The 72,089-nt window shown below is 39.4% G+C and overlaps 2 protein-coding genes across 4 annotated transcripts; both read left to right on the top strand.

Annotated features, from left to right (window-relative positions):
* The first annotated feature begins 15,285 nt into the window (after positions 1–15,285).
* Positions 15,286–54,376, top strand: DET1 (light-mediated development protein 1 / deetiolated1 (DET1)). Of its 3 annotated transcripts, none has more exons than XM_077377203.1 (11): positions 15,286–15,645; positions 19,373–19,800; positions 19,966–20,194; positions 23,012–23,188; positions 40,276–40,344; positions 42,696–42,752; positions 42,913–42,993; positions 43,109–43,273; positions 48,333–48,428; positions 53,517–53,631; positions 54,010–54,148. In XM_077377203.1, the coding sequence occupies exons 1-10, from the start codon at positions 15,574–15,576 to the stop codon at positions 53,622–53,624; spliced, it is 1,482 nt and encodes a 493-aa protein (XP_077233318.1). In that variant the 5' UTR covers positions 15,286–15,573; the 3' UTR covers positions 53,625–53,631; positions 54,010–54,148. The 3 variants fall into 3 exon arrangements, with proteins under 3 accessions (XP_077233318.1, XP_077233301.1, XP_077233309.1); XM_077377186.1 differs by having other exon boundaries at positions 15,287–15,645; positions 53,517–53,616; positions 54,010–54,376; XM_077377194.1 differs by lacking the exon at positions 40,276–40,344 and having other exon boundaries at positions 15,287–15,645; positions 53,517–53,616; positions 54,010–54,376.
* A 6,894-nt stretch (positions 54,377–61,270) lies between these two features.
* LOC143892344 (uncharacterized) lies at positions 61,271–70,648 on the top strand. The gene is made up of 5 exons (XM_077396895.1): positions 61,271–61,279; positions 61,761–61,831; positions 63,189–63,267; positions 67,738–67,778; positions 69,660–70,648. The coding sequence occupies exons 1-5, from the start codon at positions 61,271–61,273 to the stop codon at positions 70,507–70,509; spliced, it is 1,050 nt and encodes a 349-aa protein (XP_077253010.1). The 3' UTR covers positions 70,510–70,648.
* The last annotated feature ends 1,441 nt before the right edge of the window (positions 70,649–72,089 follow it).

Genomic DNA, 72,089 nt, shown 5'->3' with positions numbered 1-72,089 from the left:
CATCACAACGAAGATCATTTGGGTAGTGAACTCATAAATTTATTACTTTAAGCCATTGATTCTTACCATCACTATCTTTACCTCGTACTAACTTATCATAGAAAGTGCAAAACAATCAAGCAAGTAATAACAGGGCCCCCACATATGGTCATAAAGTGCTTCTCTATCAATTGTTTTCGTGCATCACATGTGCCCCTTTTCCTGTAGATGATTTGGAGAATGATATTCACATTCCTTTGATTTCAAAATAGCGCTTTTGATTTTTTATACTTTTTATTTAGTTTTTAAAAATTATCAATATTCACAAGAGTAGCGGACAATCGGACAGGTGACCAAGAATGTGTTTAATAAAGCAAGAAGTGTCATTATCAAAACTTGGAAGGAGGAAAGAGATGATTAAGTGATCAATAAAGGATACAAGGGTAATCATTGCATCTTAATATACTAGAATGGTATGGATGTTTTAGTGAAATCATCAAATAACTACATCGGGATTAGTAGTCCATTAAATTAATCTATAACAAAACAATTAAACTTGATTAGAGTTCTATTATGGGTGGAACACTAATAGTTATTTGCCAATAAATAAAGGAGTTATTAGTCCCTGCTGCTGAACACTGATCATCAGGAGATCTATTCCGTGAGAACTCTAATCATCCATAGAGCCACTAGAAGTTCGAGCCCATATTGATCATATGTCATGGTTGATCGAGGCAAGCTCTTGTTCTCTTTTGTATTCTAGATAACTCTTGAATGGTTAAATGCTACTGATTAAGATTGCATTGGTAACTACTATAATTGCATGAGTAGTTTGAGCCACTTTCAGTTAGCTCCACATGTCTTACTGCTCTTAATTTCATATCAAGATAGGAAATGACTTAGCACTAGAGTACACTTAACAAAAATCTCAACTTACTGGCTTTCTTAGTTATGTTTGTTGCTAATATAATATATTTTGATAAGTTGAGGATCTTGGCAGAATCTCTGGTCTTACTGAGCATACGTGGCTTATTATTCTAAACTTTTCTTGTCTTTTACGGTTTCTGTTTATTGCTTTATCTAAAAAGTCACCAGATAATTGACTCACTTGATTTGATCTGATTTTGGCCCTATTGAGCCTATCAAAGTCTTGTTGGACTTGGCCAATTTAATCAAAGAACTTGTTGGCTCCATCACTGACTCTCACATATCGACCAAGTTTTGCCCATGTATGAGTTTCTAAAGATTAGTTTCTTATGTTGTGGTATTATGGGCAAAAGTTCAGTCCTCTGCCCGACTCATTGGCTTAGTGTTGGGACCTTTCCTGACATGATATCGCACACTTCCCTCGTTTTGTCATTGGTTCCATTTGTTTGTTCTTATAGGAAGGATGGAAGATATTTCCTCAGTCTTGAATTTGTTCAGTGTGGCTGCTTGCATATGAGGTGGTGTGAGCTAGCATGGTAGTCTCCGCATAATATTCTTAGTCATTTGTTTAATTCTGTATGCCCACCTGTGGCATGTGATAGTGAAACAAATGCAAGTAATTGATAAATTAGTTTTGTGAACACACTAAAAGCATAATCTTCAAGTGCATCGTTTGGTTATAATAATTACCTCAATGAGATGGGAATAGGGATCTGAAGCATTTGGATACAAATGATTAAGAAGAACCATTGGTTTTTTAAATACAAATTTTTTTGTCACATTCACCACTGGAAATTTAGGTATTCTCCCAAGTCCATAAAAATATTGGGCACCTCGACCTTGTTTTCCTTTAGATCAAATCCCACACCTTACCAAACTACCAACACTCTAGAGAAATGCTTTTTTATAATATTCCCCTTATGGGTCACTAGCCTACATAGGTTCGAGTAGACGTGGCAAAAATGGACCTCACTTAACCAATTATCCTCGCCAAAACTAACCCCCACCCACTCACCCCCACGCCCCAAACCTATTCCCACATTGGATTCACCAACAAGCAAATATACATAACTCTATATTCCCAAACTTACACCTATAGAGACTTTCCTTTGTTTCCGGTATAGCCGGAAGCGCGAAGAACAAGTCGAGGTTGATCAATGTCAACACCGATCGGAATAAGCCTTCGAATCCAAGAAGGGCGCTCGTCGAATCCACGAAGAGCTATTCTTCGAATCCACGAAGAATGAGATAATCAACTTTCTCTACCAAGAAAGAAGAAATTTTTTTTATTTCATAAAACAAACATAAACTGTGCAACAACCCTTGCACATAGGCTTTAAAAAAAACAATAACTTCTTCTCCAAGTAAATCTCTACTTTCTAAAATTATTTGAAGCCAATTCCTAAATTAGACTCAACTTCTATTCCTAATTGAACTAAATTTCTAAATCTACATGGACTCAAATTATATGAAAAGGCAACAAGTCGTCTAAAACTACCTAATAGCTAGAAGGAAACAAATAAATTAAATAAAGAAACTCTATTTATACCCACTTCTCGTACATAATGGATTCTTAGGACACTTTCTAAATTCTATCCTTTGCAGCCAAAAGTTGTGGCCACATCATTCCCCTCCACTTGAAGAGAACTCGACCTCAAGTTCATTGGTGATTTCATTATAGAATCTCCAACTTCAAAGACCTTATTAAATTGACGCTTGGCCCTTTCGGCATTGTACCTAGATTTATACTCGTCGAGCTTCTTTTTCTTCTTTTTGACACCTTTGTAGATTCGTTTCTTCTTCTCCTTCTTTGATTTGACAAGGGATTCTTTTAGTGCTAAACATAATTGTCGCTCCACTTGAAAGGGTTTGGGGTCCTCCTCTACTTTTGATGGACATAAAACTTGATGCATCATTGAGCTCGGAAGGACAAATGGTAGGAATGAGGTCTTCTTCCGTATTTTGCTCCTCTATATCACACTCAAGCTCATCACCAATGGCTAGGGGACACTGATTGGATTTGTGACCCAATTGGTTGCACTTGTAGCACATGACCTGTTGCTCGAACGATGACTCGTGCGAATCATACCTTGGAACTTGTGTTGTTGCCAAAGTAGAAGGAACATCTTCACGTCCTCTTCCTTGTGTTGGAAATGTTAGTAGTGGCTTTTTTGTTCCAACAGGAAGATCCAAAGTCACCTTCTCTTCCATGGTCTACGGTGTCTCTACCACGGTTCGACTCATGCAAAAAGTCGTTTGATCCATAATCATAATCAAGGGGTAGATCACAAAGGACTTGACGTGTCCGTGCCCATGTCCGGATTGGTTGCTTCTCCATCCTTGTACGTGAGAGTTGTAGTTGATCCCACCATGCCGAAGCACCTCCCTTGAGTTTGATGGCCACAAGTTTTATCTTTTTTTTCTCGGGAACCTCCATGTAGTTGAAAAATTTCTCGACTGCCGCGAGCCAATCAAGAAATTTTTTGATATGGAGTTGACCATTAAAATTGGGCAAATCCACCTTAATACAATAATTGCGATTACGAACCGCAGATTTCGGAATGCAGTCACGAATATACCTCAGATGGATGATGTCTTCGAATTCCTCCTCGCTAGAGTAATAATTGTTAGGAAAATATGTAACTCTAGGGCAGAAGCATGGAACTCGACATAGAGCTTGACGTACCGTCGTCGATCACCGTCATCGATTTTGGGTTGCTCGAGCTCAATAGGATTTAACTGTGCCAATTGCTCCACTATTTGATTAACGGTAGCCTGGAGAGTGTTAAACATCTCCACCGTCACAGTTTTTTGATTTTCTCATTCTCCGTGGGAAGCCATGTATGGAACGTAGCAGGGCTCTAATACCACCTGGTATAGCCACAAGCGCGAAGAACAAGTCGAGGTTGATCAATGTCAACACCGATCGGAATAAGCCTTCGAATCCACAAGGGCGCTCGTCGAATCCACGAAGAGCTATTCTTCGAATCCACGAAAAACGAGATAATCAACTTTCTCTACCAAGAAAGAAGAAAATTTCTTTATTTCATAAAAAAAACATGAACTGTGCAACAACCCTTGCACATAGGCTTTTAAAAAAACAATAACTTCTTCTCCAAGTAAATCTCTACTTTCTAAAATTATTTGAAGCCAATTCCTAAATTAGACTCAACTTCCATTCCTAATTGAACTAAATTTCTAAATCTACATGGACTCAAATTATAAGAAAAGGCAACAAGTCGTCTAAAACTACCTAATAGCTAGAAGGAAACAAATAAATTAAATAAAGAAACTCTATTTATACCCACTTCTCGTACATATTGGATTCTTGGGACACTTTCTAAATTCTATCCTTTGCAGCCAAAAGCTGTGGCCACATCAGTTTCCATCAATCACCGAACCAACCCAATTTGTCAATGTCAATTGGCACCATACAGATTACATTTCATCCCACTAATGCCAAAGCCTACTCCCAAATGTACTATGTTCATTAACTTGATGTTTCCATGGGAGGCTTAATCTTCTTACTATTTTCTTTTCCCTTTTTATTGAAAATATTTTCACATGGGAATCATAAACAATAACGTATTGGAAAAAGGCTTAATCTTCTTACTACTTTCTTTTCCCTTTCCACAAAAGAAAAAGAAAGGTTCAAGTGTTTGTTTCAATTATCCTCAAACTTTTCATACATCCTCGGGCTACCGCATGCCCAAAACTTTGATCATTTTAATTATCATGCATTAGTGGAACAATGACAAGAACTTAAGGTTAATTCGCAAAGGCTTAACCTTCTTACTACTTTCTTTTCCCTTTAAAAAAAAAAAAGAAGTTCCTACATGCTCATGGCGATCCCTCGGGGCATGAAAATGGAAAAGAAGAAAAAATCATTCCAATGGATCCAACCTATTGTTTCCATTGCCCTCAAACTTTTCATACATCCTCAGGGTACGGCATGCCCAAAACTTTGATCATTTTTTTTTATCAAGCATTGGTGGAACTATGACAAGAACGTAAGGTTAATTGGAAAAGGCTTAATCTTCTTACTACTTTCTTTTCCCTTAAAAAAAAAAAGGTTTAAGTGTTTTCAATTGCCCTAAATCTTTTCATACATCCTCAGGCTACCGCATGCCCAAAACTTTGATAATTTTAATTATCATGCATTGGTGGAACTATGAAATTTGAAATAGTTATATTTCAGAAGTGCACCGTTTCGCTTCACCAATAATGGAAATTTCAAGTTTCAGAGTATGTGCACAACAACAATAGAAGAGTGTATGTGGAACTTGAAACTTGAAATTTGAAATTTGAAGAGCTAGCATCCTGTCCGTATGACCATATGAGTGTATGTGGACAACATACATTTCACAGATGTGTGAAATTTCAAGTTTCAGAGTATGTTTCACCTTACATGTAAATACTAAGAAGAGGAATGGAGAAGAGAAGAGAACCAAAAACAAATTTACAACTAGGATGTAAACTCTGTGACTCGCATGAATTTTAAGATTTCGAGTCAACTTGCTCTGGCTCGTACGAGTCGCTAGATGACTCGTACGAGTCAACACTTACGAGTCACCCATGCGAGTTGACTCGAAATACTCATGATTCGTACGACTTCGACTACTATGTAGAGTAGACCCAATTGTAAAATGACTGGAACAACAGTAATACTCAGTCAGTTTTTGAAGAGTTTTAATAGTATTTTGTTTAATATCCAGTGTGATGGGTATGAAAAACAACAGAATTAGCTATCGACACGTGGCCCCAGGATGGCCCACTGCAAATCCAGCGTCGGCCCAGGGGCAATCCGGTAATTACCTAAGGGTAGGTAAACCTAAACCCGTAAAAGGTCGACACCTGTCCTGGGGTAGGTAATCCAACCACCCCAGGTCTCCCTCTATAAAAGGCCTCCCAAGGCTCAGATCAAAGGGTAATAACTTTCCAACCACCATTCTTAAACTCGCTCTGCACTCCTGCTCATACTGACTTGAGTGTCGAAGGGCCTGTCCGGAGTAACGACTCCGGGTTGGTCTTCTGACCTCGTTTGCTCCTTGTGCAGGACTCAGCTCCTTCACTTCGGTTCCGCAGGACTTAGCTCCTTCACTTCGGCTCCTCAGGTCCTCCAGCTCAGCTCTTACGTCACTATAGTATCTGTTACCGATTTTAGGCCTAACAGATTGGCGCCATCCGTGGGACCCTAACTAAAAGCTGTTCGAATCCCCTATACAAAATGGCAGGGCGGAAGAGTGCTCGGGTACCAACTGCCCGAACTACCCGAGCCGTAGTGCCTCGCAGGACCCGGAGCGAGCGAATCGCCTCGCAGGTGGTGGCTCCCTCTGCTACAGTAGAGCAGAGCCCAGCTCATTCAGAACACCTCAATCCCACTCCCACTCCGGATCAAGTGCAATCTCTCTTTCAACAGATTGGCGCCATCCGTGGGACCCGAACTAAAAGCTGTTCGAATCCCCTATACAAAATGGCAGGGCGGAAGAGTGCTCGGGTACCAATTGCCCGAACTACCAGAGCCGTAGTGCCTCGCAGGACCCGGAGCAAGCGAATCGCCTCGTAGGTGGTGGCTCCCTCTGCTACAGCAGAGCAGAGCCCAGCTCATTCAGAACACCTCAATCCCACTCCCACTCCGGATCAAGTGCAAGCTCTCTTTCAACAGATGACGGCCCTTGTCGGTCAATACCAACAACTAATCCAAGTGCCTCCCCAACATCCTCCAGAAGCTCCACGACCTGTACAGGAAAGGTCGAACGCCCACAGGGAGAGTCAGTGCGCCACGGTGAAGACCGGACTCACCACTCAAGGCAAATCCATCACTCCAGAGCCAGGCATGCCCATACAGGGAGGCACTCCAAGTGCCGAATTTGGATCCCTCAGCCACCATGAACGCGCTCCTCGTAGGCGCTAGATCCAACGACTTCCGCCGGTCAGTGGCTCACAAAAACCCGCACTCACTCGCGGATCTGATGGTTTGAGCGGAGGAATATATAGCAGTGGAAGACACACTGGCAGCCCTAGACTCAAACCGGAGGAGAACCTCTGAAGAAAAGAACCCTACCAAGCAGTGTAGGGATGATAAGGCCCCCAGAAGGGAGAGGTCCCCCTAGAGGAGGGACGAAAACTTTACCCCTCTCAACACCTCCCGGAGACACATACTGGCCGCAATCAACGGAGAAGAATTCGTAAGGTAGCCGACCAGAATGATCTCCAAGGGAAATAAGAGAGACAAATCGAAGTACTGTCGGTTCCACAGGGACCACGGTCACGACACAGACGAGTGCTGGCAGCTCAAGGAAGAAATCGAGCTGCTGATTGGCTGGGGATACTTGAAAAAGTATGTCATAAGTGACGGCCACAGAAAAGAACGCAGAGAGAAGAGTCCTCAGGGCCGTAGCCCTCGACGGTCACAGCCACCCCCTGCACGGGATCAATCTCCCCCGCCATCCAATCCACGACCAGAGGCACGCCGGTCCCAGCCAAAGGGGGTCATCAGCACGATTATGGGGGGACCGGCCGCTGGGGGCACATCATCTGCTGCTCGAAAAGCATACACACGCCGAGTCAACGTCGTGCACACATGCAGCAAGAAGATGAAGACAGAGAATGAGATCTCCTTTCAGATGCGGATCTCGACAACTTGATACTGCCACACGACGACGCCCTGGTCCTGACTATGCTCGTCGCGAACTGGGAAGTGAAGAAAATCCTTGTCGACAACGGGAGTTCGGCAGATATCCTGTACTATCATGCTTTCCAGAAAATGATGATAGGTGGCGACTGTTTGAGAGCGGCAAACTCCGATCTGTTCGGTTTCTCAGGGAGGTCGTGAAAGTGGAAGGATAGATTGAACTCCCAGTCCTCGTCGGAGAGCCGCCCTGTCAAGCTTTCATAATGGTCAACTTCCTGGTAGTGAGGGCCACTTCGATCTATAACGATATCTTGGGACGACCCGGCCAGAACCTCATCCGCGCTGTAGCCTCAACATATCACCAGAAGATGAAATTCATAACGCCAAACAGCGTGGATGAGGTCAGAGGAGATCAACCACAGTCCAGGGAGTGCTATGCCATGGCACTCAAAAGGCAAAGATGCATCGGAATCGTTGCCGATTGAGCTACTTGATCTGAGAGACGAAGCCCAGGTGACTGAACCCGCCGAAGACCTCAAAAAATACTATCAATAGCCTGCCGCCCGACACAAAAGCGGATGCCATTGTATTTACGCTTGTGTGGATAATGAAAAAATGCTACTGCTTCTTTGCAAAGTTTCGAGTTCCTTAGATCATGCCGCTGCTTGGTTCGCCCCGGCTCGTCTCCACAAAGACCGGGAGCGCACTCTTGGTCGGGAACGGGCTCGTGCAGAAAAACCAAACCATCTCAGAAACCCAGTTCACTAAAACTTGGGTACTCGCTGCTCGATTCGCCACGGCTCATCTCCGCAAAGATCGGGAGCGCACTCCTGGTCCGGAGCAAGCCCGGACAGCAAAAACCGAAGCCACTTGGAAACCCAGTTCACTAAAACTAGGGTACTCGCTGCTCGGTTCGCCACGGCTCGTCTCCGCAAAGACCGGGAGCGCACTCCTGGTCCGGAACAAGCCCGGACAACAAAAACCGAAGCCACTTGGAAACCCAGTTCACTAAAACTAGGGTACTCGCTGCTCGGTTCGCCACGGCTCGTCTCCGCAAAGACCGGGAGCGCACTCCTGGTCCGGAACAAGCCCGGACAGCAAAAACCGAAGCCACTTGGAAACTTAGTTCACTAAAACTAGGGTACTCGCTGCTCGGTTCGCCACGGCTCGTCTCCGCAAAGACCGGAAGCGCACTCCTAGTCCGGAACAAGCCCGCGCAAAAAAACCAAATCATCTCAGAAACCCAGTTCACTAAAACTTGGGTACTCGCTGCTTGGTTCGCCCTGGCTCGTCTCCACAAAGACCGGGAGCACACTCCTGGTAGGGAACGGGCCCGCACAGAAAAACCAAATCATCTCAAAAACCCAGTTCACTAAAACTTTGGTACTCGCTGCTTGGTTCGCCCCGGCTCGTCTCCACAAAGACCGGGAGCGCACTCCTGGTTGGGAACGGGCCCGCGCAGAAAAACCAAACCATCTCAGAAACCCAGTTCACTAAAACTTGGGTACTCACTGCTTGGTTCCTCTCGGCTCGTCTCTACAAAGACCGAGAGCGCACTCCTAGTCAGGAACGGGCCATGGGCAGAAAACCAAACCCTTGCAAAAACCCAACTTCAATAAAACTTGGTCATCCTAAGCCGTTCAGAACATCTCCAGCTAGACTGGATATAACGCGTTGGTAAAACTTAACCTGAAGGGTAAGTTGTCGCTCATCTGTTTTTCAGCCGACCTCAGATGGACGACCTTAAATGGCTGACCTGAATCAGTTTTCAGTTCATCCGTTCCTCAAGCCGACCAGGATATAGCGCTACAGGACAAAACATTGGTCATCTCAAGCCGACCAGGATATAGCGCAATGCGCTACAGGACAAAAATCTGGTCATCTCAAGCCGACCAGGATATAGCTTGATTCTCTAGATGACAAAAATCACTCCTCACAGGCCGGACAGAATATGACGCGTTCGCTAGATGACAAAAATCAGTCCGGGACAGATTTTTCGGACCGGACAGACGGCTTGGCCGGACAGATTTTCCTGGCCGGACAGACGGCTTGGCCGAACAGATTTTTCGGGCAGGACAGACGGCTTGGCCGGATAGAATATGACGCGTCCGCTAGATGACAAAAATCAGATTTCCTAGGCCGGACAGACGGCTTAGCTTGACAGATTTTCCGGACAGATTCCCCAGGCCGGACAGACGGCTTGGCCAAACAGATTTTTCGGGCCGGACAGACAGCTTCGCCGAATAGACAGCTTGGCCGGACAGATTTTTTGGACCGGACAAACGGCTTGGCCGAACAGATTTTTCGGGCCGGACAGATTTTCTGGACAGATTTTCCTGGCCGGACAGACGGCTTGGCCGGACAGAATATGACGCGTCCGCTAGATGACAAAAATCACATTTCCCAAGTCGGACAGACGGCTTAGCCGGACAGATTTTCCGGACAGACGGCTTGGCCGAACAGATTTTCCGAGCCGGACAGACGGCTTGGTCGGATAGATTTTTCGGGCCGGACAGACGGCTTGGCTGAATAGATTTTCCGGACTGATCTCCAAGCCGGACAGACAGAATTTTCGGACTGATTCCCAGGCCGGACAGACAGAGTTTTCCGGACAGATGCCGCAGGCCAGACAGACGGCTTAGCCGGACTGATTCGCCGGACAGACCCCATAGGCCGGACAGACGGCTTAGCCGGACTGATTCGCCAGACAGACCCCCCCGTTCAGGAATATAACTCATCACACTTCCCCAAATCACTACAATGACTTGGAGAACTGGGGGGCAACTTATGGGTATGAAAAACAGCAGCTAATTAGCTGTCGACAAGTGGCCCCAGGATAGCCCACTGCAAATTCAGCATCGGCCCAGGGGCAATCCGGTAATTACCTAAGGGTAGGTAAACCTAAACCCGTAAAAGATCGACACCTGTCCTGGGGTAGGTAATCCAACCACCCCAGGTCTCCCTCTATAAAAGGCCTCTCAAGGCTCTGATCAAAGGGTAATAACTTCCCAACCACCATTCTTAAACTCGCTCTGCACTCCTGCTCATACTGACTTGAATGTCGAAGGGCCTGTTCGGAGTAACGACTCCGGGTTGGTCTTCTGACCTCGTTTGCTCCTTGTGCAGGACTCAGCTCCTTCACTTCGGTTCGGCAGGACTCACCTCCTTCACTTCGGCTCCTCGGATCCTCCAGCTCAGCTCTTACGTCACTGTCGTATCTGTTACCGATTTTAGGCCTAACACAGTGGTTCCTAAGACATCTGTTATGATGGAACAACAACAATATTGATAGGGAAATGTATATGCACTCCATTCTTTGATAATGATACTCACTTTATTACAATTAGTTGATTTAACAGCTAATTGGAAGTGTAAAATGAAGAGTGTCATTATCAAAACAAGAGATTCCGTATATCATTTCCTATTGATTTCATATATATCACTTTATTTATTTATGTCAATGCTTTGCCACTTCTTCCCATATTTGTGTAAATCCATTGTTTCAATCACTATAATTTTCTTCTACTATCATAATCTTGTTACTCAGATAATGGATATGTTTCCATTTAGTTTTTTTTTTTTTTTTTTAAATAAGAATATGTTTCCATTCAGTTTTACTAAAATTATCTACATGCTAGCATTCTCTAGTTGGCTAAGAACTCTGTTTCATTCTTTCTGTTAGCCTCTAAAACTACTGAACATTACTGCTTCCCGAAACTGCCTTCTACAAAGATCAATTTAACATAATCATGCTATTGCACATAAATGAATTTATAGGGAACTAGTTGAATGGTCAGGATCATCTAGTGAGTGCAATTTAAACCTTCCAAAAAAATATAGTAAGTGCAAGTGCAATTTATAGGATCTGATTGGTTGGGGCTTGATAAATGAATGGTTCAGATCAAGTTGACATCATGCGGGCGGGTCCAATAATGTCTTACATGTGTCTTGTAGGTATGGGTCCCATGGTATGCTTCCCCTAATTCTTTTGTTTTTTAATATATGGGAAAAACATTTTGTGCTTTTATAAGAAATAAAGAAGTTTTATTTGAATCATGTTTCCAAAAAATCAATGGGACTCCTAATAGGAAACGAATTTACTTTGTGAATTCTTTATAATGGAGGGAAGAGTGAGCGTTTTGGGCTGATTGAAATCTCTCACAATCTCTACCAAAAAACATCCAACTTCTCTCCCTCTTCCAGAATCCGTTTCCTTCACTCCCTCTCACTTCTAGTTTTTGAATAAATAAATAAATAAGAGAAGCCAAAGGATTTCAGTTTGGTTTTGGTACTGAATCCCAAAAGATTCTCTTCCCCCTTCATCCGCACAACGAGAGAACCCACTACAACTTTCGGAGCGGCTCGGGTTTGTCATACATCAGGCAACTAGCGGAGAGTAGATCAAGTAGAGATTGGCAGTATCGGTCAATCAATTAGTAATATTTTCTAAATCTCTAGCATTTTAATTCATCAACATCAGTATCCAGTAACTAGGATCTTGAATCGGTCGGTGGAATAAGAAATTTTTTTTGTTTTTTGCGCACAGAAGCTTCCATTGCTCGTATCGATTCTGCTGCCAACTTTCATATTCCTGCGTGACACTACCCATTTGTCGAGGGGTCCGCTGCTCGGATGCCTGTGTTGGTTGGGTGCGAGATGAGCTGTCAACCGCCTGTTGGTCCTGGCTCGAGGTTGGTAGGGTGACGACCACGCGGACGGTAGGATGTAGGTTATGCCTGCAGCCTGAGGGAAGTTCGTGGGTTTCTTGTTCTGGGGTCTCGAGGATTGGATGTTGGGATCTAGGGTATGGCGTTTGAGACCAATGTGTTTCAATTAGGTAGCCCTGCTCATAATTAGAGCATATAATCGTGCAGGGTCGCGATCTTACGAAATGGGGTGTCTAGAGGAGTGGAAAAGATTGCGGGTATCTCACTAGAAATTTAGGGGGATTTGCACACTATGATTGAAAGTCTAATAAATTATTGTTGCAAAATTTTCCTTCAGGATTTTTTCTCATCAGCTAATCTTAGCTTTTGGTTGGTAATTTGTTGATTTGGTGGGTCATGTGCATTACGAGAAAACCACATGCCAATGTAATAATATTTCTATTCCATGAAAGGAGAGATGACAAAGTGATAACAAAGCCAAAAGTGCAAATGACATTTAAAAAAGGGGGTTTTTATATGATGCACGACCGTCAAAGTAACAATGGCAAACCCTTGATTTTTGATCTGGTCAAAACACTTTTTTTGAGTGTTTTAGCCATATAAAAAATCAAAGGCCCTTGCAGATTTGACAGTCGGGCACCATATAATTTCTCTAAAAAAGGAAAACACTTTGAAAACGGGATTCCGTTTGGATAATAAAAAGGGGACTGAAATTCAATGACCCTTTTAAATGTGTATTTATTGCTTTTATGGGGATTTGAGCTCCCTCCATTTGTCTTTTAGTGGACGTGGCTCAAATGGATGAAGCCCCTTTTTTTCCCCAAAACGGAATCCCATTTTCCTAACAGTGCTCTTTAAAAAATACTCCAAGCTTTAAGAGGAAGCTTAACCGTCTCTCTTTACAGATTAAACATTTATGCTACGTTTGGTTGCTTGGACCGGCTCGGAGAGTAGTGGAATAGGAAGTCAAAGGGAAGAGACAATAATTTTGATTTGCCTATAATTACTTCGGAAAATTGTGTAGCAGTGTTTGGTTGCGCCACAAATAATAGGAGAGTAGGAGAAAATATAGGGGGGTGTCATTACCAATATATGGAAAGAGGAGATAGATAGAGAGAGAGAGAGCATCATTCCCTAGAAACTTCAACCATAATTCTTTGCTTGTGAAATAAGGGGACAAGAAAGAGACAAGCAATCATTACATTAGAGAAATCCTAGGGAATCAATCGGAGTCCAACACATTTTGGTAACCAAACATGGAATAGCATGCCAAATCCAAACCAAATTCAGACGGCTGCCGAGCTTTTGTGCAACCAAACGAAGCATAGGATTGCATATGGGTTGCTGTCGTTTGGATGGCCGGAATCAAGAAATCAAGAATCGGAATCCACATTTTGTTATTAATTCTGGGTCCGAGAGAGAGAGTACCTCACTTGGACCGGGTTGGGTCCACGTAGTTAAAGTACAGAGTATAGAGAACACTTGGACCGATTTGGGTCCACGTAGTCAGAGTACAGAGCAAAGAGAACTGAGAGAATGTTGGATGGACACTTTGGGTCCACGTAGTAGAATCGTGGAGTCGAGGGTACCATTTTGTCAGTAAATGGCAAAAACACAAAAAAAATCCACCCACTCGTTCCTTGTAATAGATAAATAGACCAAAATACCCTTTCTACAGAAACATCACGGGGTTGGTTAAGGCAGAAACGGGGGTACTTTTATGATGTCATGCAAGATTAACGGTCTTTGATTTTACATGTGTCTCTCTATGCCCCCTCCGGGGTCCGAAAATTTGCCTTTTATTTCTAGAAAACAAGGATGACTTTGTTCAAATGAACCATTTCCAAATGCAACATGACCCCACCAAACACGAAAATTGCATGTGTGGTGGTGACCAAGGCCATTGGTCTCATGGGCCACCGCCATGTCTAGAAGCCAAAAGACAATTCAAACCCAGGGCCGTTTGGATACACGGATTTTAGAATCCAGGTTCTTAGTTTGAAAACAGTGTAAAAGAGGGTTCGTGATCAAGTTGTTGCCACTGTCGTGGTAGCATTTCATGGATTTTAAGTGAGAATATCAGGTTTTAAAAATCTATCCTGCATCCTAAGATTTCTAAAACCTGAAAATATGGAAGGATATGCTTCTCTCTTGCTGACGGGAAGAAGGGCAGGAAGTCAAAAAATTGGAAGAAGGATCTGCTTCTTCTGTTGTCTCTTAGCTCCAATTTTGAAGAAATCCCAGATTCTAAAATCCGCGTATCCGAACGGCCCCTAAGGCTTTGTTTCTTTCGGAATAAAATGGGCATAAAACAAATATTACGCCCAATTATAAGCGGAAGAATGAGTTTTTTATGCTCATTTTTAAGGTTAAAAAATAGGCATACAGTTTGGTCTCCGCCAATGTGAGCATTAATTAGAATGTACAGTAGAAAAGAAGCGGATTAATGAGAATCTACGAAAACGTGATCTGAGTCTTCTGTGAAATCTAATTATTTAGCGGCGCAAAAATGAGAAGCCATAGAAACGAGCTTTGCTGGCCATGCCTCTGTCTTCATTTCTCCACCTAAAAAATCGGTGGAAACCATTTTTATTAAGAGGAATGATAGATGCAAGGCCTAAAGAAAGGTCCTCAAATACATCCACGTCATTTCTCACGCAAAAGCCAGCTGTGAGATGGCTTTTTGCGAAATTGCCCACCAAATCCCAATTGCCAATATTAAAAAAAGGGATTTGCTGAGCTCCATTGCAAAAGGCTTTTTGCGGCTGGTCTGTTGCACATCATACCAACCACCTCGTGAATGGAGACAAAAGCTGTTGTCTCCATTAAGTCTGATGTGTGACAGACCAGCCGCGAAAACCCCTTTGCGATGGACGCTAGCAATTCCCTTAAAAAAAAGTTTATTCCGGAAGGAATTTGATTGTAAAATCCCTAAACCCTTCATAATAAATGAGCCTTCTTACTTTGAAATAAAATTTAATTCCCTCCAAGCCCTCAAGGCTATTTTCGTCTTTTTCCACGAGCCTATTTTTGTCTTTTTCCTCGAGGCTATTTTTGATTCCTTCCACAAAAAAAACAGAGATGGAGAGAAAAAAGCATTAAAACCAAACAAAGAAAAGCAAAACCCTCTTTAAACCATTTTATCCATCTCTCCTCACAACTGAAAAAGAAGCAACACGGTGATTCTGTGTGTTTACACATACACGGAAATTCTGGTGTAAGCGAGCTTCTTCCCATTTAAGAAGAGGAATTTTTTTTCCTTTGATAGGGGGGGCTCTTATGCATTAGTACTAGTGATGTTGAAGAGGCATGCGCACTTTAGCGACAAAGGTTTATGTTATGGTCTGAAGATTAGTGTCCGTACTGATGTTCAAGAGCAACAACCTCGCTGCGAGGATTTTTGAGCGTCAGATTAAGACTCCTCGACCTGGCACGAGTGTAATTTCTTCATATTCTTCTCCAATTTTATTCAAATCCCTCTTTTTATTTTTGTATTTCGCTGTTTCTTTCCTTGAAATTGTTTGGGTTTCTTTGGATTTTTGGTTTCCTTTGTTTGCAGGCCCTGTTTGGATTGCAAGAAAAACTTTTCTGATGGAATTTTCTTTTGTCAGGACTATTTTTTTCTTTCACAGTTTAGAGGGAAATGATATGATTATGGTTAGTTTAGGGAGATATTGTCATTTATTTGAGGCCCCTCTAAGTAAAAATTGAATAGGGTTGGTTCAAGTCATACTTTTTTTTTAATTTGTAGAAAAGTAAGAAAATTTAGAATCCAAACTTTTCCAGAAAATTACTGCTGTCCAAATAAGGCCTTTGTACAAAACCCAGAATTTCTTTTATATATATTGAGCATGCAATTGTCCATAAGCTTTTTTTTTATAATAACCATTTTTTTTGGTTAAGGTTGAGTATTAATCAGGCTTATGAATAATTCTACTATTTTTTTTTGTTCTTCATCATGGATTGGAAGATGCAATTCTTACTTAAACTTTGAATTAACTTTCATTGCTAACTTTTTGAACCTCTACCAATTTTAATCGAGCCATAGACCTGCTGAAAGCGAATAAAGTTAAATAATGAAGTTCATCTCATGGAATATTAGAGAGGTCAGGGAGTGTTAAGAAGAGAGCTGTTTAAGAATCAAAGTTAAGAGTGTGCTGGATGCTTCACTCCATATGTGGGGGTGTGGGTAGTGGAGGAGAGCTGGGAAAACAAAGAGGCAATAATGATTTTCTTACCAAAATTTGTACTTTTTAAGTAGAATGTCTCGAAGCCATAAATTAGGGGGGAGGTTGTTTAATTGCTTGTCAGGCTAGGAAGCATTGAGGTTGGAGGTGGATTTCGATGACGAGTAGATGCAGACGGCGGAGTTCGCAATCGACAATAGGCAAATATCTGGGTTTGGATGACTCATCGGAGACGTGGGATAATGCCAAAGAGGATCTTCTTACTTATGAAGTAGTTCTACGAGAGGGGCATGTTTAAAATAAAGTTGTTAAGGCTAAGGTTGTTATGGTTATCTCAAAGGAGCAAAGGAAATCAAAGGCGCTAGAATGATTAGCCTTTTGGGAAGTGTTTAACTTTGTCTATTTGGCTAAAGAATGTAATGTGACAGAGGGCCTTATCTCTTTGTTTCAGGGGATGCTTGTGGATGATTGGCAAATTCTTGATCGTGGGCCTTTTTTCTCAATGTTAGCGAATGAGGGCATATTAGGTTTCTTTCAGATATATCATGGGCTTTAGTCAGGGAGACACTTTCACATCTTCTTTTCACTCTTGTGGGTCAGAGGTCTATATCTGATCTTCATTTCAAGTTTTCAGTAGAGATAGGGAGTCAAAGGTTAAAAATCTGAAGATTATTTTGAGAAGGTTTAAGGCTTTCAGGCTGAAGAGTCAAACTGAGCAAGAGCATGATGGTGGGTATGGATATTTCAAATAGGAGTACGGATTGGATGGAGATGCTTCCTACAGGCCTACTTGGGCCTTTTTGGGGATAGGAACATGCTAATTAAAGTGACCCTTTACAACTGCCTACGCACATTTTCTTTATTTGCTATTCGCGCGCAGTCACAAGGTGTATGGATAAGCTGTAGAGATTTCCTACGGGAAGGGAAGGAGTAAGGGGAGATACTCAAGCACTTGCTAAGATGGGAAGAGGTGTGTAGATTGAAGAAAGGGTTGGAGGTTAGGGTTGGGATATTTGGTGATGACAACTAAATCTCTTAATGGGAAATGATTATGGAGATTTGGAGTGGAGAAAGATGCCCTTTGGAGTATGGTTATTGTAGGAAGATTTGGGGAAGGGCGGTATGTTAGATTGTTAGGTACAGAGTGAGGCTAGGGGAGTCAGAGATTTATTGTAAAGTTAGGAACCCAAGGATTAGGTTAAGGGTGCGAGGGGAATAGTATGCATTCTCGAACCTCTATAGGATTCTTAGAGATAAAGAGGCAAAAATTTTGGACAGTTACGAGAGGGTAGGGGAAGGGTGGTTGGGGGTGGGTTTTTCGTAGAAATCTTAAGAATGATGTGTTTCTATGTTTGCTAGATGTCTTTTCACTATCGGAAGAAATTTTTGTTTCTTATGTTGTGAGAGAGGTGTGGATATGGACATTTATCCCCTTGGTGTCTTTCAGCCAAGTCTTTTTCAAATGTTTTATTGACGGACAAGCCAAATAGAAATTTGGATATGGAATGGTTATAAGTGAGTTTCGGGTTGAAGACTTGATGGTGATTCTTCCAATATGATTGGGTAGCGTCTTAGGAGTCATGACCCTTGGTGGTTAGTGCACATTTTGAATGATATTTTCAAGATTTGTATTAGTATGGATGTGTTGAGGTTGTGGGAAGCGAATGATATGGCTGCTGTTACTAAAAAATGAGCCAATAGAGATGTATTAGTGGTGGAGCAAGCACTGCTCTTCCTGCTATTTCCTTTTTCTTTTAAAAAGGGAGAAAGTATTCTCGGTCATGGAACTAATCGCCATAGTCAGAAGACCCAATGTCAACTTGATAGGAAACCATTTCCATTTTGATTAATGCTTGTTGTCATAGTTGGCAATTTTTTTCCATTGCCTTAAACTTTTTACTTCCTGGTCTAATTGAAAACTCTTGCTGGCATGAATATGTGATACTATGACAGTAGATGATCATACATTTCATTCATTGTGTATATAAGCATATGAGACAAGAAAATGGTTGGTTCCATTCCTTACACCACACCAACCAGCCATGTCATTATGGTCTGGGAGATTATTTTTTCACCCCCCTGTAGGATTATGCGCCCCCCCCTTTCACGTGAATTGTGCCGGACTTCAACGCTTTTTGACGTCAAATAAGGGGGGGCGGGGGAGGGGGGCATAATCCTAAAGGGAGGAGGGGGGGGGGGGGTTGAAAAAATTATCGCACTTATGGTTTTTCTAATGGCATTCCCCTTGAGATTTTTTAACTGGACCCAATCCCTTTAAATTTGTTATCTTCAGATCATCATTGAGATCAGAAGTGACTAACAATATGTAGGACTTGTGCTCTTGAGAGAGGAGACTGGTCCATTAGTGGCTCTAGTTTGTAAGTCGGACGATATCTACATCTCCAAGGGTTGTTTGTGTTCTTTACCGTCGGGTATGGAGATGGGGATTTTATAGGAGTTTTCTAGGTTAAATTCTTCTATGAGATGTGGACTAGTTTCATTAGTTCAGCTGTGGGGCATTCTGTCTGCTTCTAGGCTGACTATTTTCCCTGGATGTCTTCTGCGATGAAATTCTCACACACGGACTTCTCATTATCAGGATTTTCTTTTCTCCCTAGTAGATTTGTGGTATGGAAAAGACGGAGGAGATGGTTGGCTAATTACTCATGCTTAATATTAGGGACATGCTATAAATTTGGTTTTTAAATACTCTTCATGACTTTTGATTGGTCATATGGGTGCTGTTTAATCTTTAATGTGGAAGAGCCTCAAGAAAGAATGTGGTGTAGTTAAAACCGTAGACAGTTTGGGAAAACCAACAGTACTAGTCATGCTGACATACATGATATCTTCAAATTATTTAGCTTTGGGTTCACTGATTTAGTTCGTCATATTTGACACAACGCTTCTCTACTCTTCTCATTGGAAGTTATTCTGTATAATATGTTAATTATATTATTGGTGCTGGCACCTGGCAGGTCCACCTTTCCAGGCAGTTCTATGAGAATTTGGTTCCAAGTTGTACAATATATGAGGTTGACTGCCCAGACCATTCTTTCCGCAAGTTCACAGATGATGGCCAATACCTTATAAGTTTCAGCAGAAATCATCAGGATCTGATCGTTTATAGACCAACGTGGCTCTCATTTTCATGCAAGGAAGAAAATTGTGACTCTCTTGATCTGCCCCCAAAATCAAAGAAGTTCGAAAGCTTTTTCACACAGCTCTACTCTGTAACACTTGCTTCCATCAATGAGGTTATTTGCAAGGACTTCTTTTTGTATGTGGAAAACAACCAATTTGGCTTGTTTGCTACTTCAACTCGACATATTCTAGATGCCACTGCTACTGAAGGAGCCATTCATGGAGTCCCGTCAATAGAAAAGATCACCTTTCACCTAGTGAGGTTTGTTTTTGGTAGATGTTTTTTCATGTATGCATAATCACAAACAATTCATTGAGAAAGAAAATCTTCTTCATAAACTACAGATTATATTGTAACCGCTTAAGGTCATTTTTTGTTATCTTTCTATGACAAGCTACTTTTACTTTGGTTTCTTTTCTTAATCAGATTGGAAGATGGAGCTATATTGGACGAGAAGGTTTTCCATAATGATTTTGTCAATTTGGCACATAGCATGGGGGTTTTCTTGTATGATGATTTATTGTCTATCATGTCCCTCCGCTACCAAACAATTCACATCCTCCAAATTCGTGATTCTGGAAATCTTGTTGATGTACGAGCAATTGGGGAATTCTGTCGGGAAGATGATGAACTTTTTCTCAGCTCACATGCTCAGGCAAGTAGAAAAAAATTTCTTTCCTTTTTCTAAAAGATAATATAAGACTTTTATTGGGAAATAAGGAAATGAAAATACATGAGAAGGAACTTAGGTGGCCCTACAAGAAACAAAAAAGAAAATGGAAAAATGCCACATTCCTCTTCTCAAGGGAAGCACATTTCCAATACATAAAACTTCTCTACTCCTCTCTTAACAAATTTTCTTTCTCATTGACACATCGAAGGGTATGCACACACGAAGGAGATAAACCCCTATTCAAATCATGACTTTCCAAGGTGAAATTTGTCAATCTCCCAGCTGTTCTGTATTTAGAGACCCGAATTATAACAAGGTTTAAATTTCAGTTTCGGTTTTGGTCAGCAAGAAAACAGAGACATTTTGGTTTCGGTTGAAAATTTCGGTGGAAATCTTGTAAAACCACTGAAATGTATGGAAACATATGCGAATGATAAATGTTTTAGATGAAACTTTGGGAAATGCTAGAATAAGCACAAATGCACACTTAAAAACCATTACATAATCAAGAAGGTCATCCATAATGGCTTAATCACATCGAACACCTAGTGACATGCATGTAAGGAATAGTAAAGTCAATAAAGAAGTACAACATAATGAATTATTCGCCCCCATTGGAGATTGGCGGTCGAGTACATTTCTATAATAATCCTCGTTTCATTTTGCTATTCAAAAAAAAAAAAAAAACATAATGAAGTATAAGAAAATGCAATGACCAGTCATCCCTCTAAGGACCCCACTTTAAGTAAGTACCACAAAGTTAAGAGGTAGTATTGGTCCCATGCCGATCTGATCCCATGCATAAAATACTATTACTTTGTGTGTAGTCCCTCCAATGATGGTGGATTCCTAATATCATTATCTACATTAATGAAATGAAATGCAAAGGAAAATGACTTACAAAAAAACATTTCCCGTTTCTATGCCTGGTTAGAGACTCATCGTTTGTATGATGCATAGTTTTAAAACTCCCTCGTGTCATCACCGACTCCTTTTTCCCTTGGTCGCGCTCCACGTTTTGTCCTACAGAGTCAATAAAAACTCCTTTGACCCTCCCGAGTTAGACCGCATCAACCGGGTAATTTGCCGCGTCAATCGAGTACTCGACCATGTCGCGCTGAGTTGACTAGGATTTTCTTTGACCGCATTTTGACTCGCATCCGCTTTTGGAAACACTGGTATGATGCATATGTTTTGAAATTTGAAATTCCCATAACTTTACATTGAAACATAAAGTGGGCACCTTTGATTCAGCTAGGATGGGCCGACAAAGTATGTTGACAAAGATATAAAATCTTAAATATTTTTCACATTTGCAACTGGTATTTGCACCATTACTTACACCATTTATATCCGAATGATAATTTATCTATAAATGCAACAAATCAAAGGTTGAAAAATCAAAGAAACATGTTTTATGGAAAAAATAAAAAAATCCAAACTTTTTAGGGTTTTCCAAAACTGTAACGATCTAGAATCTGAAACTGGATTGCTACGAAAAGAAAGAAATAACCTGCATAAAAATATGATTTAAAAGAAAAGAAAAGATATAACTAAGAACTCAAAAGCATTAGCTTGAAATCCAACTTAATTGCTGACATTTGTTACTAGTTCCTCCTCCGGAGGATTATTACCGAACCACGAACATCAAAGTTAAAGCGTTTCATAAGAGTTTGCTAACAAAGCATGAAAACAACTACATAAGCGGGATCACATCCAACGGTACCGAAAATAACAGTATTAGATGGTTCCACCCGTCAAGGCTAAGCAGCCTATCCAAAGAACACCGTACTTGCACTCTATGCATCCCCACGTTACCTGGACTCATCACCTTACCAGATTGCATAAGGACACACTCTGGTCCCTAGTTGGATGCATCACTTGACACCACACAGACTCTCCTCCATCAGAAGGAAGAACCAGAATAGGTGCCGAAGTGAGTTTTCTTTTCACCTCCTGGAAACTGCGCTCGCACTTCTCAGTCCAAACAAATCTAGCGTTCTTTTTCGTAAACTTCGTCAGTGGTCTGGTCAAGGTAGGAAAAAAAACCCTCTACAAATCTCCTGTAATATCCTGCCAGCCCCAAGAAACTTCTGATCACAGTAACATTTGTTGGCTGCTTCCACTTACTAACTACCTCTATCTTTGATGGATCGACAGATATCCCTTCCTTTGAAACCATGTGACCTAGGAATGTCACGCTCTCCAACCAGAACTCGCATTTAGAGAACTTAGCATAAAGCTGATCTTGCCTTAAGGTTCCAAGCACCTTCCTCAAATGCGCATGCTCGCCTCTGGACTTAGAATAAACCAAGATATCGTCAATAAAAACCACGACAAACTGGGCTAAGTATGGCTGATGTGAACACATACATGATTGGGTAAATGAATTTTGAACATTTTTGGCTCAGCAGTCACAAAAAATCAAATTTTGCAAAAATACTCCCCCATTGGGGGAACAGATAACATTCTTAAAAAAAGCATTTCTGTAGCACACTTAAATTAGAATTCATACTTTTTCACATGAAAGACAATATGTATGTTTCCTATGCCTAGCATACAAATAAGATATAAAAACAAGGTAACGAATGCACTTATTGAAGGAAGAATATGGAGCGTTTAAACCCCTTACGCATCATCAAGTGAAGAATGGAAAAGTGCCATCACCTACCTCTTCTGGTCGTTACAAAAACAGGATTTTTTCAAATCTCTCTAAGTTCTCAACCTATTTACTCTTTGGCCTCAAAGAAATTCCAATCTATCATATCTCTACTGATAGTTTCATCCATTATCTTGCAGTGCATGGCGATCTTGGAAAAAAATAAACAGGATGAGTTGTCGTCTACGAATCACATTGAGAGTGGGCTGCAACATCACCAACATACACAAGGGGGTTCATTCTTGAGTGGTATCAAGCAGCGTTTGCTTTCATTTATTTTCCATGGAATATGGAATGAAGAAACAGATCATACTCTGGTTGGTTGTTGAAATATCCACTCTTATTTTCAGTCGTATGTATTCATGGTGATGTCATAAATAAAATGTAATGTGAACTAAACCCAACCAATTGTTATTATCTCTGATCTACTCATCTACTAGTATTTTTTTTTTTTAACAAGTTTTTGATCTACTAGTTTTTTTTTTTGGAATGATTCTCTGATCTAATAGTATATGCACTTGGAACCTGGAAAATGTAATAAAGAATGAGAAACTTCAAATATCTTATGTTCATACGCTTTTCCATATTGTGCTTCTGCACTTTGGCATTTTAGCTATATTTTTCTGGAAGTGCTCATATTGGTTCATGTTTTTCATTTTTATATCAAAATCTTAACATAGCTTGCACTAACTACAAGGAACTGACTGCTAGCTTCTTTGTGATTTTAACTGCAACTTGTATTTATTTGGTTATGCACCCCTTTCAATATAGAAATGAAGTTTGACTTACATCACTCATTTCTATAAAACCCTAACTGTTTTCCATGGTTTCTGGGCTAAACTGAAGTTCGATCTAATCGAGTTGTTATGATAAATATGTCTAAGACAAGGTGTTGCTCCCTTTTCTTCAAGTTTTAAACTTTCGGGTAACATAATAGGGTCATAGGGTTGGCGTCAGAGGTCATATGACCACACATTTGGGCCGACGAACCCTATACTCTAGATCATATATTTTTATGTGATTTATGAGTATGTTTTGCGATTGTTTGAAGCTGTTTTGTTGATTTTCTATTGAGATTTCTCTAGAAATTTAACAAAAATTCACTTTTTGGGTCTAGGGCTTCGTGAGTTTATCCAGAGAAGCGATCTATAATTTTTAATGAAGAAGATTTGTCCGAATTGATATGTTTTATCTTGTGTGATTTCGTTATCTATTGAGGAGTATTGCAAATTTCTCCTCTTTAAAACCCCCTTTTCTTCTTTTTTCATGTGGAAAGTCCATTTGTTTTTGCCTCAGGTCGGGGCGACCAGTCAGGGAGGATATTTCAAACTGTTATAGGGGCCATTTGAGGATGTTCTGATTTCTTAGAGATGGAAGATGTCGATTGTTAGTGATTCCATGGTGTCTGCAGCTGGAAACAATGGTGATCCCATGCGTATTCATGGTGATACGATAAAGTTTGATTCCTCATGTTACCTTGAATTTTCCCAATCTACTAAGATGTACATTAGTAGGGTGCTTGGATACCTAACTAAGGTTTTAAATTTCAGTTTCAGTTTTGGTTGGAAATTTCTGTAGAAATACTGTAAAATCAAGAAAACATATGGAAACATATATGCAAATGATAAAATTTAAAGATGGAACTTTAGGAAATGATAGAATGAGCACAAATACACACTTAGAAATCATCAGATAAGCATGACAACCATCCTTAATGGTTTAAAAACATGAACACCTTGTAATATCCAGTGTCACATGTCTGATAGTCTATAAAATACTAAATTTCACATGTAACTCATATAAATATTTATATATAATATATGCACCACATTTTGCATGCAATTTATATAAATATAATTATGTAATACATTTTAATATAGTGCACCACTATTACACTTATAATTTTAGTTTGTGGATTTTGGTCGTTTCAGTTTTGGTTTCGGTGAGTGTTGAAATGGAAACACTTCATTCGTTTCATGTTTGTTTCGGGGGAAATTTAAAACTATGTGCCTAACTGGCCAGGTGAAGTAACCAATGGAAGATGAACCGCTTTATGATTAGTGGGATGTGAGAACTTGATGGTGATCTTGTGGCTGATCAGTTCTGTGCGGCCACATAATTATAGATGATATTTTTTCTTAAAGACTACACGAGAGTTTGGACAAGGTGGAACCAAAATATTATCAGTGGGTGGAAGAATGTCAAACATGAATTAGTTGAGGCAGGAGATTGCATTTTTGCAACAAGGTGAGAGAAGTCTGTCCACATATTATTCCATGCTTTCAGGGTCTTTGGGAGGAGCTAGATCACCATCTAGATCACCATCATTTGTTGGAATGAGATTGTGGAAAAGATGGAGAGTGGTATTGGAAACAAGTGGAAGAGAATCATATCTTCAATTTTTTCGTAGGGCTGAATGTAGAATATGAGTACTGGAAGAAAGCTATGCAGTCATCACTCTCATGACCACCCAACAACAAGTTCAAAAGGGAGAAAAAGTGGTAGTCAAAGAGCTGAGTTTGCATATGATAATGATAAATAAGGATGTGTTTACTGCTGGAAGACTCAGCATACTAGGGAGACAAGTTGGGAGCTGCGTGGAAGTCCTTAATCTGTCCAGCCACCAATGCAACAGCCTCTGGCTCGACAGTACACTTTTAGGATCTCCTTCTGCCAACTCTTACAATCATGGTTTCAAATTTCAGCTGAAATCCGAAATTTCAGATTTCGGTAGGGACCGAAATCTGTGAATTTCGGATTTGATTTCGGCCAAAATGGCCGAATTAAAAAAAAAAATCAAAATTTAAAACCTTGCTTACAATTCATCTGCTCCATCATCTGCATCAGACAGTTTCCCTACATCACAGTTGGATCGACTTTGTTGCTTGCTGAATCAATTGAAAGGATCTACGACTTCTTCTGTCTTTGCTCAGTCTGATATTTCTTCTGCTAGTCATGTGTGTGTGATCTCATCTAGTCCTTCGTGGATTATTGATTATGGAGCATTATACGTCATGAATAGTGCGTCTAGTCTCTTCTCTTCATAAAATTTGTTTTTTGGCACGGAGTTAGCTGGGGCTTCTTCCTCGAGTCCTGTCAAGCGGTTTGTCTATCTCTCGGACACAAGCTCTCCATTGGCTGTTTAGTTGAGTAGTACTGGTAGTCATTTTGTAAGCCCAATGATTCCCACCTTGGCATTCCCGTCTTATTTTGATGCTTCCAATACACAAGTGATTTAATATCACTAATGTGTTTGAATGTCTAAGTTGTAGATTATAATTTCGCTAAGACAAGATTGCTTGGATTAAGGCCAAGAAGCTCTCATTGGACCACATTCGGAAGGCCAAAGACATCGGAAATCCAAGAAGCTAGAAGACTTGAAGCATTGCAAGTGAAGACCATTTTAAGTCTTTTTTAGTTTGTATTGATCCAATCCTAGCTTAAGTTTAAGTGGCATAAATTAAGTAAATAAACACACACCGTAAATGTTTAAGTGATTGTCCTTGTGGTGTTCCAACACCTTGGAACCCTCATAACAATCCCAACTTGATGTAGAGTTGGAAGCCCAAAAACAAGAATTGAAAATCTGCTTGACATAGGCTTCTCGGAACTCCGAGAGAATTCTCGGAGCTCCAAGCTCGGAACTCCGAGAGATTCCTCGGAGCTCTGAGAAATGGTCCAGTAGCATTTTTCCAACTTCTGATTGTATTCCCGAATCTCCGAGGAATTTCTCGGAACTCCGAGAATTCTCTCGGAACTCTGAGAACACTATAACGGGAAGAAAAAAGAGCCGTTGGTGTTTTTTTCCAGAATTACAACTATGCCACCAAACGGTCATATTTTGGTTTTTCTATATATATGGGTATTCCCAACTTCCCAATTATCAATCCTAACACTCAAAAACTCTATTTGAACATCCTAAGAGTGATTCAAGCTTGTTTATGCCTCTCATCCTCTAAGATTAGGATTTGGATTATTAGGCTCAAATTTGTACATCTTCTACAAAGTTTGTAAACCCTTGTGAGGGATTTTTGTTCTTTCTTTCTTTATCAAGAACATTGTATTCGGGCGAGTGTTCGGAGAAGCGGAGCCCACTCTCCGTGGTGAGGATCGCCACCAAGGTTAAAGGCGGTTGTAATTGTAATCGGCACCGATCTTCGCCGAAGTTAAGAAGATCAAATAGTGAAGCCATCAACGGGTTTGGTTGGTGGAGTGGAGTAGGCCTCGCGTTTTGAGGACCGAACCACTTTAAATCTCGGGTGCACTCTCTCTTTTTCTCTTGCTCTACATTTGCATTGCACTTAGGATTTAACTTGCCGTGCTTAATTTTCATCTCTGATCTCTTAATCTTCAAAATTAGGTTTGAGTTTTCAAAAAGATTAAAACTTGTTAGGAACCTAATTTTACCTCCTCTTAAGTTGCCGTAAGAGTAAAGTACTCAGGACCACCCTTGGAATTTCACTTGGTATCAGAGCCTAGGCTCTTAAAAGATTTTCTTTTCTTAAAATCTTTGATAAATTTTTTTTTTTTAAATTTTAACAAGGGAAAGATCATAAGATCTTTGACAACTTTCTAATTGTGAAATGGCAAACAAAAATGGAACCGGACTTCCGGAAGGCCATTCCACAACTAGACCTCCTTTCTTTGATGGGTCAAACTATGGACATTGGAAGACAAGGATGCGCATCTATCTTCTTTCGATAGATGTAGAGCTTTGGCATATTGTAGAAAATGGTTACATTTTGCCTTCCAAGCCATTTGAAGAATGGAATGCTGTAGAGAAAAGGCATGCAAATTTAAATTACAAAGCTATAAACTCTTTGTTTTGCGCCTTATCTACGGAGGAGTTTAATAGAGTAGCTCTTTTTTATTCCGCCAAGGTTATTTGGGATACACTTGCCGTTACCCATGAGGGAACATCACAAGTCAAGGATTCCAAAATAAACTTGTTAAAGAGCAAATATGAAATGTTTAGAATGGGTCAAAACGAAAGTATTTTCCAAATTTATACCCGATTTTCTAAAATATCAAATGAATTAGGCAATCTTGGTAAATCTTATCCTACTGATCAGCTTGTGAGTAAGTTGCTTAGGTCACATCCTCCTTATTGGGATCCAAAGGTCACCGCCATCCAAGAATCAAAAGATCTCAAGATGCTAACTATGGAGGAGCTTGTAGGATCTCTTATCACTCATGAGATGCTCCTCACTAGCTGTCAAGAAGAGAAGAAGCCGAAAGAGAAAGAAAAAGAAAGTCGATCTCTAGGCCTCCAAGACGGACTCATCATCCTCAAATGAAGCCGATAGTGATGAGGAAGAAGCGTTAAGAAAATTTAAAAGCTTATTGAGAAAGAAACACAAAAAGGATAAAAAGAAGAAGAAAGAAGAAAATGAAGTAGAAGGAGGATTAAGGTGTTATAATTGCAAGAAGACGGGACACAAGAGACCGGAGTGTCCACTTCTCAAGTCATCTTCCTCGAAGTACAAGGGAAAGAAGGATTGGAAGAAGAACAAGGGTCTTGTAGCCGCTTAGGATGCTTCTAGCACATCGGGAAAAAGCTCAAGTGAAGGGGAAGCTAATAAGGATGATCTTTGCCTCATTGCATTCACCCATGAAGATGAGGTAAATTCTAACCCCTCTTGTAATTCATCAAGTAGTGATAGTGGAAACATATCTTATGATGAATTGTGCACAACCTTGCATTCTCAAATTTCAAAAAATAATGTTCTTAAAAAATCTATTTCAAAATTAGAAAATGAACTTGATGCTTTGAAAAATGAGTCATCTTCTTCCATATTTAAATCTCAAGTCCAACTTGAAAATTTTAAACTTGAGATTGAAACCCTTAAGGGTATTTTGGATGAGAAAACTTGCCAATTAGCACAATTTCAAAATGTGGCAAGCTCTTCCAAATCTTATGAAGATGAATTTAATGATTTTTTAAATCAAATAACACCTTCATAATGAAAATGAAAGGTTAAGATTATGTCTCCATGGATTCCTAAATGGTGACAAAATTATTGACATAATCTTGAAGAAGACTAGTCATAGACCTAATCATGCATTGTATGATAGGACTAGTCTATTTAACCCTCATGTTAGATGTCATTATTGTGGAATCAATGGTAATTACCAATTCCAATGTGCATCTAAAATTAGGGATTGTGGTGGAACCAAGAAGGCTTGGGTTCCCAAAGCCCCCATATGATTCTCTTCATATGTGCTTAGATTAGGGGCTAGCACTTAAAAATTGAATATCTTTTTATGGTTTGTTAAATATCCCCTCTTGTGTTGAATAAAAACTCTAAATAGGGGGAGTTTTATGTTTGTCTTTTTCCTTGAAAAAGGGGAGCTTAAAATTGTAAATTTGATCCATTTGTTTTTCTTTTACCCCAATCTTTTTGATTGATGCCAAAGGGGGAGAGAAATCTAGTGTAATGAAATATATGCATGCTTTTATTGGAAAATCTCTTGTGCTTGTCATCATAAAAAATGGGGAGATTGTAAGCCCAATGGTTCCCACCTTGGCATTCCCATCTTATTTTGATGATTTCAATACACAAGTGATTTAATATCACTAATGTGTTTGAATGTCTAAGTTGTAGATTATAATTGCGCTAAGACAGGATTGCTTGGATTAAGGCCAAGAAGCTCTCATTGGACCACATTCGGAAGGCTAAAGACATTGGAAATCCAAGAAGCTAGAAGACTTGAAGCATTGCAAGTAAAGACCATTTTAAGTCTTTTTTAGTTTGTATTGATCCAATCCTAGCTTAAGTTTAAGTGGCATAAATTAAGTAAATAAGCAAACACCCTAAATGTTTAAGTGATTGTCCTTGTGGTGTTCCAACACCTTGGAACCCTCATAACAATCCCAACTTGGTGTAGAGTTGGAAGCCCAAAAACAAGAATTGAAAATCTGCTTGACATAGGCTTCTCGGAACTCCGAGAGAATTCTCGGAGCTCCGAGCCCGGAATTCCGAGAGATTCCTCGGAGCTCCGAGAAATTGTCCAGTAGCATTTTTCCAACTTCTGTTTGTATTCCCGGATCTCCGAGAGAAATTCTCGGAACTCCGAGAACACTATAACGAGAACACTATAACGGGAAGAAAAAAGAGCCGTTGGTGTTTTTGCCAGAATGACCACTATGCCACCATATTTTGATTTTTTTATATATATGGGTATTCCCAATTATCAATCCCAACACTCAAAAACTCTATTTGAACATCCTAAGAGTGATTCAAGCTTGTTTATGCCTCTCATCCTCTAAGATTAGGATTTGGATCATTAGGCTCAAATTTCTACATCTTCTACAAAGTTTGTAAACCCTTGTGAGAGATTTTTGTTCTTTCTTTCTTTATCAAGAACATTGTATTCGCGCGAGTGTTCGGAGAAGCAGAGCCCACTCTCCGTGGTGAAGATCGCCACCAAGGTTAAAGGTGGTTGGAATTGTAATCGGCACCGATCTTCGCCGAAGTTAAGAAGATCAGATAGTGAAGCCATCAACGGGTTTGGTTGGTGGAGTGGAGTAGGCCTCGCGTTTTGAGGACCGAACCACTTTAAATCTCGGGTGCACTCTCTCTTTTTCTCTTGCTCTACATTTGCATTGCACTTAGGATTTAACTTGTCGTGCTTAATTTTCATCTCTGATCTCTTAATCTTCAAAATTTTGTTTGAGTTTTCAAAAAGATTAAAACTTGTTAGGAACCTAATTTTACCTCCTCTTAAGTTACCGTAAGAGTAAAGTACTCGGGACCACCCTTGGAATTTCACTTGGTATCAGAGCCTAGGCTCTTAAAAGATTTTCTTTTCTTAAAATCTTTGGTAAATTTTTTTTAAATTTTAACAAGGGAAAGATCATAAGATCTTTGACAACTTTCTAATTGTGAAATGGCAAACAAAAATGGAACCGGACTTCCGGAAAGCCTTTCCACAACTAGACCTCCTTTCTTTGATGGGTCCAACTATGGACATTGGAAGACAAGGATGCGCATCTATCTTCTTTCGATAGATGTGGAGCTTTGACACATTGTAGAAAATGGTTACATTTTGCCTTCCAAGCCATTTGAAGAATGGAATGCTGTAGAGAAAAGGCATGCAAATTTAAATTACAAAGTTATAAACTCTTTGTTTTGCGTCTTATCTACGGAGGAGTTTAATAGAGTAGCTCTTTTTTATTCTGCCAAGGTTATTTGGGATACACTTGCCGTTACCCATAAGGGAACATCACAAGTCAAGGATTCCAAAATAAACTTGTTAAAGAGCAAATATGAAATGTTTAGAATGGGTCAAAACGAAAGTATTTCCGAAATTTATACCCGATTTTCTAAAATATCAAATGAATTAGGTAATCTTGGTAAATCTTATCCTACTGATGAGCTTGTGAGTAAGTTGCTTAGGTCACGTCCTCCTTATTGGGATCCAAAGGTCACCGCCATCCAAGAATCAAAAGATCTCAAGATGCTAACTATGGAGGAGCTTGTAGGATCTCTTATCACTCATGAGATGCTCCTCACTAGCTGTCAAGAAGAGAAGAAGCCGAAAGAGAAAGAAAAAGAAAGTCGATCTCTAGGCCTCCAAGACGGACTCATCATCCTCAAATGAAGCCGATAGTGATGAGGAAGAAGCGTTAAGAAAATTTAAAAGCTTATGGAAAAAGAAACACAAAAAGGATAAAAAGAAGAAGAAAGAAGAAAATGAAGTAGAAGGAGGATTAAGGTGTTATAATTGCAAGAAGACGGGACACAAGAGATCGGAGTGTCCACTTCTCAAGTCATCTTCCTCGAAGTACAAGAGAAAGAAGGATTGGATGAAGAACAAGGGTCTTGTAGCCACTTGGGATGCTTCTAGCACCTCGGGAAAAAGCTCAAGTGAAGGGGAAGCTAATAAGGATGATCTTTGCCTCATAACATTCACCCATGAAGATGGGGTAAATTCTAACCCCTCTTGTAATTCATCAAGTAGTGATAGTGGAAACATATCTTATGATGAATTGTGCACAACCTTGCATTCTCAAATTTCAAAAAATAATGTTCGTAAAAAATCTATTTCAAAATTAGAAAATGAACTTGATGTTTTGAAAAATGAGTCATCCTCTTCCATATTTAAATCTCAAGCACAACTTGAAAATTTTAAACTTGAGATTGAAACCCTTAAGGGTATTTTGGATGAGAAAACTTGCCAATTAGCACAATTTCAAAATGTGGCAAGCTCTTCCAAATCTTATGAAAATGAATTTAATGATTTTTTAAATTAAATAACACGTCTTCTTAATGAAAATGAAAGGTTAAGATTATGTCTCCGTGGATTCCTAAATGATGACAAAATTATTGACATAATCTTGAAGAAGACTAGTCATAGACCTAATCATGCATTGTATGATAGGACTAGTCTATCCAACCCTCATGTTAGATGTCATTATTATGGAATCAATGGTGATTACCAATTCCAATGTGCATCTAAAATTAGGGATTGTGGTGGAACTAAGAAGGCTTGGGTTCCCAAAGCCCCCATATGATTCTCTTCATATGTGCTTAGATTAGGGGCTAGCATTTAAAAATTGAATATCTTTTTATGGTTTGTTAAATATCCCCTCTTGTGTTGAATAAAAACTCTAAATAGGGGGAGTTTTATGTTTGTCTTTTTTCTTGAAAAAGGGGGAGCTTAAAATTGTAAATTTCATCTATTTGTTTTTCTTTTACCCCAATATTTTTTATTGATGCCAAAGGGGGAGAGAAATCTAGTGTAATGAAATATATGCATGTTTTATTGGAAAATCTCTTGTGCTTGTCATCATAAAAAATGGGGAGATTGTAAGCCCAATGGTTCCCACCATGGCATTCCCATCTTATTTTGATGATTCCAATACACAAGTGATTTAATATCACAAATGTGTTTGAATGTCTAAGTTGTAGATTATAATTGCGCTAAGACAAGATTGCTTGGATTAAGGCCAAGAAGCTCTCATTGGACCACATTCGGAAGGCTAAAGACATCTGAAATCCAAGAAGCTAGAAGACTTGAAGCATTGCAAGTGAAGACCATTTTAAGTCTTTTTTAGTTTGTATTGATCCAATCCTAGCTTAAGTTTAAGTGGCATAAATTAAGTAAATAAACACACACCCTAAATGTTTAAGTGATTGTCCTTGTGGTGTTCCTACACCTTGGAACCCTCATAACAATCCCAACTTGGTGTAGAGTTGGAAGCCCAAAAACAAGAATTGAAAATCTGCTTGACATAGGCTTCTCGGAACTCCGAGAGAATTCTCGGAGCTCCGAGCCCGGAATTCCGAGAGATTCCTCGGAGCTCCGAGAAATGGTCCAGTAGCATTTTTCCAACTTCTGTTTGTATTCCTGGATCTCCGAGAGAAATTCTCGAAACTCCGAGGAATTTCTCGGAACTCCGAGAACACTATAACGGGAAGAAAAAAGAGCCGTTGGTGTTTTTGCCAGGATGACCACTATGCCACCATATTTTGGTTTTTCTATATATATGGGTATTCCCAATTATCAATCCCAACACTCAAAAACTCTATTTGAACATCCTAAGAGTGATTCAAGCTTGTTTATGCCTCTCATCCTCTAAGACTAGGATTTGGATCATTAGGCTCAAATTTGTACATCTTCTACAAAGTTTGTAAACCTTTGTGAGAGATTTTTGTTCTTTCTTTCTTTATCAAGAACATTGTATTCGGGCGAGTGTTCGGAGAAGCAGAGCCCACTCTCCGTGGTGAGGATCGCCACCAAGGTTAAAGGCGGTTGGAATTGTAATCGGCACCGATCTTCGCCGAAGTTAAGAAGATCAGATAGTGAAGCCATCAACGGGTTTGGTTGGTGGAGTGGAGTAGACCTCGCGTTTTGAGGACCGAACCACTTTAAATCTCGGGTGCAGTCTCTCTTTTTCTCTTGCTCTACATTTGCATTGTACTTAGGATTTAACTTGTCGTGCTTAATTTTCATGTCTGATCTCTTAATCTTCAAAATTAGGTTTGAGTTTTCAAAAAGATTAAAACTTGTTAGGAACCTAATTTTACCTACTCTTAAGTTGCCGTAAGAGTAAAGTACTCGGGACCACCCTTGGAATTTCACATTTTCATTCTAACTAGACTGGGTTGTGGCACATTCTGTTTCGTCATCTTTCATTCTCACGTTTGAAGTTATTATTTCCTAAATTATTTCAGTCAATTGAATTGGGTAGTTTTTAGTGTGAAGTTTGTCAAATGTCAAAGCATTGTAGAAATTCTTTTCTTTGAGTATTAATAAAGGTACTCCTTTTGATATTGTTCATTTTGATGTGTGGGGCCCCATCCCGGTTACCTCTATGGATTGGTATCGTTACTTGTTAGCCTTGTGGATGATTTTTCACTCAATACTTGATTGTCTCTGATGAAGACGAGGGATGAAATACCTAGGATTGTTAAACTATTCCATAAGATGGTACTTACTCTATTTGAAAAGAAGATAAAATATTTAGATCTGATAATGCAAACAAGTTGCTTGAAAGGGAACACTGATAGCTTACCTTGAAGAGAACTTCGCTTATCAAAGTAGTTGTGTTTATGCTCAACAACAAAATGGATTTAGGGGTTTAGCCTCAGCCTCTAGCTCAATTGGTAAAGACTATTCTTCAACCATGTGGTCGGAGGTTCAATCCGAGCTTACCTACGCAAAAAATAATAAAAAAATGGATTATCGGAAAGGAAAAATAGTCAGGCAATTGGGAGTCGGATGATCAGTTTAGTTATTTAAGGTTTGACTGTGTGGCATGATATATTGAAATTATCCCAAGTTTTTAGTAAGGGTATCCAATTCAAAGTATACTCGGGGGATCGTATTAGATTTTGGTATGATGCTTGGTGCTCACCCGACCCCCCTATGTACCTATATCCAGAGTTATTTGTTGTTGCTTCTTCGAAGGAAGCCTTGGTTCGTGACTGCTTTGTTCGTGAGGGGGAGGGGTGGTGTGGAAGCCGGCTTTCAGGAGAATTTTTTTTGATAGAGAGCTGGAAGCTTTCTCACAGCCTATCGAGTTGCTAGAATCTTGCTGCATTAATGGGTCGGACATCAGAGTTTGGAAATTGGACTCATCTGGCTTCTTTTCTGTTAAATCATTCTACTCATTCAGTTCCTTGTATTGCACAGCCTATCGCAGCAAAGGTGTGGAAATTCCATTGTCCACCAAAAGTGTGTATATTTGGGTGGGCGGCAAGCAGGGATAGGATTCAAACTATTAATTTCCTTCGCAAGCGGGGTATGTGCTTGGTGGATCATTGCCCCTTATGCTTGGAAGATATCCATTGCAAAGTTGCTAGAGAAGTATGGGGTAACATTTTAGTGAGATTTGGTATTAGTTGGGGATGTGATTCTGTGTTGGCAGTTGGTGCCAATGAAGAATTTGACTTCTTGCTACATGGTGGGTGTTATGGAAGTAGCAAAATTCAAGGGTATTTGAGGGATCCATTAGATCGCCTTATCAGCTATACATTAAGACCATAGCTCTTACCATCTCTTGGGCGAAGAGCTTACCTACCTTTCGCTTTGTCTCCGCTTTTGATTTGTGGGAGGGATGGAGGTTGTTTCAGTGGAGAGAGTCGATCACAGATTGTACAAAAGTGGGAAACTCCTCCGTTTGGTTTGATGAAAATCAATTTTGACAGTTCCAGCTTGGTTAACCCGGGGCCGGCGGGTATTGGTGGCCTTTGCCGCGATCATAGAGGAGAGACTGTTTGGGCCTACTCGGGGCCGATTGGGGTGTGTGACTCAAATGAGGCGGAAGTTAGAGCGGCATACCAGGGTATTAAACGGATTGTCATTGTCAGAGAGCTTCTTCACTCTACTATTGTGGAGGGGGATTCGCAAAATGTGATCAGATGGCTTCGTGGATCAGTGGTACCACCATGGAGATTTTGGTCGTTATTTGATGAAACTTCTGATTTAGTTGAGGGATTCTCCATTGTGTTCAACCTTGTTCGTCGAACTGCTAATAGTGAGGCGGATTCGTTGGCTAGATCTGGAGTTGAGAGGTTGGGATTGGAGTGCTTTGATTTTTTGCCTCCTCGAGGTTCTTGTAATTTTTATCTTTATTTGTATTTTTCCCTTTTGTTCTTTGAAGGGTGACTTTCTCGGTCTTCCCTATCTTATTAATACAATTGGCTTACCATTCAAAAATAAAATAAAAATAGACATCTGTTGGAGGTGCTGGAAGTGACATTGGGGGTTGCTTATGACTTATGAGCATTGGAGTACTATGGTTTTGGCCCGATGCAGTATTGGAAGCAACATATTTGATATATCATATTCCATCTAGAGTTATTAATCTGAAATCTTGTATCCAAGTTTTGTGTCTGAATGGTCATTTTTCCATTCCTCGGTTTTTTGGATGCCTTTGTTTTAACCGTATTCTTGGTCCAAATTATACAGAACTGGATCCCAAAGCTATTCAGGGTGTCATCCTAGGATATTCGTCCACACTAAGGTTATTAGTCTTTTGATCTTATCTCAGGGATCAGATTTGTCTCCATGGATGTTACTTTCTTAGAGTGTATTCCTGTTTTTTTTCTCCCTGGGAGCCTCTCTTCATAGATGTTACTTTCTTTGAGATGCATCACAAGGTGTTGCAAGTGTATTCTAGGAGACACAAGAGCGTCATGGACCTCCTTGATGAGTCAGATCCTTTGTAACCAAGTCCAGTTAATGGTGTTGAGCCCACCAGTTCTTCTATTCCTGATGTTACCTCTTTTCTTTCTTCCAATGATTCTACCTTGCCATTGCCTTACTAAAGGGAAAGCACACATCTACTCTTCGTCCTATTTTTAACTTTGTCTCTTATGATCCCTTATCTCCATACCGTGCTTCTGTGTTCACTGCTTCTTGTATATCTATTACTTCTTGTTTGAAGAGTCTAGTTTGATCGGACGGGAGGCAATGCCAGAAGAGATGATGGCCTTGGTGAAGAATGAGACTTGGGATAATGTGGATTGACCAAATGGAAAGAAACATGTGGGCGGCAAGTGGCTCTTTAACATAAAGAATAGGGTCGATAGCTCGATAGAGAGGTGCAAGGCCATACTTGTGGCCAAGGATTACACACAAACATATGGAATGGGTTATCGGGAAACCTTGTTTTTGTAGCAAAGATTATCGTTGGCTGCACATCTCTCATGGCAGTCGTACCAACTAGATGCCATAAATGCATTATTTGAATGGAGAACTTTTGGAAGTTTATATGACTTATCCTCCAGGAATTAAGATTTTTGACAGTGAAGGATGGATAAGTTGGGCTACTACCAGAGTCAGTCATACTGATCACCACCTCTTTTTAGTGAGAGAATTACATTGACTGTATCGAATGCCTGTAGATGAGACTCTGGTAACATGAAATTCTCCTCCTAAGTTGAGATAATTGATGATATTTCCAAATAAAGAATTTGAAATCATAGACTTGGGACAAATTGGATATTTTTTTGGGTATTGAGTTGCAAGGTCCAAGCAAGGTTTTAAATGTCGGTTTTGATATGCATGTTGGTCGCCACAGAAATTGGAATATGTTGATTTCAGTCATAGATTTCAGTGGAAATCCTGAAAAATCATGGAAGTTTGTGGAAATCCAAGCAAATGATGGAAAATTGAGATGAAACTTCAGGAAATGCTAGAATACACTCTAATGCACAATTAGAAACCATCACATAAGAAACCATTCATAATAATTTCAGTCACAAATATTGTATCGAGAATCTCTTGGGAACTGTATATCTCGGGGGGATTTTAATTTTTTTTCATTACTTTTGGGTTTATATTGGGAAAAAACTATAAAAATAGAATATTAAAAAATGGGAAATGATTTCAGCGCTACCATGTTTTGATCATGATGCGCGAAGCATCTTTACATTTAGTATTTAAAGTGCTGTCGGGAGAATATTACAGTTATCAAAAAGCTCTTACAAGCCTTTAAATACTTAACGACAAGATGCGTCGCGTATCTTTATCAAAACATGGTAGTGCTGAAATTATTTCCCTTAAAAAATATATGAAAATGTATAATTCAAGAATAAAAATATCATAAAATTATCGCGATACTTTCTGAGTTAATCATAAAAATGAAAATATCGCAGCATTTTCTAAAATCATGGGATTAATTTGGGATTTTTTCGCTTTATCAAAATGTCGCCATAAAATCGGAGATATGTGTGAACAACTGACCATGAATGGCTTAACAAGATCATAACACCTAATGACCTACGTTGTTGCTCATGTCTGGAATCATAAGATCCATTCTAAACTGGAATTTATACAACCACATATACATGTGCTTCAAATAGAGACAAACTGTAGGAGAAAAGCCATTACATTCATTATTCATAAATAAAGTACAATATAATGAAAAAGTACAATGTAATTTGAAGAATTTTCCATCAAAAACAAATAAAATAACTATTTTTCGAAATGAAAAACATGAGACTCGATTTTCTCTGTGTTTTTTTTTCGAAAAAAAATCTGACTCTGTTAATCGTTAGATTGGAAAGAATAAGTCATGAAAGATTAGAAGCTAACATCCTTATATGATAGGAAATATAGTTTCCATTTTGTATAAATTTTTCTAACAAAAATAAGTAAAATAATTAGGTTTGGATATGAAAATAAATCTAACTTCAATTAGTAGACCGGGCAATAACTCATAGAATAAAACTAGAAACTAACTTGTGATATTAGTTTTTTATTCGAAAGTATACTTTTTTTGTCAATTTTTAAATCATAAATCCCCGAAAAATAAAAATTGCTTCCACAATCCATGTGTAAATGCATCAAATCAACAATTAGTTGATCAAAAAAGTGTTTGTGATTGTTCCAGAAGAAATGAAACAAAAGATACGGTCACACAAGGGTAGATTGATACAATAGGATCCAAGTCGGTTCAGTGAGGGCGACCGCGAAAGTCACCGACAGGAATATTCACCTGTTGTCCATCAACTACGCCTTTCGGCCTGATCTTAGATGAAAGCGGCAAGACGAAAGACTGTTGCATCACCTTTTGCAGTGAAAATGGCATTCTACATCAATTTACTACCCGCGCATGGTGGATTCACAATCCACTGCCTTGATCCACTTGGCTACATCCGCCCCTTCGAATATTTCTCTCTTTACTTTACCTTTATTCGGCAGACGCATTTTATTTGGCAGTTTTCTGGGCTTTTACCAATGCCGGTTCGGCAAGTTATGGAGATGATAGACATTCAACTACTGGTTATTGTACCTTTGTGGGAGGTAATTTAGTTTCTTGGAGGAAGAAACAACCTGTGGTTGCCAAATCAAGTGTAGCTAGCACCCATGGGGTTACTAAGTTACTTTGGCTAAGGATTCTTCTATTAGCCTATATCGAGGTTTTAAATTTCGGTTTCTGCTAAGGATTCTTCCTTAGCTGCTTCTCTCTTGGTCCCTTCTTTCTTGATTTTTATGGAGGTCAAGTCACTACCTTTCCTGGTTCTTTTGTGGCAGATGGCTTAATATCCATTAATGATATCTTTTTTTTTGGAACTTTGAAACAAATTGCACATATTGTCTTGCTTAACTTATACTCATGTAGGTTCTTATGCTTGCTCATTACTTGTTTGTGGCTGTAAATAGATATTGTGGGAATGGAACAACTTCATATTCGAGATGCTTATGTTTGATATCTTTCAAATAGGTTTGCTTGTTCCTGACCGCAATGTTGTTAAAAATCATATGAATTACAATTCAAATCCTATGCTTTGTGCTGAATTCTGCTCAAGTGATTAAGAGTTCAGAATTCACTTTGAAGCTTATTCGGCAAAAAATGTATGATTTACTCATCTGGAAAAATGTAGAGTTCTGTGATAATCAATAGTTTCCAATCAAAATATCTTTATGCGTATACCATCAGGTTGTCCTATTCCATTTAGGCTTTCATTCTGATTTTAATTTCCATACCTGCTCTTATAATTCCTACTCTTGTATGTAGATGTTAAGATATGAAATATCATTCTGGACTGCACTATATTTCTTGTTATCTTTTCATTATTTCTCAAAAAGAAAAGAAGAAAAGAATAAAAAAATCCAGAGTGCACTATCACCAAAAAACTGGTCAGCGTCTTTCAAATGTTTTTTTGTTCTCCTAATAGTTCATTACTGCACATATCGATATGGATGCCATCCATGTTACAAATTCACAGTAAATTTTGATGTGGAATGTTTAGAGTTAGGACATGGCTTTGGCCACATTTCACCTTCCTTGATACACGTACTTTTTTATTTCATTAATATTCCAAACAAATTAACAAAAGAAAACTCAAGATTTATGATCCGGTTAATTCTAGCCCTCTAAGGGTTTCATGATCCGTTTTGATTTTCAAAATATTATAATCAATGTGCAATCTTGTTACTGTTGCAGAGGGTCCAATCACTGAAGAAGAATTTCTATTTCCATTTTCAAGGTTATGTTGACCTGATCATGTGGAAGGTATGTCTGTGGCATGTATTTTGTCCTACTATTTCTGCTTAGAGCTTCATGTGATTTCTCTGAAGATGATCATGTGATTTCTCTGAAGATGCTGCTCAATTGTTTGAAGCACCAATCAATTTTCAGTTTATGATATTTTTGAGGACTTTCGGCGCTCTTTTTTTTTCCTTATTTTTATTTTTCTCTTGAGGTGTTTCCTGCAGTGCATTAGACGGATATTCAAATTTAGTTACCATGGGTTTGTTCTCTCACCAGCCTTCTTTGTTTTTTTTGAATGGTAAAGATAATTTATTGAAGCCAAAAGGATCAAGACGATTCCGCAAATACAAAAGTATAATACAATAGAGAAAAGGATAATCAAACGGATGAGAAAAGAAGAAAACAAGGGGGAGAAGAAAATAAAAAAATTCAATGCTCTCCCTAGAAACACCATCTCGTGGCCAATTTATCCGCCTCCCCATTTGCCGACCTCTTTACATGGTTGAAAGAAATAGCCGCCATCCCTATCATGTCCTGAATCTCATCAAACAATGAAAAGAATCTCCATGGAGCTGCCTTCGACCTTCTTAACCACCTAATGACAGTTAATAGAGTCACCTTCGACGAACACTTTATTTAGGTCTTCATTTTGAAGCAATTTAATTCCATGATGTACGGCGCGTACATCTGCCTCATTGGAGTCCGCCACTCCGATAGGACCTCTAAAACCCATAGTACGACTCCATTTTCATCCCTCAATAGACCCTCGATACCTGAAGAACCCGGATTACCATCCTTCTTTGTTGACTTAGTTTCTTTTTTAGTTTTAATGAATAAGAAATGCATATAGAGCTTGTTGACTTCCTGAATGTTTTTTTGTTTGTTTTCAATGATAACATACACATAGTTTGTCAAACTCTTATGAGTAGTACGAGTCAACTCTCGAGTCGAGTCGGGTCGGGTCGATGGGCTTTCGAGTCGAGTCGCATGGGTGGCTCACCTCTGTTGAAGACTCTTACGAGTCGTCTGGTGACTCTTGCGAGTCGCTGCGAGTCGAGGCAAAAAAATAAGACATACGAGTCAAAGTTGAGTCGGTGGGCCTGAGCTTTCTTGTTTTGATGGTTGAATACTTGGAAGTTGGAACTTAGAACTTAATTTTTTTTATTTTTTTTGAATGGCGCACAATTGTATTAAATGCAAAAAAAGGCCAAGGAGGTCTATACAAATAAAGAGAGAGGAAAAGAAAAAGAAAGACAAGAACAAGCCCCACTGCAAGAGTAAAGATGAACGAAGTTAAATAGCTCAACTCTCTCCTTAGAGACACTATCTCTAGCTAAACTGTCTGGCACACCATTAGCTAACCGCCTAACATGATGGAAATAAATCGATGCATCCCCAACCCTATCTTGGTTCTCTTCGAAGAAAGAGGCAAATCTCCAAGGGAAGGAATGCGACGCACTAAGCCACCTTATCACATTGAGAGAGTCCCCTTCTCCCACTACCTTATTCAAATCTTCATTCCCAGGATACCTTATTCCTTGGTAGATAGCATGCACTTCAGCTTCATTAGCGCTTGCGATTCCAATGGGACCCGCAAAAGCCCATTTCATACCTCCAAATTCATCCTTCAAGACTTCCCCAATTCCGGCAGGACCAGGGTTCCCCATGCTAGACCTGTCAAAGTTTAGCTTCAAAAAACCATTTGTGGGAAGCTCCCAGTCTTGGACAATCTCTGGTTCTTGGTCTAAACCACCAGAAACCTCCTTACATGGGCGGCCCAGTGCACGAGGCTCCCACCATTGCGGGGTCTGGAAAGGGCTAGATGTACACGGCCTTACCCCTACTTTGTAGAGAGGTTGTTTCCGTGACTCGAACCCGTGGCCACCAGGTCACAATGGAGCAACCTTACCATTGCGCCAAGGCTTGCCTCTACAAACCTCCTTCCAACCATACCATAAATCATGGGTGGAAACAAATCTAAAGCAAGGAAGGGTTTTCACCTATGATTAAGTTCCAACAAAAACTTAATTATTTTTGTGCATGCAAGTTGTAAGCATTTGATTATTTATATTTTTGGTTTAGTGCTTTATCTATGTGCTATTGGGTTATATTTTTTATATGCTTCATCTTTTGATATATAATTATATTTTTTTAACTAAATTTCTGTTGTAAAAACTCTTACGAGTCGCGAGTCGAGTCGAGTCACTAGTCATAAAATTAAGAAATTGAGTCACGGGTTGACAACTATGCACACACATATATTAAGACCAACTTCCGATATCTTATTATCTTTGAAGAATTTAACAATTAACATGTGTACTGTGACTACTGTCATAACTCGTGAGTTGCTTGCATTACTCTAATTTGAACAGGTTCAATTCTTGGACCGGCATCATCTGCTAATCAAGTTTGGTAGCATAGATGGAGGGGTAAGTATCACCATCTTTTTCCCTTTTTGAAAAAACTTATCATCTTCTTCATACTAAATTAAAAAAATCCTCCTTGAAATTTCATTTCATGATCTACTAAAGGTTTTTGTTCTGTAATGTGTATGTCTTACAATCAAATGCTTTCTTATTGGAACTTCAGATATCTCGCAACACTGATCACCATCCTGCATTTTTTGCTGTGTATAACATGGAAACAGCTGAGATAATCGCATTTTACCAGGTAACTTTAGTGTTACATAATTCTTGTTTTTTTATTATTTTTTACACAATTCTTTTTGGGCAATGTTTTTATGGAACTTCTTTTTATCTGTCCTTTTTATGTGTTTTTCCCGCAGAATTCGGCCGATGAACTTTATGACTTGTTTGAGAAGTTCTGTGACCACTTTCATGCAACATCTAGAAATTCATCATATATGAACTTCATATCATCTCATTCCAACAACATCTATGCTCTTGAGCAACTTCGGAGCAGTAAAGCTAATGCAAATACCTTTACACAGGTAAATTCACCATCAGAAGTGCCCTTTTTCTTTAATCTAGCCTTGTGCCATTTGAATTTTGATATGTGCTTTTTGATATTTTGTTCCTCACTGTTTTACCATGTAATTTGCATTATTTAAGTAACAAAGCTGGTTGTACTAAATATTAATCATTGTATAAGGACATTCTTCTATGGCATCATCCTTCTACATCTATGTGCATCCAGAATACTTGAATTATATGTTTTTTCACTCTAATTTCCCAATACGTATGGATGAAAACATCAAATTTTGAAGTTTTCTCATTAAATATCAAAACTTGAAGTTCTCTCATTAAATTCCCATGCTGATAATTTGTCATTAACAGTATATGTCACCATGTGTCGTGCGGAATTAAAAAAATAGCCCTGATACTACTAAAGTTGACGTTAAGTTGTTAATACTGATGGATAAAGGGAAAGGTACAGAACATTTATGCTGAAGATTAAGCAGGCTACAATACTACAAAGAAAATCTCCAATGTCTGGCTTGTAATTGGAGTTCAATGGTTGAAGATTTGAGGCCTTTTTAAGGACTTTTTGCCCTTGAATTTATTGCTGACACATGTCATATCCTGACACTTTGAATTTATTGCTGACACACTGTCGTGTCCTGTCCGGTATGACATGCATGTCCGCATGTGTCGACACTCCTTTCGACACTTTTAAATGTACAACTAGAAGTATTTTAATATGGGTGTGTCGATACATTTTTGTATCGTGTCAAGTGCAACATTCTGTTTTTTTATTGAATATTGTGTTTACTTATTTTAGTATTAACCCTTATTTTACTATAAAATCTTCTTTTAGCTCGTTTTTAACTAATATTTGTTTTTATATTCCCCCTCGTAAACCTAAAACCATAAACAAACTCTTATTCAAATATTATATTCATTGTATCCTATTGGTCTCCCTTTCTCGCTGCATATTGGAGACGGAAGAGAACTAGATTAAATTGATGAATGCGTTGTTATTTGTTTATCTCATGTTTGTTTTAGATTATAGGTGATTAATCCTAATATTTATTAGCTTGTTAAATGAATAATGTATTTACATGGTTGCAAACTGTGATAGTAATCAGTAATTCTATATGTATTTAGGTGTATGATCGTGTCACCATTTCTAGATTATTAGGGATTGCTATGTCAGACACCTCGTATTCGTGTCAACACTCGATATATGAATCTGTATCCACAAATAATGATTATATATACTTCCTATTTTAGTCGTGTCCCCATTTCTAAAATTTGGGGATTTGCCGTGTCTGACACACTTGTTCGTGTAGGCATGATACACTCAGTGTTCATGTCCACAAATCATAGCTTTTTGCTCTAAAAAAAAGACAGCAAGGAAGTTTTGATTAAACTAGTATTACCAAAATTGTGGCTGATAGTCTTTTGCTTGGTACAAATTCAAGGCACCTTCTGCTTTAGACTGCTTCCCACCCGTAGCTGTCTAATTGTTTACTGTTCTTTGATGTAGGATATGCGGTCGTTGGAGGCTTTAGGATGCTTTTATGTGCTTGAGTTAGATACAACCCTCTGGTCTATGTATTCGGTCTCTCCCAATCATGATTTTAAATTTCCACCGAAACTCACACGAAACGGCCAAAATGTTTCTATTTCCATCTTCACCAACACATCAAAATCGAGACACATATTGAAACCAAAATGATAAGTGTTTTACTGGTAGACCATATCCTTATATAATTACATTTATATGAATTGCATGTGGAATGTGGTTTATGTATTATGTATGAATATTTATATGAATTATATATGAAATGTGGTATGTACTAAATTATCAAACATTCAAGACAATGCATGTCACTAGGTGTTCGATATTTTTACACCGTCATGAATGATTATCTCACTTATGTGATGATTTGTACCTGTGTATTTGTACTTATCCCAACATTTTTCCGAAGTTATATTTTAAAATTGTATCATTTGCCTATGCTTCCATATGTTTCCGTGATTTTAAATGTTTTCCATCCAAATTTCCAACCGAAAATGAAATGTTTCTATTTCTGTGGCAACCAAAACCGAATCTGAAATCCTTGATCTCAATTAATTAACTTTTTATTGCTTTGCACATTATCAAAGTAGAGGTGGAAGGAAAGGGGAGGTGGAGCATAAAATATGAGTAAAATCAATCTAGGCATGCTGCATAGTGCATTCTGGGTTGTAACCAATGTTTCCTAGCTTATATGATATGGGAACTGCACAGAAAGTTACTTTACAATTAATGGTAAAAAGGAAATTTTTGGATCCTACAAGGGGCTTAGGGGGCATGTATGAGATCAAGACCGTTGATTTTGTGGAAATCGTGAGGGGACCCACATGGTCTTCGTCCCATCCCATGCATAAGATAACTACAAAAATCAACGGTTTATCTTTCCAGGCAGAAATCTGAGCAGACCTTCATGGATAAGGACCTAGGATCAACAATTTATTGCTTCCATTTGGATTAACAGATCTGATCACGTAAATGAGGCAAAAGTGGGGCCCGATCAGTGCTATGATACCCGCATATGGATATGGCTTAGAAGCAGGAATCTTTCCAAGGGGTGCCGCTCCCACCTTAGAACCTCGATTCGGGGCTCCTTAGGAAGGAGCTTCCAGGGAGCGCGACCCCAAAGAGACAGGAACCACTCTCATGATGCTCCCACCTGCTTCTATTACTCCATAAGTCCCCCCCACTAACTTCCATCCATCAAACTTCTCTAACTCTTCAAAGTACTTCATTGGTGCAAGCACAAAGGCTTGTGCATCTTCAGAAGGCGCGAGGAACAAGTGCACGTAAATGAAGATGGTGAAGATAGTTAGAAATTATTGCTTTTTATGTACTTAAATTTTGAAAAATACATATAAAAATGGTTAGAAACTATTATTTTTTGATGTACTTGAATTTTGATAGATATATAAATAAAATATTACATACACGCTCCCATGGCGCTCCCAAACTTAGACTCTTCTAGACCCCCGCCCCCGCTTCGTGCTTCTAAATATCCACACGAAAATGGAGATACGACTCAACACTTTCCAAAATTTAGGGCACGGATGTGTATACGGTTATCCCATGTCTTGAGATAAGACATAATAATCTATAAATAAAATATCATAAAACTTAAAGTTAATTTAACTTAGATGATGAAATTAATAATAAATTTAAAGTAACATTTGTACGACTTGCATAATTAAAGTTATAATTGCAAATATAATACACAAGGCAAAAAACATGATAGTTAATTCGAATGGCGGCATATGTTTGAAACAAGACAATAAATTGACAAACAAAAGTATCCACAAAGTATCCATTTTTGTAAATATTGTGTTGTGTCGGACATGGTACGTTGGGCCTCTGGTTATATCCTCTTTTTTTTAATGGTAGCCAATTTCATTAAAAAAGACCGAGATGGTCAAAATACAGAAAAAAGGAACAAGAACAACGACATAAAACAAGAGACAACTAAAATCAATACATCAAGGTGGGAGAGAATCGTAGAGAGCCAAATCCTCCAAAGTAACACCATCTCTGGCCAGGGCATCTGCCATTGAATTTGCAGACCGACAAATATTTCTAAACAGGAAAAGAGAGGATCCCATCCAATCAAGCCTCTCGTCGAAAAGACTATCAAATCTCCTAGGATGAGGAACCGACACGTTGAACCACTGAATAACATCGATGGAATCCTCCTCAACCACCACGTTAGTTAAGTGCTCGTTGGCAAGTAACTTGATGCCTTGGTGGACAGCTTTCATTTTAGCTCCGAAGAATCCATTACCCCGATAGGCCCATATGACCTCACCACTGTCATTCCTCAAAACTCCCCCAATGCCAGCAGGACCCGGGTTCCCCAAACTAGACCCATCAAAATTAAGCTTCAGAAAACCCAGCTTGGGAGGAGCCCAAACTTGAACAACAATCTGCTTATTCTCCTCACTGTGACACACAACTCTCCACCCTTCCCATAAATCATATGTGGATACAAATTTGAGACAAGGGGTAGCTTTGACCTAAGCAATCATTAGAGCAATCACTTTGATGAACAAGTAAGAAGTACCTCTTGTGATCCTGTCAAAGACCCTCGCGTTTCTCTCCTTCCAAAATAACCCAAATAGTAGCAAGAAAGATTGCTTTCCACAAAATTCTACCCTTTCTCTTACAAGGAGCATCCACCCAACACGCTAGAAGATCAATAAGTTTCTTAGGAAACACCCAAGAAATACCAAACCTGCATAATAGTTTGCTCCAAATCTCCCTCGCTACTCTTCAATGGATAAACAAATGATCCACAGAGTCTCCCTCCGCAATACACATGGCACAATGATCGTTGATGATCTTCTTTCTTTTTCGAAAGAAGTCGACAGTCTGGATCCTATCTTGAATTGCTGCTGCCCCGCCTCCCTGCCTAAAGTGCAGATTCTAGGCGGAGCCTTGATTGACCACACTCTTGCTACGTTGGGAGACAGAGGGCTAACCATGAGCTGTTGATAAAGACTTGACCGTGAAAATCACGGATGAGTTCCAGATCCAAACCCGTTTATCCATTCCATCTTGCTTGATGTACCCCTCCTCCAACTGTTAAGTGATGGTTCGCTCTGGTTATATCTATCAGAGGATAAATGTCGTTTAAGAATGAGCGTAAAAGTTACTTTCTTTTAAGCATTTTCTATATGATATAGTCTCTTATTCTGGACAATCCCTGGTTAGTTTCTACCTCTCACCGAAGCAGTTCATGTTCCATTTTCACTTCTCTGTGTTCATATAAATGTTATGGTTTGCTTTTTTAAATCCTTAATTTTGTTTTGATCATTTCTATTGGACATCTTATGAAACATAAATGCATTGTATGCTTCTTTAGTTATATTTTCTTGAGGATATTTAATAAGAAGATCGATTGGCTATGATCATACGGGAAACAACTGTTACCTGTATTCAGATTTGTTTGTCAGTTCTATATATTGCTCTTCATTATAGCAATACAGCACTTAAGCCTCTATCTTAAAGATACCATAAATAGTATATTTTTTCTGCAGTTTGTGAAGAAGATGATGGCCTCATTGCCTTCCAGTTGCCAGTCACAGAATCCTTCACCGTATTTTGATCAATCACTCTTTCGGTTTGATGAAAAGGTCTGACATAAAATTTCCAGTTTCTGTTTCTTGGATATTTCTTTCTATTTGAAATCGAAGTGTAGTTTTCACTGAGCCGCGTCCATTTTGAAGTTTAATATTCAAATTCTGCTCTTCTATATGTCCTTGAATGATTATCCCCTAAACCCTAAAACCCTAAACCCCTATCCCCTAAAACCCTAAACCCTAATCCCTATCTGCTCTTGTATATGTAATTGAATGATTACTCTAGCTTTAAGCTTAGGCTGTATCCAGTGCCTACTGCATTTGTTTTCGTTTTGAAATACGTTTATGCATGCATATATGGAGATAGACTCGGTTATGCAGGTGTCTATTATAATGCATAGCATCAATGACTTGTGGGGAAGTTACGACTTTGTGGATGACTATTCATTACCTTTTGCTTGTTTCTATGTCAACTCGAATCTCCAAAACCCGGCCTCTAAATTGAGGATTGTGAGGAATCTACGCATTCGGTCACAATCAACTTTCTTTCATTAGCTATTCAGTGCACCGTTGTTTAATTTGTAATCGCATTTATTCGGGATTAGAGATGCTGTCCATGTGTTCATTTGTCATCGTAATCTTTATAAATTAATGAAGCATGTTCTGCTGTGTTTTTTTTGGGAACGGTTGCAATTTCATTCAGAGAGAAAGGGGAAGACTGAGATGGTCAACCCAAAAGTGCAAAAAGAAAATACAAAGAAAACAAAGAGAAACAACCAAAACGTAAAACATGATCGAGGAGGGAGGTCAAGGCCTTGCTTCCCCACGCCATCCCTAGCAAGTCTGGCTGCCACATCATTAGCGGACCTTCTAACATGCTTACATATGATTGACGACCCCTCCCACCCGATCTTGGATCTCGTCAATGAACTGCGCAACTCTCCAAGGAGGGGCAATGGATCCATTAAGCCACCTGATTACATCAAGGAATCTACCTCCACAATGACCTTATCCATGTAAGCATTATAAAAAAAATATTTATACCATGGTGGATGGCTCTAACCTTCGCCTCGCTAGCATCTGCAATCCCAAGAGGTCCTGAAAAGGTCCAAATAACATCTCCACTAGAATCTCTGAGGACCCCTCCCATGCCTGCTGAGGGTTCCCCATACTGGAGCCATCAAAGTTTAGCTTAAGCAATCCATTTGCTGGAGCCTCCCATTGTTGAACAATCATTGGACGTGATTCTACACCGAGGTGTACCTCCTTTTAATCCTCCCAAAGATCGAAGGCCTAGACAAACCGAAAAGAAGGAAGAGTCCTCACCCATGCAATTGTCAAGACTAATACTTTAATAAATAAGAAATGAGGAGATTTAGCAACACCTTCAAGGACTAGCATTTCTGTTTTGTTGTATATCCAGATATTTCATTGTGAGCTCCTTGAGAGCATCCGTCCCATTCGAGGTTTGAGAAGCAGGTCAGTAAGTGGATTTAAGATCAGTTATTCTTGTAATGTCAGCGAACTGTCAGGTAATACAAAGTGAGCCAGGAATGTCAAAATAAGTGTACTAAACATTCGATTAAAATTGGTTACAGTAGGATGTCATGAGGAAACTGGGAATCCTATATTTTCAATTGGGCTGTGTGTGTGGTGGGTGGGTGGGGGACTTGGGGGAGCGTCTTTTTGGTATTTCTCTATAGGTATAATGGTAAGGCGAGTTTAGTGGAAAACAAAAGAAAATTTAGTCGATGTTTAGTTCCCTTACATAGACTAAAATAAAAGAAAAATTACAATAAGACTGATTCTTACAGTTTATCCTTTGTAGCTTGGGTGGGGCATTCACATGTATGTTTGAGGGGACATCTTGTCCCCCGGATGTAATTTCGGATTTTGGAAATAAATGTCATCTTTCAAAAAAAAAAAAAAGACTGATTCTTACAACATTTTTTTTTAAAATCTACAGTAATTTCTTCTTAAGTTGTCTTTCTTAAATACTGTAAAATCAAAAGAACGGTTAACTACTAAAGAATAAGCAGAAAAGATAGGCCGTACAACTCCTAGGAGTGTTATATCCCTCACAAAAATCAGAACATAAGGAAATGGTGCTATGTGCAATCTAGGTGAAGGAGAATGGAATGGATCACCTGATCCACTTTCAGAAGTAACTATGTTCACATGGCCTCTAGGTAGTCGATATGGAATGAAATTAAACCGAGGTTTACATGTTTCAAGATTTAGACGCAGAACATCCTAGGTTGGTTGTACATCCATCCCAAAAATGGTCACATGTACTATGTTTCTGAAAGTGTGGTTCACATAGTTGTGCAAAAAACTAGGGTCAGAGAAAAAAAATGAAAGCAGACTAGAGGGGCCTCATGTCTTAGAAAGTTAAGACAATCTCAGCTCCGCCCCCTGGAGCAAATTCCGGGTAATTGTTTTTTTTATTTGTAAAAATAAAATTCTCTGCCCCCCCTGGAGCAAATTCCTTGCTCTGCCCCCTGCTCTCAACGTCGTCAGATGATTCAAAGACCAGAACTCTATTCCATGGAGGTTCACTGATTGTGTCTTGAACGTTTTTGTTCGATATTGTACTGACTCTGGACGTATCCTCTTTGACCACCTCGGTCATTTCCATCATTCAAAAAGCCTCCCCACTACGTCACTCACTATAGGACTTATTGTAAATCTTAAAAGCAAGCTATTTGAGGTTCATCTAGAATGTTGCCTGTTTAGAATATGTAGCCTGCCTCTTTTACCACCTCGGTCATTTTCATCATTCAAAAAACCTCCCCACTAAGTCACTCACTATAGGACTTATTGTAAATCTTAAAAGCAAGCTATTTGAGGTTCATCTAGAATGTTGGCTGTTTAGAATATGTAGCCTGTGATATGTTTAGGGGAAACCTGTAATTGTCAACCTTTAGAACTATGTATGTATCATGATTTTTAGTCCCTTATTGCAATGCATTTGTGATTTCAGTGTCCTTTTTGTTTTTCTATTTATTAGTATTTACGCGTGGTTTGTTTATGTGTAGGTTGAGCATTTCCTTAGTGTCCCACTCTTTACTACAGTAATTCCTATATTTCTCGTCAATTTATGTCTTGTACCTATTAAAGTTCACATTAAACTACTCACCATATGACTTATTATAACTATTAAAAGTTGGTTATTTTAGGCTCATATAGAGTGTTGGTGGTTTAGAATATGTAGCCCATGAGTAATATATTTTGTTGAACTTGGCTCTTTTGTTGTCAATTCCGATATGGTGGCTGCTCTGTTTTTCTCCTAGATAGGAACATTAGACATTCCACCCGCTCCACTGATCCATTCTGGAAAAGAAGCTAAAAGATTTGTATTTTTCTAATTTGATTCTTTTTTTAAAATGGGAAATATTTAGACAAAAAATACTGCCCATAGGTTCTTTAATGCAATGAAAATCTAGATGTAAGAGAGCTTGCACGAAATCTTTGTCTGAAATTGTCATCTTCAACCTCCAGTTAGGGTTTTTAGACAGAAAACCTCAACTGTGTTCAAACAAGGGATTTTTGATGTGTTACTTATAACCTTCCCATTTGACTGGGAAGGTAAATGATACCAAAAGCCCCTCAACGTTATTAAAACAATCATATTTGAGGCTCAATATGGGAAAAGCTAGAAAAACGCCATATCTTGTTCTTTTCCCCATTTTTTGCTTGATTGAGAAGGGAATTTTCAGCTAAATTTTAACCGAATTTTTTGGACTCAGTGTAAGTCGTGTTCGCAGTTGTGCTCCAAAAATTCTGTCCGAAACGGGCCGGAATTGACAACTAAGCTTGTAGTTGTCAGACATTTAGAACTATGTATCTTAAAGTCCACTTTTGCATTTTAAATCCTTTTATTCCAATGTATTTTGGATTTCAGTGTAATTTTTCTTTTTCGTTTTCTTTTTTAATAGTGATGATCTATTAAAAAGGAGGAAATCTCGGGGGCTGCGATGGTTGGATGACACGCGAAAGAATAAAGAAAAAAGAAATCTAATAGAAATTCACAGGAAAGATAGTCAAATTACTACAAACCAGGTCTATCTACCCCTAAATGGGCCAGATGGTCAGCCTCACTATTGGCAGAGCGCCAAATATGCTGGACCATCACTTGACATGGTTTAGAAACTCTTAAATTGCAGTTCCACATTGTTATCATCCATCTGACCAAGAGACTTGGAGAAGGCCTACTTATTTACACCATGTGCATTATGGAGAGGACACCCCCATACCTATCAGCCCCGGGTTCCCAGCACTAGACCTGTCGAAGTTCAGCTTAACAAAACCTGTAGGAGGCAAACCACACGAGGCTCGGTTTACTAGCTACCATCTTGTTCTCCCTCGCCTGGGTCCAATATCTTCTTCATGGAACATTCAGGGAATCCCCTAAACTCTGGGAGAACTCCAGCCCACCTTACAATCAACAGAAATACCTGCTGCTGAATAGGTATAGGAGAGGACACCCCCATACCTATGAGCCCCGGGTTCCCAGCACTAGACCCGTCAAAGTTCAGCGTAACAAAACCCGTAGGAGGCAACCACACGAGCCTCGGTTTACTAGCTACTATCTTGTTCTCCCTCACCTGGGCCCAATATCTTCTTCATGGAAGATTCAGGGAATCCCCTAAACTCTGGGAGAACTACAGCCCACCTTACAGTCAACAGAAATACCTGCTGCTGAATGGCGTAACTACTCTTAAATAATCCTTCGAAAGTCGAACTATTTCTTTCTTTCCAAATAGCTCATAGCAAAGCCAAGAGACTCAAGCTCCAGAATATCTAACTTCTCTTAGGCCTTGGCGCGTAGGTCCACCCCTCAGAGATCTGCAATATGACCTAGGAAGACCCCAGTAGGTGCTGAACAAACTTAAGAGAAGGAACAAAATCTCTCTAGCCACCCTGGAATTTCATTATGGACTGCTCTTTCAGCATTAGTAGTTTGTCATTTTGGTCAAGAGTTTCTGTAATTGGCATTATGAAATAGGTATTTATTAGTATCAACTTGTGGCTTCTTCATGTGTAGGTTTGGCAGTTTTTTTAATGTTGCACTCTTTACTACAATAGTAACCATATTTGTTCTTTTAAGGTTATTCATATACTGGATCATTGCTTTTCCAGCTCATTTCTGCGACTGAACGTCATCGACAATCTACTGAGCATCCCATCAAATTCATTTCAAGGAGACACCCTAATTCCCTCAAGTTCAAGATAAAGCCAGGTAAGTGAATCCAAGGTAAATTTTGTCAACATTCTCTACCTGAGTGAGCCAATCAGTTCTGATGCATTGACTTCTTATTAAATAATTCCGATCCATACCTGATTTGCCAGTTGCTTGAACAACAACGAGACCAACTCCGCAAATCATTTTAGGCAACTCGCTTAGCTATCCATATTCTTAATTTTTCCGTTGACTTGCTAATGATGGATCAACCTTTGTCATTACTAAGTAATTCTAAACCGTACCCGATTTGTTGGTTGCAAGAACTGAATAATGGGTGACTAGCTCCCCAAAGGCTTCATCTAACTCAATTGGGTCGTGTTCTAAGCTTTAGAGCGGAGATTTTAGGCGGCATTTTGAATTTGAACTGACTGGTTTGATGGTTTGAAATAGGTCCTGAGGCTGGTGGTGCAGATAATCGTCCAAAAAAGATCTCGTCATTCCTCTTTCACCCGATCTTGCCGTTGGCTCTTTCCATTCAGCAGACACTCATGCCACCATCTGTTGTGAATATTCATTTCCGCAGATGAATTAGTTGGTGATTGTATGTTTCTTTTTCTATTTTTTTAAACATAGTGGTAGAAAACCGAGCAGCGCTGCATATTTTTTTAGTGTTGCCATGGGTATCTTTGAGTAGAAGTGAACAGTATAGCCATTGTTTCAGCCATAGTAAAATTTGCGATCCAGGAAGCTCCATTGGCTCTCTACTTGTTAGATATTATGAGGTACTATCGTTAGTTCTTTTCCCTGTTTTGTTTAATTGGCATCCTTGTTTTGCAAATTGATTGAAATGATAAACATCTTTCCTCTTACTAATGCTCTAAATTTCTGAACATCAGATCAGTCAAGAACAAGACTTCTGCAACAGTAAATTGTTTAATTGAATAAGATCAGCCTACACTGAAACATTCTGGAGCTACAAAGCCTACAAAGATAGTTACTGAATTGTTAGCACTACATAAAAGCATTCCTCCTAGAGTAGCTGTTAATACGAATGACAGAAATTGTTGTAGCCATTTTCTGTGCATTCAATGTACACTACGGATAGAGGAATACATAGAATTGAACATAGTAAAGTAAGAAATTGAAAGATTTCATTGAAAAAAATATGATCAGTTTTTAACTTTTTATTCCCATTTCAGCAGCACATAGATGGAAACAACGAAATTACTCCGTTTTGGCCTATACGGATAGGAAAATACCCCTTTGTTCAGTTGTTTTCTTCTATTTCATATCAGCCTGAGTTTGTCAAAAATTCTAAAATTTCTCTGTTTTTAGTTGTCTTTGCTTGCCAATGACACCAATTTCTTCTTTTCATCCAAATCCAAGTTGTATCCCGAAATAAAATAATTTCAATCTTCCAAAAGTCACCCAAAATCTGTATTTTTCAGAATAATTATTCCAAATCTAAGGCAAGGTTAACCAAATCTATTGAACTTGATATTTCTATGAAAACACTCAGATTTTCATTTTCTTCTTCTCCTGAGTACAGATTTTCCTCATCTGCGTTGTAAATGGTTGAAGCTTAATCTACTCATGTTTGGAATAATTACTTTGTCTGAAGATGCAACTCTCGAATGGGTTCTGACACACTATTTTGTTTTTGGACTCCCAGAACCTTTTGAAATTCTTCAAATCTTGTTATCAGAAAGAAGCTTTAGGAGTGTGAGGGAGGAGGAAAAAGAAACGGTGTGCAAGAATCCATCAAAACACGAGGTGTAAAATGCATAGCTTGGGGTCCATCAAAACCTATAATAGTACGAGCATTCGTAGCCCTGGTGTACAATGGTGGGCCCCATCCCATCAAAATGAGGTGAAAAATGGTGGGCCCCACTACGTCAAAACATGAGTTTGTAAAATGGTGGATCCTACCCTATGCATGGGTTTGGGTAGAGATGGTGGGCCCTACCCCATGAAAACATGAGGTGTAAGATGGTGGCACACACTCATGCTATGCATGGCGTAAAATGAGGTATATAATGGTGGACCCCATCCTATGCATGAGTTTAGTGGTTATTATAGATATTTTGATGGGAAGAAAATTCCATGAAAAATAATATTCCGTAGAAAAATCATAGGGCTCGTAGGCTTGTATTTTACAGTGAAAATAGGAAAGAAAATTCTATTTTGGAAAAATACTTTCCACGGTAAATGAGTTTACAAAATGCAGGAAAATTGTTGTTAATCATGGGCCCAAGATACTAAACGAAAATGGGGGAGATTGGAAAGCTTTATGGGAGCTTTCTTCTCTTATAAATATGGCCATCGGGTCCCTTTTCCTCTCTCTCTCTCTAATGTTTCCATTGTTAAGAGTGTATGCCCTAAAAGCTAGTGTTTGATATATTAAACCTTCATTTATTAATAATATATTTCATGACATCTATTGGGTATTATACAAGAGTGTGTAATGTGTTTATTAACACATGTTTGTCCTTAGGTAGCATCGTAAGAAAGTGTCATGTGTTGGAAAGTTTCTAAAAGTCTAGAGTTTCTAAACTTGATAGAATCCATAAAAGACAAGAATTGCTATGTTTAGGCTTGCTAGTTTGAGTGTGGCCTTGCATGCTTAGAAACCTTTCATGTTCAAAAGGAAATCCCTTAAATTTGGAAACGTTTGAGAAGGGAAAGATGCCTCTAATTGCACTTTCTAATTCGGGTTTAATTGCCAAACGAATTTGGGTACTTTAGGAAAGCTCTATCGGAGCTTTTGCCTATAAAAGAGACCCATAGTCTCTCTTGCTACACACTATAACACTAGAACTCATTGAGAGAGAGAGAGAGAGAGAGAGAGAGTGAGTGAGAGAGAGAGTTCACTTTTGAGAGGTTTCCCATAGACCTATTGGTGTGTAAGGTAAGAGAAGAACAAGGGGCGTTTTTAGGCCCTCATTGTGCTTAGAAAAGGTCGAAGACTTCTCTCGAGGGATCGGGTCCTACAGTTTGGCGTGTGCTTTTTATTATTGATTTTAATTACCCAACCAAGCAAGCAACAACCAAGCCATAGGGTGTAAACAAACGTGCAACCCATTACCTATAAGGGCAGGGGTAAGCCGCCGAGCCTAGCAAGGTGTGATTTAATTCATCTTTTTCGTGAACTTGGGATCACTAAGGCAATCCAAATTCCACGTAAAAGAGAGTGACAGAGTCGCCACCTAGATGAGAGATCTAGGACCCATAATTGACCAGAAATCTAGACTCGTTACTTGGTTACGAGAATGGAAGGTATGGGGAGTTACCACCACATGCACCATTCCTGCCCGGTAATCGGTCTTCAATTCCAAAAGTTAACTCTTTTGAATTTCTTTTAAATGACTCATTTAACTCTATATTAATGTGCGAACTAGGTGACATGCATCCTAAGATCTAATTTCAATGTAATTCCTAAATGTGTATCTTGATTTTCTTAATTTGTTTGAATTCAATCTAAGTGAAAGTTCTCCTAAAATTTTAATTTCATGGAAAGTCCTAAATGATTTAATTACTTTTAATTTAAGGATTAATGTACAAAAGCCCACCATTTATGTGTGGAGCAGACTCGTGATTGGTATGCCATCAAGTATCAAAGCTGCCTACGTACCCAAGCCTCACTGGGATCAGAGTCGACGTAGTTCGGGGTTCAAACGAGACACATCGGGAATGACCAAAATACCCCTGCAGTTCAAAATAGGCTAAAATGAGGGAAACCCAGAAAATTCTAAAAATAGCAGGTTTTTTTATTTGCTTGGAAACTTGAACTTTCATCTTTTAGAGGCCAAAGGAACCCCCTAGAGACCTTCAGGATCACGAATCAACTTCAAAACTCCCATAATGAAGTGAAATCTACAATAAAATGCATGGATGCCTAATCCTAGGTGGAATACGGACTCGAAACTTGACAAACTACCAAATCTTTTGCTTTTGTAAAGTCTAGCAAAATGGGGGTGTCTACGTTAGATTTCAAGCTTTAAAGTGGTGGTCATGGTCAAAGGTACATCAAACCCATCTCATTAAATTCAAGTTTTTCTTTGTTTTTCATTGCCCAAGATCCAAAGGGATCATTAAGTTAATGTTTAGAATAACATCATGCCCCTGGATTCACAAATCCTAAGGAGCGGGGAGATATGCCCACAGACCAAGAAGTTCCTGGTTGGGGTTGAGACTGAACATCTCTTCTTGCACACAATCAACATCAGACTTATCGCAATACATGCATTGGGTGGCTTATCTCGGCCACTAGGGTAGCGGACCCTAAGCACGTAGAATGAGTACGATGAATAGTTCACACCGAACAGGATCATTTCCATAGTAGCTTGTGGACAAGGATATGGATAAGTCGACTCGTCGAGTCAATGATGGTTAAGATTAAGTTCTCATTTAACTCGGGAAAGTGCTAGATATTTTGATTGAATTATCAGGAAAAAAATCAGGCTCAGGGTAGACTAGATTTCATATGCTGTGTAGAATTTTTTTTTAAATGTAGTGGCGCCACTTCACAGGACAATTCAAACCGTTCATTTGTTGGCGCACGACGTAAATAGGCTATACCCTGTAAATCATCTCCATAGGATGATCCTCACCCTCTGATTATCGGAGTGTTAGGATCAACCTATGGAGGGGATTAACAGGGTATAGCCTATTCACATTGGGGCCCAGCAATTGAATGGTTTGGATCATTGTATGAAGTGGGCCACTGTAATTTTTGAGCATATAAAATCTCTCCCAGTGCATATAAGCAAGCACACCCACATTTAAGAGAAGCCAGAGAAGAAGAGTAAATCATTCTATATAGAACTCTAACATAAATAATTTTATTCAGCAATTATTCTTAACTATTCGATAGGTATATTTCCTTTAGCCATTGCTCGGCTTTCACGTCCTACGCCGCCGGGGGAGGACCAGTTCTACACCCGGTGCTCGGATCACAACCCCTCTGGTAGGGTGCCCCAGGTGCCGGTTGGCAACTTCCTCCTGTGCAGGGCGGGTTTCCTCCCTCTATGGGTGGATAAGTGATCACGGAATCATCGAGCGTAATGTATGTCCGACTGGACGCACTCACAGCTGCAATGGAGAGCAAGCATGCAAGGAGAACAATGGTGCAAACAGACATCAGACGAGGAGTGGCCATTGCTGTTGGGTCTTCACACGCTTTCTGCTGTGTTTAAACCCTTGGGTGGTTAAACACTAGAACCTCAAAGCATGTATTTATAGACTTGTTTGTGAGATTTCTACCTGTTGTACCATATATCCATAAATAAAACCCAAGCATGCTTCAATCATTCAGAGGATATTGTGGGATTCCAAATCCATGCTTCAATCTTCCACATTATATTGTGGGCAGGTGCAGAGCCACATATAGTGTGGGGGCCCCACGACACGGCAGAGCTACATGTATTATAAGAGGGGCAGCTGCCCCTGTTGAGTTGGGTCAAACTCCTTAATAGGTGGCCCAACTCAGTTGGGCCCAGCCCCTTTAAAATTGGAAGCCTGCCCCCTTATGAATAAAAAGAAGGAAAGAAAGAAAAAGGAAAAGAAAGACTTGCAAAATCCTGGATACAAGCAGAAATTCCAAGTGTAAATTCCGAAGTGATATGACCACGGCCCACCAATGCAGGCAAAGTGTAAATTAGTCCCACCCCAAGTGTAAATTGCTGGTTCCGCCCCTGATTTTGGGATTCAAAATCCACCAGCACTTATTTTGCTGGAATTTCTTTTACCCCGTTTGGATTGCAGAATTTTTTTGGCAAAGAAAAACTTTTCCTGAATTTCAGGCTTTTCCTTTGTCTGATTACAATGGGTAAGGCAAGCTTTATCTAGAGAGACCTTCAACTTATAATAATATCCCTCTAAGTAAGCTAGAATCATTTAAATTCCTTGTAAATTGTGGGAACCAAGAATATTTTCTTAGGAATCACTCCCTTTTTTGGTAGTAATTCTCCAATTAACGTGTTTCAATGAATGAATCACTCCCTTTTTCTACCATAGATACCAAGGAGAACCCAAGTCTTATGAGGATTGATTAGAGTTCCTCCCTAGGGAAGGGCCTACGACCCCACGTACGACTGCAAACCGGGACTATGTTTTCACTTTTCAGCTTCTCTTTCTTTTTTAATTGCCTTCGACTTTTTGGGGGACTGAAATAACCTTTGACATTGTTTTAAATAATAAAAGATAAGCTGAGTTAGTGCAATTATCAAAACATTAAGGGTAAATGGTGGCCCCACTTTATGCATGGGTTTAGTAGATGATGGGCCTCACCCAGCAAATGGTAGTCCCAAGTCCCAACCTCAAATAAAACATGAGGTGTAGAGCAGTGGCCCCATTCTGTCAATAAGATGAGGTGTAAAATGAAGATTGGCCCCACCAATCAAATGGTAGCCCCAACCCCATATGAAACATGAGGTGTAAAGCGGTAGCCCATGACAACAATAACATGAGATGTAAAATGGTGGGTCCCAATTTATTCATGGGTTTGGGTGGAGATGTAGGGCTCACCACAGAATGTGAGGCGTGGATCAAGTTTTTTATTTTTTATTTTATATTTTATATTTTATATTTTGTCATTTTATTCTTAGTATTTTTGGGGCATCAAATCTTATTCTTTTGGCCTGATTTTGGTATTTTTAGAAAAAAAATTCGATTACCTATCTAAAGAGCCCAGGATTATGCGATTTGGACTTGATTTGGCTAAGTTATAGGCATTTTACGGATATAGTATAGGTATATTACGGGATTACTATTTTAGGAATATTTTAGTTATGTTTCTATTTTTTATTTTTGTTGCTTTAGTTAGAAGATTGAGAATAATGGTTAGGCAAGTATTTAGGGTTGCTATTCTTAGGTTTTGGCTCTCTATATAATATAATGGCACGAGGAAAGGGAAAAGAAAAAGATTGAATAAAGTTTATTTTTGGAAAATCACTTGTGAAGAGAGCATTGGCTCTTTCACACGGGTGAAGGAGCATGGCTCCTTTCACGTGTTATATTGGAGTTTTTCTCCAAATCGTGGCATGGGTTTTCAAACAGCCACGAGATTATTTTAGTTGCTGCTTGTGTTTATCTCCATCTTGGTGTTGCTGCTCACACTCCCTGCATCAGTTAGTATCATAGCACAAGGGATCTCCAAGGAATGCCCAACGGGATGAAGAAGTGGCTGCACCTAACGTCATCCAGCCTGATCTAGCCGTGGAGAACGAAAAACTCCAACAAGTGAAGACTTTCCCACACAATTAGCACTACTCGAAGCTCGCATCTATGAGCGTCTCCCATGGACCTGACAGTGCCTTCGAGAGCCTTTTTCATGGCTATGCTTCATGTAAAGGATCATTATCAAAACAAAACAAAAAGCTTCATGTAAAGGATCACAAAAGATGAAAAAATAAATAAATAATAGAAGATTGATGCAGCGCCAAATAATTAGATTTGGAGGATGATGGCCTAAACTCGAGGTCGAGTTTTCTTCAAGCGGGGGCAAATGATGTAGAACGTGAGGCGTGGATCAAATCTTTTATTTTATATTTTATATTTTTGTCATTTTACTTGTAGTATTTTATTGGGGCATCAAATCTTGTTCATTTGGCCTGATTTTGGTATTTTTAGAAAGGTTTTTCCATTACCTATAAAGAGCCCAAGATTATGTGATTTAGACTTGATTTGGCTAAGTTATATGCATTTTACGGATATGGTACAGGTATATTACAGGATTACTATTTTAGAAATATTTTAGTCATGTTTCTACTATTTGTTTCTGTTGCTTTAGTTAGAAGATTGAGAATAATGGTTAGGCAAGTATTTAGGGTTGTTATTCTTAGGTTTGGCTCTCTATATAATGTAATGGCATGAGAAAAGAAAAACAGTTTGAATAAAGTTTATTTTGGGACGTCACTTGTGAAGAAAGCATTGGCTCATTCACGTGGGTGAAGGAGCTTGGCTCCTTTCAAGTGTTATATTGGAGTTTTTCTCCAAACTATGGCATTAGTTTTCAAACCCCCAAGAGATTATTTTAGTTGCTTCTTGCGTTGATCTCCATCTTATGTTGCCGCTCTACGTTCCCTGCATCACCTAGGGTACGGGAAGTCGTAGCCATACCAATCAGGGTACGGTTTCCTATACACTGCCCTGTGTATTAGTCTAAACATTGGACCGATCTATTGAATCATTTCCATGACTAGGTCCCTATTTGGGCCGATGTTCTCGATGATGTAGTTGCCCCAAACGAAAGGTTGGCTGACCCTAGTGTCAGGTACTAGTTGCCCCCTGCCTACAACAGGAGCACATAATGACCAGGGCGTTTGGAGGTGGTGTATAAGGCTGGTTTTGGTTCTAGTTATTGTTCCTGATACACTAGTTCCATTGCCATTCTTCAACAAGACCCTTGTTTAGTCTAGCGGTTCCAAGATCTGGTTGATCTGCCACAAAAAACCTCACTTTTTGTTGAGGTATTGTAGAGGCAGAGTCGTTTACATTGGTCTTGTTGAGTGGCAGGTGTACCCTACTACCAAATTTTGGCTTAATTCTCCTCGGGCAAACACAGGGCAAACGCTAAGAGGGCCTCCTAGACCAAGGTTCGGCCTTGTTAAAAGCTGCAATTAGCCAATCCTGATTCTACTCTCTAGCTGGTTAGTAGCACTTGGGGATACGGATCAAGTCTATGGTAGCTGCTAGACCACTCCAGTGTATGGCAGCTGCTGGACCGGCTTATTACCCTGCCAAAGTGATAGTTGAATGGCACTGTTGCACCATTCTACCTACTTATAAAAAATTCTCACTAAAGGAGTGGCTGGGCCTTATCACTTCCAGAATCTGGCAAGTCACCATTTGAGATAACTCAAGGAAATTCTCGTTCAAGTGTTGTCTAAATGTAGTAGCCACATTTGGAATGATAAGGGCGTGTCCAAGTTAATTTCGGTCCAGTTGGAAAGTTTAACCACTCGGCAAAACTAGATTAGGATTCTCCCCAAGCGAATGATTTTCCCGATTGCAAGTCCTTCTATCATGTGTTTTGGTGCTCTCATAAATATTAGTCACTAGCATTTCTAGGAGCACCAAAGCTTGTAGTTTTACTTCTTGTATTACGAGCTATTTAACGTCGTGTAATACACCATATATCACTGGGTGTTCAAAAAAAGATGGTGTTTGGTCTAAAATACGCTCCAACGCGGTCGGTCAGTGCAACCATGTGTGTGTGGAGTGGAGTGGGGAGTGACACTTCTTCCTTTGGCTCCTCTGCCTTTACATAGATGGAAAGGACTTTGTAAGTGCAGATGCGATGCTATAAGTAGGGATACGACACACCCAAATGTGAACAACACGTTGACCTGGACTCGCGATTGGTCGATGTGCGCAAAACACAAACGACTCTTAGGGTCGATAGACTGTCTTATTCAAGCTAAGCGAAGAAACTACACAAACGAAATGCCAGTGCAAGGGATAGTTGAATTAAAGAGAAAGACTCACCTAGGAAGATGAATTCATTGCTTCCTTAATCCAGAGATGAGCTATATAACTGGAAAATAAAGATAAAATGCTAAAACATGTTTGGATTTGGTTATGGGACCTCTTCCTTGTATACAAACGTCTCCTTATATAGCTTTATTCAGGTACCCATTCCTCACTACCCCACGTTCTCTTGGAGGGAACTTTTTGGTAACTGCCCGTCTTAAGCTCCCTTATTTGCATGTCCTCCATTATTCCATGTGGTTATCATCCACCTCCCCTCGAGTGGCAACTGAAGCTCCACTTCTTTGACCTAGTCCAACTGAAGCTCCACTACCCGCACGTTGCCCCACTCCTATTATGTGCCGCCTTAGCACGTATCTTCTTTCAGCAAGTCACCATTCGATGACTAAGTCCCTCACGCCGAATTAAAAAATGGGAGTCTAAAAAGGTAGCAAAAAATTAAAAAATGCATGCTTACAGATGGTGACAATCTGGTGTAAAACCCTGTTATGATTACAGGGTCAAGATTCATTGATGATAAGAAGTCAGTTTCATTTGCTTCCACTTCCCAAAAAAGTTACAAGAAGTAGAGAAGAACATCGTTCCACTTCTGCAAAGAGTTAGAACAAGTCGAGAATAAATTCCTACATGCTGTTTTTTTTTCTGCATAAGTACTCCTTATTGGATCCTAGCTTCGATTACAAATATCCCTGCTGTTTCATCCGTATGGTTTGTACCCTAGTGATCTGCTACCGCTATTCATGACCAAGTGCTTCAAGCTTAATTTATTTGGCTTCATTGAGCTCCAACCTACAAAAGGAGAACTGTTACCATCAACCAGATGTAATTTCTATGTAGAAGCTATCGATCAGAGGTTGATGGAATAAAAGAGCCCACAAGTTTCTACATGTATTCAGAAATTTGTTTAGCAAAGTAAACAATAATTAGGTATTTAGGTTCATGCACTACAAAATTCCAAAATTTATAGCGAAGAACAAAGAAAAAGAAGTGTAGAATAATATCTTGCTAAGCTCTCAATCCAAGATCTTATAATCTGTTATAAAATGAGCATAGTACCAAAACTCGATGATTCAACTCAACTTGACTCGAGAAAAAAAGAAGGCCAAGATACTATAAGAGCAATTTATTACTAAAAATGAATAGAAAATACATACAACTTACTCAATTATGTATTTCAGTAGAGAAACATCCTCGAGCTTTTATCAAGTCTCTAATGACTCAGTCAAGTTGAACCGATCAACTCACTTTGAAGTCGAGTTGAGTTTAGTTTTTGAGCTAGGCTAAATGGGAATGGGACCTTCACTCTTGATAGTTTAACACCAACAAACCTTGTGTCAGCCTCATGTCATTCAAGCACATGTTTTTCTTAAAACTGACTGTATTCCCTTTCCTTTCGTTGTTCTTTTCCTCGAAATAGGGTGTTTTGGTGAAAATGCTAAGGGGTGGAAGTATAATTTTCGACGGTATAAAACAATAAATAATCATTTTGATATTGATGGGGTGTGAAAACACCAGCCTCTCATAGGCCGCCACCTGTCCCAGAGTAGGTGAGCTGCAGCCTCTCACAGGCCGCCACCTGTCCCAGAGTAGGTGAGCTGCAGCCTCTCACAGGCCGCCACCTGTCCCAGAGTAGGTGAGCTGCAGCCTCTAACAGGCCGCCACCTGTCCTGGACACCTGTCCAGGACACCTCACCAGATTTTCCTATAAATACAGGATCAAAGCTCAGACCAATGGGTAATGCGAAAAATCCCTTCTCTCCCTAAACTCTTAGACATCTCCCCTTCACTCCTGCTCATACTGACTTGAGTGTCGAAGGGCCTGTCCGGAGTAAAACCCGGTCTGGTTTTCTGACCTCGCTTGCCTTGTGCAGGACTCAGCCCTCATAGCAGGACTCTTTCTCGACCACCTCACTCCTCGTTCACTCCGGTCCTTCAGGACTCAGCTCCCCTAGTCATCCAGCTCAGCTCTTACATCACTGCTGTACCTGTTACCGATTTTAGGTCTAACAGATATCTAAGTTAAGCAAAACTAAAGGCCATGTTAACCCGGAAGGGTGTGGCTCTTTGGCGTAAAGTCATGGGTTTGCTCCCAGTGACGAGCGTTCGAATCCCCCCTTGTTTACCCGATGTGCGTGGTCTTCCGGGTGCCTACGCGCATCCCTAGGGAATAGTCCCGCCCCACGAAGTGGGGTGGGGATACCCTACGGCACCAAAAAAAAAAACTAAGGCCATGTTTGAATTGCAACAATTTTTTGGAAAAGTCAGGAAAAGAAAATTATTTCTAAAATTTCTTAATTTTTTTGCTGGGAAAAATGATAACTCAAACCAATTCTATTTAATTTTTATTTATAAGGATCTTTAATTTATGACGCTATCCCTTTTAAATTAACCATAGTAATATTATTTCCATCTAAATTATGGAAGGAAAAAAATCTTCTGGACAAAATATTTTCCATCAGAAATATTTTTCTTTCAATCCAAGCTGGGACAAAGTGAAATAAATGTTGAAATCAGTTCGTAAAGGACTTGATCTTATTAGAGGGAAGATCTGCCTCTTGACCCACTTCGAGGGAAGGATCAATCCTCCTTTATGCGCAAATACACACACTTTCCAAATTCCAAGAATAAATTTCTGCATTCCTTCTACTAGATGCTTACACGGTTTTTACAAAGAAGAAAGCAAAAGACTCACTAATATTAAGACTCTAACTTCAACTCTATCCAAATCTAATAAACCAAATAACACAACTAACACTTATCACACTAAACTCAAGCTTCTGACTCATCCAGAGTGGATGATAAGGCACGTAACAGTAAATATTTAAAACATGTTCCATGTTAAACAAATATTTTACGTGCATATATGCCTTCGGCTTGGATAATAACGTACATTATTAAATAAGGAGTAATGAATATCATTTCCTTTTAGATCATGGAAAGAAGAAAAATCCAAGGAAAAATCCAATTGACTGGCATGGCTGATTGGGAATCCCAACAGCCAATTGGAATTTAGAAATAGATGGAGATGTATGGTACCAAAACAAGGGGGAAGGGGGTGTAAATATCAATTCCTTAGGTAAATTTAAATGGATAGATAAGAAGAGTTACAGTATGGCTGAGTTTGAATGGGAAATGTTTGTCCTGTGTGGCAATGCAGACGAGGAATAGGAGGGATGGGGACTAGACGTATTTTTAAGTGCAGTTTGTGGATTTATATGAGAGGATCGATTACTGAACTACCCTCCCCTTTATTTGCAAAATTCCATGGAATAAGTTTTAAATGGCAAAAAATTAGCTTGTGGGTCATAAATTCAAGGAAGTACAATTCCTATAAATTGCCAGTGTCACTCTCTCCTGAAAAGATATAGGTGCAATTCATTCATGCGCTTGTTTTGTAGCATCACGGGCCAGCAATGTACCATGCAAATCACGCTTAGAGTGAAGAATTGCGAAAGAATGACGCTAGCTTCTATCAAATACTTAGGGGTGCAACTTGGGTAGGGTTCAACCCGAATTTTGCTCGGGTTTTGTTAGCATTTCCTCGGGTTGGGTTGTGTTAGGGTTGGGAAAAGCCAACCTGATTTAATTTTGGGTTGGGTTAGGGTTGAGGCCTTGGCAACCCAACCCGGCCCCCACCTCCATCCTTTAATATTATCTTGATTTTCTTTGAGTTATTGTAATTTCTTGTTTGGCCCAAGGTGAACCCTAACCAAACCCACTCAACCGGACCCGATTTCGGGTTAGAGGTGTAATATGTTGGGTTAGGGTTGAGGCCTCAACCCGATCCAACCTGACCTGAGCTGCACCCCTACGTTTACTAAGTGCAATTAGACTATCTTTTCGTCAAATCTAGGCAACGATTGGGCCATTTTGTTTAAAGAGAGTTGTCTTACTTAAATCGGGGTAAATTAATTAACACAATTAAGAAAAAAAACAAAAAGCTTTTTACTTGGGAGTCCAGGAAAAAGACAAAATCTTGTAACGGATCTCAAGTTTCCGGCGAAAAAAGCAACGGTGATTAAGGGGTGAGTTCAACTCATTGAGGGAGGAAAATAGTGAAAAGTGGTGGTACAGTTCCACTTCATCTAATAGTAAATCAAATGAGAAATTCCACCCGATGTGCATGGAATTTGAATAGTTGGATTTCGATATTTTAGTCTAATGATATTGGCACTACCATGTTTTGATAATTGCACTAACTGGAGTTGAGCCTTTGCACCTTTAGGTTGGTGATTCAATCCCAGCTTACCTACCAAAAAAAAAAAAAAATTGCACCGACTCACCTTGTCTTTTCTTTTTTAATTGTCTTTTGAGATGTTTTTCGGGATTGTAATAACCATTGACAGCCTGTTAAATAATAAAAGACAAGGTAAGTTAGTTTAATTATCAAAACATGGTAGTGTGAATATCAGTAGCATACTTTTTAATTCTTTTATGTGAAGGATTTTTATGGGACAACAGGTAGACTCGGTGATCCAACAATTAGTCAACTTGAACAATGTTAATTTTTATTATTTTTTCCCATTATATAGATTATAGAGTATAGATTTCAATGATTAAAAAAAAAAAACTATCTTAAAATCATGTATTTTGACCCAATTTGCTAAACCAGCAATCGAATTGTGTCCAATATCAATCTAGCTTCCAAACTCTGATTGGATATTATTGTGAGCCATCACAGCCAGAAAGAAACACCCATCCTCATCATCCTATGACTCACTGAGTACAAGGTTTGTATGCTAATTGGGCTCACTTGCTTTAGGTGAATTCTGAACTATCTATGGGTAGAAACTAGAAAACAAATTATATGTTGTCATTCTTGATCAATCGTATGATGGAGATAATAGCGATTACGAATAGCAGGTCCTTAGTAATTCTTTTTACTTTTCTTTCTTTTAGTACAATCTTTGGGCTTGTTTGGCTACCATGAATTTTTTTTCCTTGAAAATTAGCTTACCCAATGGTGAGGGTAGGTGGGAGAGGGATAGACGCGATAGGGACTGATTAAGGAGAGGGAGATAAAAGCCTTGAAAAACAAGGAAATAATAAAATCTACCCAAAATATGATCGAATTTTTCCTTGGTTTTTAGCCATTTCTCACCCTCTACTAATTCGTGCCCCTACTAATTCGTGCCCTCTCAAGGATCTCCTTCTCCCACCTGCCCTGTCCCTCTTTCACCATTTGAGGAACTAATTTATCATGAAAAACAATTCATGGTTGGCGTACATGGCCTTAATTAGCATAAAATTTCGCACTTTCGCTTTCGAGTAGAAAATTTAAGTTAGCTAGATGTCACAATTAAGGTGTTTATTTATCGCTACATAGAAATTTGCATTAATAAGGTATTAAATAGATGAAGAGAATTTGCATGGAAACTTTATATTTATAAGCTATTAAATAACTTGTTGCCACCCAAATTTTCGAATTATATATGGTATAGGGGATTTGCTAGGGAATTTCGCGGAAAGGCATTTTGTAGCTGACTTTTGCATGAGCGAACAGCCACACGGGCTCACTTTTCAACAAATTTTGTCTTTTTCATTTAATTCATATGTGGTTGCTCTCTCATGCAAAAGTCAGCCACCAAATGTGTTTCCTCGCAGTTCCTTAGCAAATCCCATAGTATAGATATAGATAAAAAGGGATGTGCTAGGGAATTTTGTAGAGAGGCATTTTGTGCCTGACTTTTGCATAAGAGAACAGCCACAGAGTCTCACTTTTCAGTAGATTTTGTATTATGTGGTTGTTCTCTCATCCAATAGTTACCCCCGAAATGCCTTTTAGCGAAATTCCCTCGAAAATGGCGGTATATTTGAACTGTGCATTAGCTCAATTATATATTGAATAGAATAAAGACATCCACAAAAGTTGCTTTAGGATATACATTGAAGCTATGTATAAGCTATCTCCACTGTGGATATTAACTTAAAAAATTTCACTGTTCGAACAATATAGAGTTTGGGCTGAATAACAAATTATAGGTAAATCCATGAGCTTGATTCGATTATTCCTTCATATTCTTAATAATAATCTGAACCCTGAATTGTCTTATGACTTGTTAATCAGATAAATTTTGTGAAATCACTTAGGGGTTCATCTTGGGTAGGGTTGAACCCGAAAACAAAGTCAGGTCATGTTTGGGAACCTTCGGGTCGGGTTCGGTTTCGGGTTGAGTTCGGGTTGGGTTCAGGTTGAGGGCTTTGGCAACCCGACCCGAGTGAAACCTGACCTTTTTTATCATTTTTTTAGAAAGCTTAAAAATTCAGGTTGGGTTGGGTCTGGCTGGGTCGGGGTCGGGGTTGGGTTGGAAAAAAGGGTTCCTAGGGTCGGGTTGGAACTTGGGTCGGGTTTGGGTTGAGTAAATGGTTCCTTGCCCAACCCAAGTTGCATCCCAAATAACATAACTTAGTGGGAGTGTTGGCCCACAAAGACCTAGAGACGAGAAATTGGGTAGGAATGTGCATTGGAAGAATTGATAATTTAGAATATTTTCTTGTTTTTTGGTAGGCACTAACGAAAATTTTCTTGCTCCCTCTTTTACGTAACATCACTCTACAATTCTACATTTAATAAACAGCAGCCCTCGACCCCTTTCTCACCTATAAATTTATTACATTTCATGTAATTCTTACGCTCCCTTTAGTAACTCAACTCTCTTTTTCTTTATCCTCTGCAGAAACAGAGTCCAAACCCTTTTTCTCTTCCCCTTTTCTTTTCCCCTCTCTGTTTTTCTACTTCAGAAAATGGGCAAGCCAAAGCTCAAATCCTCCATTAAAGCTTTTCACCAAGCTATCATCAACTTAAGACCATCAGGACCCAAAACCATGACATGGGTCTGTAATCAAAATGCCAAAACCAACTCCTTTAGAGAAGAAATTTACAAAAGCTTCAATTCCACATATTACCCCTCAGATTCTTCCACTTCTTCAGATCTCTACATCCTCAATGAAGAAACAAAACAACCCAGTTCCTCCACATTGTCAACCGATTCCAACGATTCCAACTCGGCCGAGTTAGCTCTCAAAGGCCAAATCAGCTCCCACAGGTTTTTCTTCTCTCCTTGCACCACTAAATCGATTATGGAAGAAGTAGATCCACTATTCAATTCAAAATCAGAAACGGGTCTGGTAGAAAAAGGGGAGACTGAGGAAGGAGAGGAAGGAGATTGTGTTATAATGGAGGTGGGATTTTGCAAGGAAAGCATGACAATGGAGATGGTTTCACAAAATCCGTACATGGATTTTAAGATTTCCATGGAAGAAATGGTGCAAGCTCATGGACTTAAGGAATGGTCTTGCTTACAAGATCTCTTGCATTGTTATTTGAGGCTCAATGATAAAGGAACTCATAGAGTCATTGTGTTGGCCTTTGTAGATTTGCTCATGAATCTCATTGCTGAAGAGCCCAACAAAAACAAAAGGCTTAGTTGTTTTCCTTTTCTTCTATGTTTAGATGAATGAAGAGAATGTAGAGCTTTTTTTCACTTATTTTCTTGTATATAGTTGATTTTTTTTTTTTTAACTTTCTCTATTCTGGGTCATTAATGGTTGAAGAATGTACAGTAATTGAAATCAATATAGGGTATCGTAGAGTTGGGCATATCTTCATTTGTTTCTGTTGATGAGGAAAGGAAAAGTGCAACAACTGCAATATCCTTCAATGCTTTTCGTGCAGAAGGGAAATATTTTGCTTGTTTTCTCTGCCAACATCTGTTCCTGTTGACCCATTGACTCATAACTCATGACTCATAAGCCATATCTACTTCTACTTTTACGTAAATCATTTTCCTGGAGAGATCAAACTCTAGCATGGAGGATCGAAAATTGTGAGAAAAATTCCATTATATAATTTCTTCTCTTTGATTAAATAGTTTTCTGGACGGCAAGGAAAAGCAAGAATATTTTCCATTACACATGGCTTCACAAATTATTGGGAAAAGAAAGAGAAAATTGTGGATTGTTTTTTAGGAAGTGATGACCGGAGTTTTTATATGGTGGCCGACCGTCAAAACGGTACCGCCCTTGATATTTGATCCAACAGCAGCCCACTTTTTAAGATGCTGCTGTTGGATCAAATATCAAGAGTGGTACTTTTGAAGTGCCACCTTCACGTGACTTGACAGTCGGGCATCATATAATTTCTCGTGATGACCGATAAGAACTAGGGTAGAAACAATGAGGAAAGACTTGATGACTAGTAACATAATAGAGAAGATGACCTTGGATATGAGAGAATGGAAGAAAATGACTGGAGAGGGACAAGGTATAGACACTAGCAAGATCAATGGTAAAAGGCAAATGTTGGGTCTCACAGGTGGACATGCATATGTGGACTCAAGACCGTTGATCTTGTAGAAAATTGTGTGATGACCAATCGTGGTCCCATCTCCAATGGAGATGGTACATATAAGATTAAGGATTACATACAATAACTATAGGGGTGCAAGTTTGGCCCTGTCAGCCCTGAGCCCGAACATGGTCAGGGCTGGATTTTCTAACCCTGAGGGCGGGTCAGGGTTCATTTTTTTAGACCCTGACTCAGGTCGGGCGGGTTTTGAGTTAATGCCTCTGGTACCCTGACCCGGCCCAACCCTGAGTTTTCTATTATAGAATTGAACCATCTGTGCATGTTTCTTTTTGCTAATGTTTTCTATTATCTTGGATTGATGTTTCTTTAGATTATTATTATTAATTGTCTATGTTGCCCGTCATGTTGTTGAATTCATATTGTCTTATTTTGTTCCCTTTCTCTGTTTATTGATCATTTTGTTCCATATGAAAAGTGGTTGCTTTATTTTTGGCACTCTTAACAGGTATTTGCACTAGGGTCAATTAGGGCCGGCCCGGCCCGGCCCTGCCCAATCAGGGCCAATCAGGGCGGGCCAGGGCCAGCACAATACCCTGTAGGGCGGGTAATAGGTTGAGGTTTTCCGGCCCTGACTCAGGGTCAGGGCCAAGATAATGGGATCCAGGGTTGGGCTAGGGTTTTGAAAAACCCGACCCTGTTGTAGCCCTAAATAACGATGTACCTTTCTCAAATG

The sequence above is a fragment of the Tasmannia lanceolata genome, unplaced genomic scaffold (assembly GCF_043159265.1).
Source record: "Tasmannia lanceolata isolate RefF3 unplaced genomic scaffold, GAP_Taslan_0.1 ptg000002l, whole genome shotgun sequence".
Taxonomy (NCBI): Eukaryota; Viridiplantae; Streptophyta; class Magnoliopsida; order Canellales; family Winteraceae; genus Tasmannia; species Tasmannia lanceolata.
Note: the sequence above shows the minus strand (reverse complement) of the source record. Positions and strands in the feature narration are given on the sequence as shown.

Coding starts and splice junctions, on each gene's coding strand:
- DET1 (XM_077377186.1), top strand. CDS start 15,574: ATGTTCAAGAGCAACAACCTCGCTGCGAGGATTTTTGAGCGTCAGATT. Junction 40,345..42,695: donor TTGACCTGATCATGTGGAAG/GTATGTCTGTGG, acceptor TAATTTGAACAG/GTTCAATTCTTGGACCGGCA. Junction 42,994..43,108: donor AGATAATCGCATTTTACCAG/GTAACTTTAGTG, acceptor TTTTTCCCGCAG/AATTCGGCCGATGAACTTTA.
- LOC143892344 (XM_077396895.1), top strand. Junction 61,832..63,188: donor TTGGCTGACCCTAGTGTCAG/GTACTAGTTGCC, acceptor AGCTTTATTCAG/GTACCCATTCCTCACTACCC. Junction 67,779..69,659: donor TATGACTCACTGAGTACAAG/GTTTGTATGCTA, acceptor CCTATAAATTTA/TTACATTTCATGTAATTCTT.